This window comes from Bombina bombina, chromosome 4 (assembly GCF_027579735.1).
Source record: "Bombina bombina isolate aBomBom1 chromosome 4, aBomBom1.pri, whole genome shotgun sequence".
In the NCBI taxonomy this organism is placed as follows: domain Eukaryota; kingdom Metazoa; phylum Chordata; class Amphibia; order Anura; family Bombinatoridae; genus Bombina; species Bombina bombina.
The window spans coordinates 58298603-58370691 of record NC_069502.1 but is presented as its reverse complement, the minus strand read 5'-3'; the positions used below and the strand labels follow the sequence as shown (position 1 = coordinate 58370691).

General features: G+C 39.0%; 1 protein-coding gene across 1 annotated transcript; it reads right to left on the bottom strand.

Annotated features, from left to right (window-relative positions):
* Positions 1-16458: 16458 nt before the first annotated feature.
* LOC128655897 (fucolectin-like) lies at positions 16459-49852 on the bottom strand. Its single transcript, XM_053709489.1, has 5 exons — positions 49811-49852; positions 36512-36592; positions 25662-25706; positions 19742-20039; positions 16459-16765 (listed from the first exon to the last, which is right to left on the bottom strand). Exons 2-5 carry the CDS (start codon positions 36576-36578, stop codon positions 16618-16620), a joined length of 558 nt encoding a protein of 185 aa, XP_053565464.1. The 5' UTR covers positions 36579-36592; positions 49811-49852; the 3' UTR covers positions 16459-16617.
* Between the last annotated feature and the right edge of the window lie 22237 nt (positions 49853-72089).

Below are 72089 nucleotides of genomic sequence, written 5' to 3'. Positions count from 1 at the left end.
GCTCTGACGTCATTAGTCTTATTTGGACTGGGGACTCCCAGTCTTGATGTTTTTAGTATGTGCATCTATGCTGCTCATCAATTGTGTATTTAAATGTATTTCTTATTCAATGTTCTTGCATTTTCAGCATATACCTTTTGGTATACACATATTTCTTTCATGTAATTGGCAAGAGACAATGAGCTAGTGACGTATGGGATATACAATCCTACCAGGAGGGGCAAAGTTTCCCAAACCTCAAAATGCCTATAAATACACCCCTCACCACACCCACAATTCACTTTTACAAACTTTGCCTCCTATGGAGGTGGTGAAGTAAGTTTGTGCTTGATTTTTATGATTTCTTCTGTGATAAGCGCTTCTAAGCATTCTGAAGCCAAATTCCTCTCAGAGTAAAGTGTTTGTCAGAGGGATGTGAAGAGAGTATCACCTATTTAATTTTATGGTTTCCCTTGCGGGAAATCTTTTCAATTGTTCTCTGTTATCGGTCGTAGGGATTCATCTAATACCTCCCTTTTCAGATCGACAATAAACTTTTACATACCATTACCTCTGCTGATAGCTTTCAGTACTAGTTTAGTTATCTGCTATATGTGGATATATGGATGGGTGTCTTTCGGTAAGTATGTATCATTATTTAAGACACTATCAGCGATGGTTTGGCGCTTTATGTATAAAGTTTTAAATATATGTATTTTATTTATATTTGCCATGAGTCAGGTCTATGTGTATTTCCCTTTGCAGTCTGGCAGTTTTGTTATGGGAAACATGTTTTAGGATGTCTTACTGGGGTATAGTCTTTTTTTCAATTCGACTTGTTTTATTGTTTGAAAAACATGCGGGCAAATTAGGCTCACGAGGGCGCAAAATGCTGTTATTTATTGTGTCATTCTTGGAGCGCAAAATTATTTTAGCGCAAATGTGCGTCTGTAATGATGCAGGTTCATTGTTTCCTGCATCTTAGTTGACGCTAGGTTGTTTGGCACGGAATTGTGTTTGTTATGACGTGAGTTGCATCATTTCCGGATGTTTGTTGGCACCAAAAAAATTCTCAACTTCCTTTTGCGTCGTGCATCATTATTGGCGCCAAAAAAAATAGTTTTATTTTACCTCACTTCCTATATGCTCCTTGCCTTCTTTATGCTCAGAGGGCTATGCTATTTGCTTTTTTTTGCCAATTTTAGCATTTGAGTTTTTTCCCCATTGTTGAAACTATATGTGGAAATAAGATATTTCTGTTTAAATGTTGATCCTGTCTCAAAAGCTACTGTAGGAACCATGATTTCCTTAACACAGTTCTACCAAAGCTAAGTGTATCTGTTGTAAGCTAGTGGAGATTATGGGGGGTAGTTATCAAGCCGTCTACTTTTCTGGCTTCGCCGGCCCAATACGCCCGCCTAAGCTCGCCTACCTTCGCCGCCGCGGACCTGAAAAAATACGCCTAAGTTATCAAATAAAGCTGTCAAAAAGCCGCGGGGCGATGAGCAGCGGACTGTGACAGTTATCACTCATCCGATCTCGCTGCCCTTCGGCTTTTTCCCAGCTTTATTGCTAGCCTGTCACTAAGCACTCACACTAAACTACACTGTTCTACCCCCTATACCGGCGCCCCCGGAGCCTCCCGCAACTCAATAAAGTTACTAACCCCTAAACCGCCGCTCCTAGACCCTGCCGCAACTCTTATAAATGTATTAACCACTAAACCGCCGCTCCTAGACCCTGCCGCAACTCTTATAAATGTATTAACCCCTAAACCGCCGCTCCCGGACACCGCTGCCACCTACAGTATACCTAGTAACCCCTATCCTGCCCCCCCTACACCGTCGCCCTCTATTATAAAATTATTAACCCCTATCCTGCTGATCCCGCACCTCTCCGCAACTAAATAAATAGTTTAACCCCTAAACCGCCGCTCCCTGAACCCGCCGCAACCTATATTAAACCTATTAACCCCTATCCTGCCCCCCCTACACCGTCGCCACCTATAATAAATTTAATAACCCCTAATCTGCCCCCCACTACACCGCCGCCACTGTAATAAAATTATTAACCCCTAAACCTAAGTCTAACCCTAACCCTAACGCCCCCCTAACTTAAATATTAATTAAATAAATCTAAATAAATTAACTCTTATTAACTAAATGAATCCTATTTAAAACTAAATACTTACCTTTAAAATAAACCCTAATATAGCTACAATATAAATAATAATTATATTCTAGCTATCTTAGGATTTATTTTTATTTTACAGGTACCTTTCAATTTATTTTAACCAGGTACAATAGCTATTAAATAGTTATTAACTATTTAATAGCTTACCTAGCTAAAATAAAGAGAAATGTACCTGTGAAATAAATCCTAACCTAAGTTACAATTACACCTAACACTACACTATACTTTAATAAATTATTCCTATTTAAAAATAAATACTTACCTGTAAAATAAACCCTAAGATAGCTACAATATAATTAATAATTATATTATAGCTATCTTAGGATTTATATTTATTTTACAGGTATCTTTGTATTTCTTTTAGCTAGTTAGAATAGTTATTAAATAGTTATTAACTATTTAATAACTACCTAGCTAAAAGAAATACAAAATTACCTGTAAAATAAATCCTAACTTAAGTTACAATTAAACCTAATACTACACTATCATTAAATTAATTAAATAAACTACCTACAAATAACTACAATTAAATACAATTACATAAACTAACTAAAGTACAAAAAATAAAAAAAGCTAAGTTACAAAAAATAAAAAAATAAGTTACAAACATGTTAAAAATATTACAACAATTTTAAGCTACTTACACCTAATCTAAGCCCCCTAATAAAATAACAAACCCCCCCAAAATAAAAAAATGCCCTACCCTATTCTAAATTAAATAAATTTCAAAGCTCTTTTACCTTACCAGCCCTTAAAAGGGCCATTTGTGGGGGCATGCCCCAAAGTTCAGCTCTTTTGCCTGTAAAAGAAAAATACAACCCCCCCAACATTAAAACCCACCACCCACATACCCCTAATCTAACCCAAACCCCCCTTACAAAAACCTAACACTAATCCCCTGAAGATCATCCTACCTTTAGTTGTCTTCACTCAGCCGAGCCACCGATGGAACTGAAGAGGACATCCGGAGCGGAAGAAGTTAATCCACCAAGCGGCGCTGAAGAAATCTTCCATCCGATGAAGTCATCATCCAGGCGGCGCTGAAGAAAAGTCTTCGATCCGGCCGATGTCATCTTCAAAGAGGCGCTGAAGAGGTCTTCTATCCGGGCGAAGTCATCTTCCAAGCCGGGTCTTGAATCTTCCTTCCGCCGACGCGGAACCACCTTCTTCACCGACGGACTACGACGAATGACGGCTCCTTTAAGGGACGTCATCCAAGATGGCGTCCCCTCAATTCCGATTGGCTGATAGGATTCTATCAGCCAATCGGAATTAAGGTAGGAAAAGCTGATTACCTAACCTGGGAATAATATTGTTTGTTCCCACTAGATTGAGCAATTAGCATCACCAACTCTCTTGTTCTTTATTATTTCAGTACATATATAGATATGCCCTGTTTTACCAAATAAATAGCTATCATCGCTTTTGTCATTCCTTTTAACATCAATGGTCTGTATGACAAAGGACAGTATGGTCACTCTCATACATTGGGAGTACCGTTTCTGATATATGAAAATTTCTTTTGAATTAAAAACTTTTCTAATAGTGTCAATGAGAATTATATGATTTGTCACATTTTTGCATGTTATCTTTTCAACCACACAAATTATCATGTTCACTTTGTTATATAACTGCAATAATGCAACTTACCAGATATAACTGTAATTGTGGGCATAGAGTAATCTAAATAATACGTGCTTACTAGCAACTTTATGATAGTTAAATGGGAAATATATCTCACTCATCTCTCAGGAGTCTTTTAAGTTATTTAATAATGGTAAGCGGCTAAACAGGAATACTTACTCTATATGAATTTTTTTTTCAACATAATTCATGCACTCGCTCTGGTACTGTAAATTACTTATTCGGTGTGCTGACCAATCACATTGATGTTTCATGCAATGAACAGACTGCACTCTGTAATTTAACTGAGGATCATAATTTCCGGGCTATATGATAGTGTATGTGCTTAATTCATTCTTATGATGCCATCAGTCTAATACACAGATACCACTTGCATAATCCAGTCCTTAGATAACGTTATTCTCTCTATCTTACATTGTTCTGTACAGCATTAGATATACTGGTGTTTGTTTTATCGATTATGACGTCAGCCGGTCATGTCTAACCATGTGACGGTCTTTGAACCAATGAGATTAAGCCTTCAGTGATAGGCGGTTTTAGGTGGGTGTGTAATCACACTCCCTTATGTTTGGCTACTTGTTAAATAAAGACAGGGGGGTCAGCTCAAATCGGGTTTGCCTTTGATAAAGCAGTGCTAACGGCGAAATGCGCATCAGGCGTATTGGGTGTTAGTTTTTCCTCCATAATACTCTCTCCATATTAGCTCTGTTTAATTGAACTCATGGAGGCAATGTCCTCATAGCGTGTCTCTAGTCACACAGAATAGTGCTTACCTGGGCTCCAGTATTGCATTAACTAGATTAATTTGTGACAAGGTCAATCCTCTCTTCTATTTTAGTTTAAATCTTTTGCAATCTGTGAGCCCTCTGTATTGGTCTGCGCTGGGCTGTGTGGCTGATATTGATTTATTGATTCCTTGGTGCCTAATATTTAATTGGTGGAGACTAACACCCTATCTAATATACTTATATATTTTTTAATTTAAGTTTTAATACACACACTTTTTGTCTCATATTTACACACTGTTTGTTGTATATTATATTTTATATTATCCACAGTAAAAGTTAAGCTTTAATTATATCCCTGATTTCAGGTGATCTCCCTTGTCCTTACTTAGGATTTGTATTGATATAGATACTCTTTGAGTGCTGAGTAACTGTCAAACTTTCTTCTTTCTTTTTCATATCTATTCCTGACAGTCAGCACCCCCCTTCTCTTTTTTGGATTGCAATTGTCTGTATACTAATTGTAATGCATTTGTGTACTCACACACAACAATATATTGGAATATATATATCGACTTAATATAAGGGGTCTTTTGGGGTCTTACAATATTTCCCATATCATCTAATCTTTCACTCAGTGATTAATACTATGCTACAGGCTCGTAAGTCTGTTTCAAGAAAGATTTATTATCAGGTTTGGAAAAGCTATATTTCATGGTGTTTTTCTCATAAATTCTCTTGGCATTCTTTTAGGATTCCTAGAATTTTGCAGTTTCTACAGGATGGTTTGGATAAAGGTTTGTCTGCAAGTACCTTGAAGGGACAAATCTCTGTCCTTTCTGTTTTATTTCATAGAAATAATGCTAAACTTCCTGATATTCACTGTTTAGTTCAGGCTTTGGTTCGTATTAAGCCTGTTGTTAAATCAATCTCTCCTCCTTGGAGTCTTAATTTGGTTATTAAGGCTTTTGCAGGCTCCTCCTTTTGAGCCTATGCATTCTTTGAATATTAAACTACTTTCTTTGAAAGTGTTGTTTCTTTTGGATATCTCTTCAGCTAGAAGAGTTTCCGAATTGTCTGTTCTCTCTTGTGAGTCTCCTTTTCTGATTTTCCATCAGGATAAGGCTGTTTTGCGGACTTCGTTTAAATTTCTTCCTAAGGTTGTGAATTCTAACAACATTAGTAGGGAAATTGTTGTTCCTTCCTTGTGTCCTAATCCTAAGTAGTGATATTGCGAATAGTTCGCTGGCGAATAGTTCCCGGCGAACATTGCGTTCGCTGCGGCGGGTGAACATATGCGATGTTCGATCCGCTCCCTATTCGTCATCATTGAGTAAAACTTTGACCCTGTACCTCACAGCAGGCACATTCCAGCCAATCAGCAGCAGACCCTCCCTCCCAGACCCTCCTACCTCCTGGACAGCATCCATTTTAGATTCATCCGGAAGCTGCATTCTTAGTGAGAGGAGGGACAGTGTAGCTGCTGCTGATTTAATAGGGAAATCGATAGCTAGGCTAGTGTATTCAGTGTCCACTACAGTCCTGAAGGACTCATCTGATCACTGCTGTAAGGACAGCACCCCAAAAAGCACTTTTTAGGGCTAGAACATCAGTCTGCTTTTTTTTTTTTCCTGTGTAATCTATTTGCAGTTGCCTGCCTGCCAGCGTGTGTGTCAGGCTCACAGCGTATACTGTGCCCACTTGCATAGTGCCACCACTCATATCTGGTGTAACAGTAGTGTACATTTAAAAAAAAAAACACTTTTTTTGACTGTGAAATAATAGCAGACAGCTGCCAGTACCCAAGATGGCCGCCAATAAGGCAGATGGGGAGGGTTAGAGAGCTGTTTTGGGGGGATCAGGGAGGTTGGGGGGGCTAAGGGGGGATGCTACACCACAGCATATGTAAATATGCTAAAAAATAAATAAAAAAAAAAACTTAAAAACCTTTTATTTTAGTACTGGCAGACTTTCTGCCAGTACTTAAGATGGCGGGGACAATTGTGGGGTGGGGGAGGGAAGGGAGCTGATTGGGAGGGATCAAGGGGTCTGATGTGTCAGATGGGAGGCTGATCTCTACACTAAAGCTAAAATTAACCCTGCAAGCTCCCTACAAACTACCTAATTAACCCCTTCACTGCTAGCCATAATACACGTGTGATGCGCAGCAACATTTAGCGGCCTTCTAATTACCAGAAAGCAATGCCAAAGTCATATTTGTCTGCTATTTCTGAACAAAGGGGATCCCAGAGAAGCATTTACAACCATTTGTGCCATAATTGCAGAAGCTGTTTGTAAATAATTTCAGTGAGAATCCTAAAATTGCGAAAAAATTTAAGTTTGTTTTAAATTTGATCGCATTTGGCAGTGAAATGGTGGCATGAAATATACCAAAATGGGCCTAGATCAATACTTTGGGTTGTCTACTACACTACACTTAAGCTAAAATTAACTCTACAAGCTCCCTACATGCTCCCTAATTAACCCCTTCACTGCTGGGCATAAAACACGTGTGGTGCGCAGTGGCATTTAGCAGCCTTCTAATTACCAAAAAGCAACGCCAAAGCCATATAAGTTTGCTATTTCTGAACAAAGGGGATCCCAGAGAAGCATTTACAACCATTTATGCCATAATTGCATAAGTTGTTTGTAAATAATTTCTGTGAGAAACCTAAAGTTTGTGAAAAAGTGAACAATTTTTTTTTATTTGATCGCATTTGGCGGTGAAATGGTTGCATGAAATATACCAAAATGGGCCTAGATCAATACTTTGGGATGTCTTCTAAAAAAAAATATATACATGTCAAGGGATATTCAGGTATTCCTGACAGATATCAGGGTTCCAATGTAACTAGCACTCATTTTGAAAAAAAGTGGTTTTGAAATAGCAAAGTGCTACTTGTATTTATTTCCCTATAACTTGCAAAAAAAAACAAAGAACATGTTAACATTGGGTATTTCTAAACTCAGGACAAAATTTAGAAACTATTTAGCATGGTTGATTTTTGGTGGTTGTAGATGTGTAACAGATTTTGGGGGTCAACGTTAGAAAAAGTGTGTTTTTTTCCATTTTTTCCTCATATTTTATAATGTTAGGTGATTTATGCCCTTTATGGATTAAAACCAGACTCTGCATCAACTATGTAATTTTCCATGGGAGTTTTGCCATGGATCCCCCTCCGGCATGCCACAGTCCAGGTGTTAGTCCCCTTGAAACAACTTTTCCATCACTATTGTGGCCAGAAAGAGTCCCTGTGGGTTTTAAAATTCGACTGCCTATTGAAGTCTATGGCGGTTCGCCTGGTTCGCCCGTTCGCGAACAGTTGTGGAAGTTCGCGTTCGCCGTTCGCGAACCCAAATTTTTATGTTTGCGACATCACTAAGATTCCTAAGTATACTCTTGAAAGATCTTTACATTCTTTGGATGTTGTAAGAGCTTTGAAATATTAGTTAAAGCTACTAAAGATTTCAGGAAGACTTCTAGTCTATTTGTTGTTTTTTTCTGGTCCTAGGAAAGGTCAGAAAGGCTCTGCCATTTCTTCGGCATCTTGGTTAAAGCTTTTGATTCAAAAGCTATATTATTAAACTATAGTATTAAACTATGCATTTAATCTCTGGTTTAAGATTATCATCGTCGCTACACTGTTTGTATTATATATCTTAGATTTAGTGTTTATATAATTCTCATAGATCCATGTAGGTTTTAAAATTTATTGTATCTCTGACCTTATTGTCTATTAAACTATACTTTTAATTACATTTTAAATGTGGTCCCAGCCTATTCAGCTTTAAGCGCTCACTCTCAATCTTTTTAATCTGTTATTTTGTAGTCCACTAGGGGACTTCTGTCAGTGAGCTTTAGGCGCTGCTCTAGTGCTCAGTTTACTACCACATCCTTTTTAAAGCTTTTGATTCACAAGGCTTATCTGGAGGCGTGACAGTCCCCGCCTCAGAGAATTACAGCTCATTTTACTAGATGAATGAAGCTTCGGTTGATCAAATTTGCAAAGCAGCAACTTGGTCTTCTTTGCATACATTTAGAAAATTTTACCATTTTGATGTATGTGCTTCCTCTGAAGCAGTCTTTGGTAGAAAAGTTCTTCAGGCATCTGTCTTAGTTTGATTCTTTTGCTTATGATTTAATTTTTTTTTCTTGAAATTTATGTGAAATTTATGAGAAAGACTTATTTTTTTGTGGGTTTAACTTTTTCAGAGGAAATAGCTGTTTTTATTTTATCCCTCCCTTTCTAGTAACTCTTTTGTAGTCTCCCACATCTTGGGTATTTCTATCCCATACATCACTAGCTCATGGACTCTTGTCAATTACATGAACGAAAACATATTTTATGTAATAACTTACCTGATAAATTCATTTCTTTCATATTGGCAAGAGTCCATGAGACACACCCTTTTTATGGTGGTTATGATTTTTGTATAAAAAGCACAATTTTATTTCCAGTTCCTCTCTTTGTATGCTTTTTTTACTTCTTATTTTTTCACCCCACTACTTGGCTATTCATTAAACTGAATTGTGGGTGTGGTGAGGGGTGTGTCTATAGGCATTTTGAGGTTTGGGAAACTTTGCCCCTCCTGATAGGATTGTATATCCCATACGTCACTAGCTCATGGACTCTTGCCAATATGAAAGAAATGAATGTATCAGGTAAGTTCTTACATAAATTATGTTTTCTTCTACTTTGAGTGCAGGGATTACTATATTTATTTAAATATTTTTCTTGGGTTCCTATGGAGTGGACCCTTATCCCGTGAATTCCATACATACTTTTGTTCTACATTAGATTAGACAAGTAAAGAGTGCTATCCTGAGATTTTGTTTGTGTGTATATGTGTATGTATATACCTAGTTACACATATAAACACATAAATACATAATATAAATATAGAGACGTGTGTGCGTGTATATATGTATGTATATACCTAGTTACACATATAAACACATAAATACTTAATATAAATATAGAGACGTGTGTGTGTGTATATATGTATGTATATACCTAGTTACACATATAAACACATAAATACATATCAATATAAATATAGAGACGTGTGTGTGTGTATATATGTATGTCTATACCTAGTTACACATATAAATACATAAATACATAATATAAATATAGAGACGTGTGTGTGTGTATATATGTATGTATATACCTAGTTACACATATAAATACATAAATACATAATATAAATATAGAGACGTGTGTGTGTGTATATATGTATGTATATACCTAGTTACACATATAAACACATAAATACATATCAATATAAATATAGAGACGTGTGTGTGTGTATATATGTATGTATATACCTAGTTACACATATAAACACATAAATACATATCAATATAAATATAGAGACGTGTGTGTGTGTATATATGTATGTATATACCTAGTTACACATATAAACACATAAATACATAATATAAATATAGAGACGTGTGTGTGTGTATATGTGTATGTATATACCTAGTTACACATATAAACACATAAATACATATCAATATAAATATAGAGACCTGTGTGTGTATATATATATATATATATATATATATATATATATATTACTTTAGAACATTATAGATAAAGAAGGAGCCACAGTAGAGCTATATGAGATACTGTGTAAAGTCGGGGGATAACAGCACTCGATGGAGTATGCTCAATATAGTAATTAGAGTGAGTGGCTAGGCACTAGTCAGAGACCAAAAAACAGTTGCACACATGCTCAATTATTGCAACAAATTTATTTACAAACAGCAGAAAAATTCACTGAGAAGACATCTTATCCACACAATAAAAAATGTATTACTACCACTGCAGTGGAGATGAACATACTAAACTAGAATAAACTAGTATAAATATTGTGTACCCAAATAGTAACAACAGTTACCCAAAACAGTATCAGTACATACAAACAAGGTAGCGAATCGTGTGTAAAGCTATACACAAACAAATTATTACTTGTTGATACAACCTGATGTCTAGAGGTGGTATTGAGTTCTCCTTAATATCTGGAAATTAGCATCCTTAAAGTTCTGTAGCCGCCAAGGCCGAAGCCTGGAGTGAATGACAAAAACTTCCCACAGCAAAGGAAAGTATTAAGGTGTTTACCAGACCAAATACATCGGGATTGATTTGCTAGAGTATCGAGGTAAGAACGTCCTCTCTAACTAGCACAGCAAATATGTTACTTTGTTGCAGTCCAGGTTCCGTTGTTGTTACAAAACAAAGACAGATGCAGCTTGACAGGGAATAGCGGTAAACTGAAATCCGGGTAATTTTTCCAAAGCTTACATATATGACCGGGACAACCTCCTCAGACGTCAAGTGCTTGAAAAACCTTTCGGATCCCTCCGGATTTAAAGCAACCGCTTAGCAATGTTGACTTTCAGTCACAAGTTCGGGTATTACTAAAGAGGGTCACTTGTAAAGTCAGGACAGGTGCTTCCAACCCAATACATTCTTTCACTTCCACTAATAGAAGACATGTCACCTTGCTCTTAGGGACCTCGGCTGTAGCGGGAAAAGAGAATATCCTCTGTTTAATTCATCTGAACTTGGTTAGACTGTTAGACTCTTCACAGGTGTCTGTACTAATATATATATATATATATATATATATATATATATATACACACACATTCATAGTTATATATATACTGTATATATATATATATATATATATACAGACACACATTTCCAGTCAAATACATTGTTATATACCATATTCATTTTTATCCTTAAATTTTTTTTTATTAATATTTATTTTATTTTTTTATCAGAAAGTGTATATTTGAGTGTAATAGTTTATTTTATTATGTTTTGATGTGTATTTTTTATTTTATTTTAACAGTTTTTGCTAGGTCTTCAGTTGCGCTAACTCTTGAAGCGCAGTTTACTTTAATTTTAAATTGTAATATTCTTGTTAGTTGGAGTGGTCACGATATTGCTTATTGTTTCCCGTGCTAACATTAGAGTAGTACTTATGACCTAGCCCTGTGGTTTTTTTTTAGAAATGTTGGGTATATCAGTTTAAATCAACACATACAGTCTAAAATATATAAAGTCACATTCACATTACAGTAATTCTATTTCAAAACCTTTATGAATAGATTCAAGTTACCATGACACTGCTCTTATAAATCCAATATTTTATGATTCTCTTGATGTGTAACCGGACTTTCAAATGCAAAAATATTGTGCTCTAATTCATTAGAACACTGCATTTTACGTCACGAACCCCAACGTAGATAGTGTTTATTTTCCTACAAATGGGTTCAGAAGAGACGTAAAATCACACTTACTATTTATAGTTACCCTAACTCCTGAGCTAGTCAGAATGAATTAGTCAGTCAGGACCAGCAGTCTCACAAAGTACCTGATGATCAAAGCTAGCTTGAAGAGAAGATGTGCCAGCTTGTAGTGCAGACTTCAAAGGAGCTGAACTCACTGGATGCTAAAAGAAAGAGAATGGAACTCTCCAGTACTGTGAAATCCCTCTCATTTCTGTGGGCCTGATATTCAAAAGCTTGTTGTCATGGAGAGGAATCATGCAAATTATTTGAGATTGAGATGAGATTTTTTAAACAAATTCAGTGAGTTTAGCCCCTGTGAAGTCTGCACTATAATTTATCTCTAAACTAGAGAATCTGTGTTGCTGGTCAATAGATAATAATGAAGCTATCTGGGAAACTGAAGCTGTCTGCTTTTCAGTTAATTTTAAATAGAAGGAATACAAAGTCATTTAATTTGTTAAAGATACACATAAACACAAAATATAAGCCTAATTTTTTAATGTTACACATAAACTGTCAAAGTATAATATAATTTGTAATGCTAAATACACTGCATTATACAAATTTTAAAAAAACACAAAAAAAGTTTAAATGTAATAAAACTTAATCTGGTTGGTAAAGTAATATGAAATACAAAGTGTAAATGTAGCAGAACTGTCACGTCATGTAGTGCTATATTGCACTGGGCTTGTCTCTCCACAGAAATGCAGGGAACGCCCCTTGGAGAAGTATAGCATCATCTACCTTTTAAGAATTTAATAAGGGATCTTGAAGTGCTGAAGGTTCATTTTAGATTATTTTAGATCATCAGGCCCATAGTCACCAATTACTTTGTTTTTTGCTTGAGAGACTTCAATGCTTGCAATACCTGAACAGTATTTTTTCTATGTGTTTTTCCCTGTTGCAGTGCTTAAACATATAGGGGGCCAGGGCCCATTTATCAAGCTCCGTGCGGAGCTTGTGGGCCGGTGTTTCTGGCGACTCTTCAGACTCACCAGAAACAGCAGTTATGAAGCAGCGGTCTAAAGACTGCTGCTCCATAACCCTGTCCGCCTGCTCTGAGCAGGCGGACAGGAATCGCTGGAAATCAACCCGATTCAGCGATGTCTTGTGGACCTGACCCGCCCTGTCGGATCAGGTCCGCAAGACATTTGATAAATAGGCCCCATAGGCTTAGATTACAGAAGGCATTTTATAGCGGGACTGATTTATATAGGATGCCATTTTTATTTGTTTTAATTAATTTGTTTGTTAATGTTTTGTGATGCGGTTTCCTTGACAGTGGAAGTGTTTTTTGTTGTTGTGGGAAGTTAACAAATACGAGTTCTCTCCATTCACTGTTCTGATGAGGGTCAGGTACAAATAAGTTTTGCATCTCACTGTTTTCAAGTGGCAATGTTCTTGAAACTAATATCTTGTAGAAAAAAAATGTTGCAACGAGATTTTACTAATGTTGGCCAATATTATTGTTTTTGTTCTTTGCATTTTTTTAAACTTTCAACCCTCCAAATAAAAACACATGTTGCAACATATATAATGCTTTTTATCTATAATATAATATACCTAAATATTTATATAGATATATTGATATTTAATATGCACATGCATATTTTGCATTAAATTTTTACTGCTTTGTAAAATTTGAGCTTATTAATTTAAGGGTTGCCTGCTGTCGTCCACAAAAATACCAGACAACCAGTAGGTGACAACACTGTCCCAAGCCAAAGCCCTAGCTTAGGACTCACTTTTGAATTTTTATCTGCCACTCATGGAACTTTAAAAAACTTTAAAAAAAATGGACATTTAAGTATCCAGTATGTCTGCATATTTTTTTTTCTGGACAGAGTATTAAAATACTGGACTGTTCAGTTGAATAATGGAACCTTGAAAGTGTAGTGTATGTATAATGTATGTATGTTAGGCTTGCCACCCCAGTCCATTCATGGACACTTTTTAAATGTGCATGGATTGGGGTGTGGTGTTTGGATGTGGCTCCACACTTCCTCAATAAAATATCATATTTTATCATTTATTGTCTGCCATTAAAGGATTGAGTGTTATAGTGATTTAATTTAATACACACCCAGCACAATCTGAAACATTTTTATTTTTTTAGGCATAACAAACTGCATACTTCTGATGCAGTAGTTTCTCTCTTTTTGTGGGAGATAAGGGCAAGGGAGGCACTCCCCGGTGTTTATAGTTTAAAATTATTTTAATTCTCTTGTTTTTTGTTTTTTTTTATGCGGCAGTTGCACTGAAAATAAATGTAATAGAATATTAATATACTAATTTAATCAAGTGGAAGATAAGAATTTAAAGGTTTGTGTTAAATAGATATGAAGAGTCATTTTACATTTTTCACCCTCTAAAGTACTAGTCAAACACTAATGACCTAATCAAGTCACATAAATATTAAACTGAGACAGGCAAAAAGTGTTGTTAGCACGGGCTGTTTTGTAATTTAAAAAAAACTACTAAATAAAGCTGATTCTGCAAGAGAGTGTAGGGCATATTTATCAAAGCGTCAATGTCAGTGCATTCGCCGGCGTCAATATGCTCGCCAGACATCGCTGCAGAGGATCCACATACAATCCCCTTATTTATCAAAATAACCTTCAAAAACATTTGCATCAAGTACGGTGCGATGAACATCGGACTGTTGTTAACTAACAGCCATCAATGTTATTATTCGGGTTTTTCCCAGCTTTATTTCTACCATTTCATTACTGTCCATGCACAAGCACATTTCTCTAAAGCTAATCTTTTATTTTTCATCTGTTAAGGTCCAAGAGATAGCTACATTTATACCTCAACAAACAATATCTCATAGAAAGTAATTTTTATATTTATTTGTTATATGATACTTTCACATAAATTAATGTGTATTTGGAAGTCATGATATGCTTTATCTCTTTTTATTTTATTAATGCTAGAATTTGTACATATCTTTGCACATATATATATATATATGTGTGTGTATAGATGGCAGATTAGAATTCCTGTATTATTTAATTTTACCATATCAAGCACTTATTGTGATTTCATTTAGACCAGGGTTGAAGAAGAGGTCAGTGTGCCACTGTTAATATCATTTCAGTGTTTATATTATAGATGTGTAGATATAGATGTAGTACCACTGTGTGATTTGCTATGCAGCACTATCACTGTCTGATTTTGCTATGCAGCACTACCACTGTTTGATTTGAATTTAGCCACCAATCAGCAAGCTCTACCCAGGTGCTGAACCTAAATTGGGCTGGCTCCTAAGCTTACATTCCGTTTTTCAAATACAGATACCAAGAGAACAAAGAAAATTGATAATAGGAGTTCATTAGAAAGTTGCTTAAAATATCATGGTCTATCTGAATCATGATATAAAAATTTGGGATTCATATCCCTTTAACTAGCAATGGGATGGTATGTAATTCGGGGGGGGGGGGCGGCAAAATGTATCCTCGCCTGTGTGGGCAAAAATCCTAGCACCGGCCCTGCATATTTGTCTTACATCCCTGCTGAGCATTAGACCACTGTTAAATAATAATAATAAGTATTTCTCATAACCCTTTCCAAGACCACTTACCTAATTTATATACTGAGTTTAAAGGGGCATAATACTCATATAATAAATCACTTGAAAGTGATGCTGCATAACTGTAAAAAGCTGACAAGTAAATATCACCTGAGCATCTCTATGGGGCCTAACTATCAAGCTCTGAACGGAGCTTGAAGGCCCGTGTTTCTGGCGAGTCTTCAGACTCCCCAGAAACACACGTTATGGAGCAGCGGTCTAAAGACTGCTGCTCCATAACCCTGTCTGCCTGCTCTGATGAGGCGGACAGGAATCGCCACAATTCAATCCGATCAAGTACGATCGGGTTGATTGACACCTCCCTGCTGGTGGCCGATTGGCCGCAAGTCTGCAGGGGGCGGCGTTGCACCAGCAGCTCTTGTGAGCTGATGGTGCAATGCTGAATACGGAGAGCGTATTGCTCTCCGCATTCAGCGATGTCTGTCGGACCTGATCTGCACTGTCGGATCAGTTCCGACAGACATTTGTTAAATTGGCCTCTATGTAAAAAGGGAAAATATTTTACCTAAAATTTTGTTCAGCTCACAGTAGTAAGTGCTCCGTTAACAGTTATTTTTCAGCTGCTGTTAGCTGCACATTGGAAAAAAAATATGTAATCTCATGCGCTTTCACTGAAGTCTTGTGAGATTTCATAGTATACGACCTTAAACTGAGGAGGGAAATAACATGACTGTGCTGCACCTGCCAGATGCACACTCATTTGCAAGTCCTGGGACTAGCATCATGATTGGCTGCATAAAGTCCCTTTACAATGGAATGTGGCATTGGTTAAAGAACACATTTTGAGGTAAAATATCTTTCTTTTTTACATATAGATGTTCATGTGATATTTTCTTGTCAGCTTTTACAGATATGCTGCATCACTTTCAAGTGCTTTAACATTTGGGCATTATGTCATTTTAAGCAGGCCCTGTCTTAGGAAAATGTGAGTTCTGTTTATATGTAATAATATAAATATGGTGACAATTGTTTTCCTTTTCCCCAAAAAATATTTAAAAAAAAAATGCAATTAATTTGTTGCCAATAGTTTATTTTATTTCCAATTAAGATGATTCACGCTCAATATCATTACAATTTGATATTTAAATCAAGTGTCTCTCCTGATCGCTTATAATTTTGCATATAAAGTTACATATTTTAATTCAATGTATTTTGTTGCAGATACGTTTGTTTTATGCAGGAACTCCAAAGACCTGGACCTCGCAGACATGGAGACATTCTTTTCTTCCAGGTATGTGAATATTCACGTAACGCCCGACCATGTTACGGCACATATATGTTTGCGTAAAACCATCCGGAAGAGAAGATATTACTGCACATCTGTATAAGAGAAAAAAAACAGGATGAAAAAACAAACAAAAATAAATTAGTTCGGGGCTGAGGTCAGCAAGTTAATCAGTAAGCAATTATTCACGCCTGCAAGGTTACTCACAGTACATAAAGGCTTGCTCAGGAGCCTGTGGTGATTGTCAGGCTTGTGTGACTGTCACTAATGACTGGCTCAATGGCTTTGTTCTGCTCAGAACTAGAAAAGCTCCCAAGCTCCCATATTTAATCTATGGGGTCCATTTATCATTGTGCAGATGGACATGAACCGCTATAGCGAACCATGTCCGCCGCACATCGATAAATGCCGACAGCATAAGCTCTCTGTACTTATCATTGAACCAGCAGGGTTGATTTCTGACCGCCGCCTCAAAGCAGGTGGACAGGTTATGAAGCAGTGGCCTTTAGACCGCTGCTTCATAACTTGTATTTCTGGTGAGCCTCGTTCTCATGCCGTTAGACACAGCAGGAAAATGTAGCGCACCAAAGGGGTATGTTGCACAGCGATGGGCAGCAGATTTAAATATATATATATATTTATATGAATATATACCTATATATTTATGTGTTTATATGTTTATGTGTTAATACATATATTAACACATACTGTAAATATATATGCTGGGCTTGAAATTTCCAGTGGTCATGGATGACTTAGAAATTGCAGCGGTCGATTTAGAAATTGCAATAGACGACTTAAAAATTTTACTTTTTCCTGTCTTTAACATTGAGCGGACTACTAACTTTTCCCCCCTGGGCTAGTAGCTTTTAACCCCTGACTAGTATACCAAAGGGATAGTTTTCCACCCCTGTATATAAGCATATACATATATTTTTACAGAGAAATGCAGTCCCCCATAGACCGCAATGTAAAGGCACTTTTTAGTGCCGTTTATTTTTCTGACAATCGGCCGCTAGCAGGGGGTGTCAATCAACCTGATCGTATTCGATCGGGTTAATTTCTGTCCGCGACCTCAGAGCAGGCGGACAAGTTATGGTTCAGGCTCGCCAGAAACAAGGGGCATCAATACGGAGCTTGATAAATATGCCCCTATATGTAAATTTGGGGTCTATTGGGGAACATTTATAAAAAAATAACCAGCAAGCTTGCATTAGCAATAGCCAGCCACTTGTAATAGCTGATTATTTATTTTGAGCCCTTAAACAGGCGAGCGATAAATTAGCGCTCCACTTGTAATCTAGCCCATAATGAGCATATTTTCTTATATGGTAGAGCAACACTTTTACTTTATACTTTGTATTACATCTCCCAGAGGTACAACTACTACTATGTCATAACTGGTTCACTCAATTCTTCCCAAATTTGTATATTCTGTTTGTCTTGAATGGAGGGGAAAGTTCTTTAATATAATACAGTGCAAGTAGATTGCTTACGTCGTAATCCTTCCACAATTATACAGTGAATATTTTAGTTAATCTATGTCAGTGGCCCTTAAAGCCTTTGCCCCCCCCCCCCCTAAAATAAAAAAACTTTTATTTTACAATTATTTTTTTGGATGGTCCAAAATAAGGCTGTAGCCACTTAATGGGGATAGATTATGTTTTTATGTCTCCCTAATTTGTAGGGCACTCTCACATTAAAAGAGGTTTAATAGATGAAAAAGTTTGCAAAATGGGTGTAAAATGGTAGACAACACAATCTTTGAAAGTCAAAGCAACAAATTAAAGTCGGCTTGTGTGTCTATGCTGGTCTCTGGACAAACCACCAAAGAGTGGCGGATATCTTTATGGCAGCACTCTCCGTGTAATTCTTTGTCCATGTGTGTTTGTATAAAGCCCCTGGAAAGGAAATACAGGCAGCAAGCGGACTGAGCATGAAATAAAATAAAACTAACAAGCATGGTCCTATAACACATTTAACAAAAAAAGAAAACAGAAGTGAAGCTTAAATTAATCATTAAGCTGACAAGGAGATCTCTGAATTGCTATCAGTGTTGAGAGTCCTGATTTGAAGCTGGAGGTTGTCAGGTTCAAGAGTATTGTTTTTTAAACCCTCATATAAAATATATTATTAGTGTCTATTTGTGAAGCACCCCCACATTCTGTAGTAAATGCATGGATAGCTATTTCCAGTAGAGGTTCAATGGACAAATTTATTAAAGAAAATGGTAGGGATCTTCATTAATTTACCCTAACGAAAAAATGAAAGGGATAGAGTACTATTAATTCTCACCCTTTAAATGTATTCCCAATGATCCATTTAAACTACTGGAGTGTGTTCATTTGTTTACAAATATGTCCTTTACCTTCATTTTGCCATTTGAAATAGCTGAATTTGCATTTAACCCCCACCTTGTACTGAAATTTTAGTAGTGCAGTAACAGCTACAGAAATATTACAAGAGACATTAAAGGATCCCAGTTAGGCTGGGAGAGAGGGCTCAGCCTTAGCTTTAAATACCATAAACTGCAATGGAGATTTTTAGTGGGTACATTTGTAATAATCGTTTAAGTTTTAAACAGAATCTAATCTTTTTATTTATAAATTATTAAAAGCACTAAACAAATGGGTTGGATCTATGGGGTCAATTTATCAAGCTTGGTACGAAGAAGTTATGAAGCAGCGGTCTAAAGACCGCTGCTCCATAACCTGTCCACCTGTTTTGAGGCGGCAGACAGAAATCAACCCGATCGAATACGATTGGGTTGATTGACACCCCCTGCTAGCGGCCGATTGGCCTTGAATCTGCAGAGGGCGGTATTGCACCAGCAGTTCACAAGAACTGCTGGTGCAATAATAAATGCAGACAGGGTATGCTGTCGTCATTTATCGATGTGCGGTGGACATGATTCGCTATAGCGGATCATGTCTGTCTGCACCATGATAAATCTACCTCTATATGTCAGATATGCAGATGTTCATTAATAGACAACTAGCTACTTTTTACGCATTCAGAATACATTTTCTCTTAACTATAGATTAAGAATCTTATACATCTGTGTTTTTTACCTCGGATTGTTGTTCCCATTATTTCCCAAGGAGTTTCCAATGCGAATTTCTGCTCCGTTCAGTCTTGAACCATGAGCCCCTCTGTTTGTGACCACCACCTTTGATATTTTGTAACAACCTAGCAAATCTACTCTCCACCATGGATCATTTTCACAGTTGGTGTGCATACATGACCCATGAAAAAGGTCTGTATCTGTGTTTCCATCAATTGCATTCATAGCTAGCGCATAGCTACCATTATGCTTTTCTGTATAGACAGACGACTGTGTCGCACGACCTTGAAGTGCAATATTTGTATCTGTTTTCATAAAATATAAAGAAAACAAAAACGTTTACGTCAGTTACCTTTAAAGGAGAAACATTTAATCAAGGAATCAAAGAGAACAGTTTTTTGATAGTGTTGAGAAAATTAGAGATTTTTTTTCGTTCTTGTGAATAACTGCTCTAATAAAAACACATTTATCATTCCATGACAAGAGTCCTTTATTAATTTAACTTTTTGGCTGTATTTTTGTTTTTAAATACTTATATAATTTACCTTCAGCACAATATATCTTACCCTTATCCTTAATCACTAGTGATGCACCATACCTGTAAAAAAACACTGAATAGAAAATTTCACATTGACATCTCTATGTAAAAAGGAAGATATTTTTTAATGTACAGCTCAACAAAGTACGAAAGGTATTTGAGCAGTTAGCATTGATAATGGTGATTTGTGGTATTTGTATTCACCCTGTAGATGATAGTAAAAAGGAAAGCTGAATTATGAGTTCACACTTTGCTTTACTGTGATCTCATTAGTTTATGGTTATAATTAGAGGGGGAAACATGGCTGTCTGTGTCTATACATGAATGATGCAAGTTCCCTTGCAAGTTCCAGGACAAGCACCTGATTGGCTGCTTAAAGTCCCTTACAATGGGATGTGGCTACTGAGGAAATTTTGAGGTAAAATATCTTCTTTTTGTTTTACAGAGAGATGTTAATGTGATATTTTCTAGTCAACTTTTTACAAGTGTTTCAGGTAACTCAGCATTTAGATAGCATGTTCCTTAACGTCTCTTGCTTGTTAGTTTTTATTTTATTTGTTTATTTTAGTTTTTAGTGAAAACGTTGCTTGTGGAAAATAGTATTGTGAGAATTAGATTGATATTTTTTATATGGTCAATTTACTTTAGGTGGATCAATTACATTTTTTATGATATACATTATTTCTTACAAATCTAAAATGTATCCTCCATAAGCTTAAACAACGTCTTTAATAAATAAATAGTTTAAATTCCACAATCAGCCCATAAACGTTCACAAACAGAATGTGGGTTTGTCACACGCTGGCCGGCTTACGCATTTCAGCAGTAGATGTACTCATAGGGGTTGATTTACTAAGCAGCGGATGCTGCTTTCTACCCAGATGTTTCTGGCTCGATGGAAACTTAAAAGGACATAATACTCATATGCTAAATCACTTGAAAGTGATGCAGTATAACTGTAAAAAGCAGACAGGAAAATATCACCTGAGCATCTCTATGTAAAAAAGGAAGATATTTTACCTCACAATTTCCTCTGCTCACCAGAGTAAGCGCTGTGTAAAAAGTTATAGTTCAGCTGCTGCCCAGCTGCAGGTAAAAAATAAAATAATAATAATAATAATAATAAAGAAATGAACAGCATCCAATCAGCATCAACAGTGCTGAGGTCATGAACTCTTTTACTGTGATCTCATGAAATTTCACTTAACTCTCATGAGATTTCATAGTAAACTTCCTTAAACTGAATAGGGAAATAACATGATAACATGAGTGCGCACAAAGCTCAATCCCTTGTCAGTCCCGGGACAGACACTCTGTGGCTCTCTCTGCATCGGACATTGATGGCCGCAATCGTGGTGGGTGGGAGCTGATGTGGGAGGCGGGTGGGTGGCCATTGATGGCTTCTGGTAAGAAGAGGGGGTGGGATCATGGGCGTGATTGCCGGGAGTGTGCACGGATGCCCGCGCATACACGGAGGCAGCGTGCAGGCACGTGCACGGGGCAGGAGCGTGTGGGAACTGCTACACTATGGAAAATTTGAATGCTACAAAGTGGGAGAAAGGGGGTGGGAATTGGCAAAAAAAATAGATCTAAGGGTTCTTAGAGAGGGTGGGGGGTTGGTCTTTGAGGGGGAAGCTACACTACAGAAAAAAAAAATAAAAAAAAACATTTTTGATTGTAAACTGGCAGTACTGGCAGACAGCTGTGAGTACCCAAGATGGCTCTCAATAAGTTAGAGGGGGAGGGTTAGAGAGCTGTTTGGCAGGGGATCAGGATGGTTGGGGGCTAAGGGGGGATTGTACATAGCAGCATATGTAAATATGCTTAAAAATAAATAAAAAATAAAAAAATACCTTTTATTTTAGTACTGGCAGACTTTCTGCCAGTACTTAAAATGGTGGGGTCAATTGTGGGGTGGGGGAGGGAAGAGAGCTGTTTGGGAGGGATCAGGGGGTGTGATGTGTCAGGTGGGAGGCTGATCTCTACACTAAAGCTACAATTAACCCTGTAAGCTCCCTACAAGCTACCTAATTAGCCCCTTCACTGCTAGACATAATACACGATATGTGAAGCGGCTTTTAGCAACCTTCTAATTACCAAAAAGCAATGCCATAGCCATACATGTCTGCTATTTCTGAACAAAGGGCATCCCAGAGAAGCATTTACAACCATGTGGGCCATAATTGCACAAGCTGTTTGTAAATAATTTCAGTGAGAAACCTAAAGTTTGTGAAAAAGTGAAAAAAATTTTTATTTGGCAGTGAAATGGTGGCATGAAATATACCAAAATGGGTCTAGATCAATACTTTGGGTTGTATACTTCGCTACACTAAATCTAAAGTTACCCCAAAAAGCTCCCTACATGCTCCCTAATTAACCCCTTCACTGCTGGGCATAATACACGTGTGGTGGGCAGTGGCATTTAGCGGCATTCTAATTACCAAAAAGCAACGCCAAAGTCATATATGTCTGCTATTTCTGAACAAAGGGGATTCCAGAGAAACACTTACAACCATGTGTGCCATAATTGCGCAAACTGTTTGTAAATAATTTCAGTGATAAACCTTAAGTTTGTGAAAAAAATTGTTGAAAGGTAAACAATTTTTTTATTTGATCACATGTGGCGGTGAAATGGTGGCATGAAATATACTAAATTGGGCCTAGATTAATACTTTGGGTTGTCTACTAAAAAAAAATATATACGTCAAGGGATATGTCAAGGGGATGTCAAGGGATATTCAGGGATTCCTGACAGATATCAGTGTTCCAATGTAACTATCGCTAATTTTGAAAAAAAGTCGTTTGGGAATAGCAAAGTGGTACTTGTACTTATTGCCCTATAACTTGCAAAAAAAGCAAAGAACATGTTAACATTGGGTATTTTATAATTTTTTTTATAGTAAATTATAAGATATAATGAAAATAATGGTATCTGTCGAAAGTCCATTTAATGGCAAGAAAAACTGTAAATAATATGTGTGGGTACAGTAAATGAGTAAGAGGAAAATTGCAGCTAAACACAAACACTGCAAAAAATAGCCCTGGTCCCAAACGGACAGAAAATGGAAAAGTGCTGTGGTCATTAAAAGGTTAAAGTCCTTTACAATGGGGTGTGAATACTTAGGACATTTGAGGTAAAATATCTTTCTTTTTTACATAGAGATGTTCAGGTGATATTTTTTAGTCAGCTTTTTACAGCTATGCTGCATCACTTTCATGTGTTTAAAATGTTGGGTATCATGGCCCTTTAACTTAAGACGCAGCGGTTATAAGGCCGCTGCTCCATAACTTGGCAGCCACCTTTTTAGTTTGGGATGATTGACACCCCCTGCTAGCGGCCAATTTGCCGCGAATGTGCGGGGGGCGGCATGGCACAAGTTTTTCACAAGAAATGCTTGTGCAATGTTAAATACCAACAGCGTATACATCTACCCCATAGCCTTTTATTATTTCATAACAAATATTTTGTTTATTATTTATTTTTATTTTCCTTAGATGTTTTCTGGGAATATAGTAATCATTTTACATTTACATAGGCACTATAAGTGGGGGTATAAATTACTTAATATTTGTTCTTTTTTTTTCTTGTATTACTTTTTCTTGTATTACCCCCTGCTAGCGACCGAATGGCCGCAAATCTGCAGGGGGCGCCATTGCACAAGCTGTTCACATCGGATCACATCCGTCCGACAGTTAATAAATCGGCCCCTTAGTCTGAACTTCAAGTGAGTAGTAGATTTTGTTTCTGACAAATGATAAAGTTATATGTATTTCCACTCCTCCTGTATCATGTGACAGCCATCAGCCAATTAGAAATGCATATACGTATATACTGTGAAGTCTTGCACATGCTCAGTAGGAGCTGGTGACTCAAAAAGTGTAAAAATAAAAAGACTGTGCACATGTTGTTAATGGAAGTAAATTGAAAAGTTGTTTAGAATCACATGCTGTATCTTAATCATGAAAGTTTAATTTTGATGTGTGTGTGCCTTTAACAGACATGTTAGATCCAGGGGGCAGATAGGAATAAGCCATTAATCTAATTAAGACATTACCACATGCTATTAAGTTTGTGTTTCACATAATAAGTATGGGACAGACAAAGAAATAATGCCCTTGGTAAATGTCTTTGCTTAAAATGTTGTTTTTATTTTAATGTAGTCTCAAGTGATGTGCTATTAAAGGGATACTGAAGCTAAAAAAAATTTCATGATTCAGATAGAGCATGACATTTTAAGCAACTATCTAATTACTCCTATTTTCAAATTTTCTTTGTTCTCTTGTTATCTTTATTTTAAAAAGCAGGGATGTAAGCATAGTAGCCAGCCTATTTTTGGTTCAGACCCTGGGTAGCGCTTGCTGATTGGTGGCTGCATTTATATGCCTGTCGTCATTGATTTGTCCAATGTGCTCAGTTAGCTCCAGGTATTGCTTTGCTGCATTGATACCAAGTGAATAAAGCACATTTGATAACATAAGCAAATTTTAAATTTTAAATTGTACACTTTAAATTGTACGCTCTAAATTGTACAACTCTAAATTGTACGCTCTAAATTGTATGCTTTAAATTGTACGCTCTAAATTGTACGCTTTAAATTGTACACTCTAAATTGTACGCTCTAAATTGTACACTCTAAATTGTACGCTCTAAATTGTACACTCTAAAATGTACGCTCTAAATTGTACACTCTAAATTGTACGCTCTAAATTGTACTCTCTAAATTGTACACTCTAAATTGTACACTCTAAAATGTACCCTCTAATTTGTACACTCTAAATTGTACACTCTAAATTGCTCTCTCTAAATTGTACTCTCTAAATTGTACGCTCTAAACTGTAATCTCTAAATTGTACACTCTAAATTGTACAACTCTAAATTGTACGCTCTAAATTGTATGCTTTAAATTGTACGCTCTAAATTGTACGCTTTAAATTGTACACTCTAAATTGTACGCTCTAAATTGTACACTCTAAATTGTACGCTCTAAATTGTACACTCTAAAATGTACGCTCTAAATTGTACACTCTAAATTGTACGCTCTAAATTGTACTCTCTAAAATGTACCCTCTAATTTGTACACTCTAAATTGTACACTCTAAATTGCTCTCTCTAAATTGCTCTCTCTAAATTGTACGTTCTAAATTGTACATTCTAAATTGTACATTCTAAATTGTACGCTCTAAATTGTACGTTCTAAATTATACACTCTGAATCATGAAAGAAAATTGTTGGCGTTCATGTCTCTTTTATCTATCCCTAAACAAATACACTAATGCAGAGCAAATTTCTAATGAATGAAAAATCTATTTAGAGGGTAACTGACATTACCGCTTTGCTGTACAGAATACTTTTCTTTATGTCACTGATACATTGTAGCAAGACACTTACTTTCGCATCCCGTATCACTCCATACCATGCTAAGATCTCCTTTTTCTATGAAACAAAAGGAAACAGCAAATTAATAAATAGAACCATTCAAAGGTGATATGTAATATATATATATATATATATCAAGAAGTTACATTTAGTCAAATACCTTGACATATAAAATAACCATTTTAAACAAAGTAATTTTTTTTTTGTATTTACATTAAAAGGGACACCAAACACTAAATACATTTCTGTTCCTCACTCTAATAATGGGTGCTGCCATTATGGAACCAAGGTGACACCTCAATACTAAACTTATAAAATGTATTGCGGTCGGGATAAAAGTGGGGTGCAAAGTTATTAGTGCTAGTGAGTGCTAACACCGCCCACATTAAATCAATAGAGTTCTTATTCTTGAGCTTGTATTACAAGTTCAAAGTACAAAGTTTGCGCTCTAGTAAAAGCCTCATGAGCACTAAAAACTGGAGTTTGGATAGTCCAGCCACTCAAACTCCCTTTCCCCATAGACTTCTATGGGGCGCAAATGCCTTTTCTGGCTTTCACTCTTGCGGTAAGCTGAAGGTACACTAGGAAAAGTGGGCTAAAGCCAAATCCAAAGGTTTGTTTAAAAATACTTACAAGAGAGAGAGAGAGAGAGATACATATATATGTAAAATGAAAGTGATTACTATCTCTTTAAATATGTTACTTATATATGCTTTAGGAAAAGTAAAATATATAAGTGGTATCCAGAGGGCGGAGCCACAAAATGGGTTTCTCTCCCTCACTAAATTCTTGCAGCTATATTGCTAAATCCTAATTTTTGGTGATAGTGTATGCCAGTAAATACAATTGGTTCCCACTAGGTGGTGTTTTTTAACCCCTTAGTGACCAGACAATTTTTCAATGTTCTTGCCGTTAAGGACCAAGGTTGTTTTTACATATTTGCAGTGCTTGCTTCTGGTGACATCTCTCCTAACCCTGACCCTGCAGCAATCACCACACTCATACACTCTCGTTCAGTGCCCCACAATACAAACTCAAGGTCAAACGATCCCAACAATCTCATCTCCATTAACCCACAGCACTTATCCCCTCTCTTTTCTTGTGCCCTCTGGAATGCACGCTCTGTCTGTAAAAAACTTACAACTGTTCACTACCTGTTTGTTTCTAACGCTTTCAATCTTCTAGCAATTACTGAAACCTGGCTTTCTTCCTCTGACACTGCTTCCATTGCTGCACTAATGCACGGCGGTCTCCACTTTAGCCACACACCTAGGGGGTGGAGGGGAAACTGCAGACCCCACTTACAGGTAATCCTTACTAACTATACACCTGCACAATGCTCTCTATGTCCTTTCTGCTCTTTCTGTCTATCTTCCTAAAACTCACTGCATGCCCTTATAACATCAATAATCCCCACACTATCCGTATCTCTCCCTCCCTCCTCTCATCCCCTATGCTGTCCTCTCATGAACTACTCTGTTTCCTTAGCAATACTTCCCCATCTTACTCTCCTGTGTCTAATCATTCCCGCTCCTACAAGTCTCACTCTCACCTTCTGTCACTCTCACTGCTACTACTGCTTGCTTCTGGTGACATCTCTCCTAACCCTGGCCCTGCAGCAATCACCACACTCATACACTCTCGCTCAGTCCCCCACAATACAAACTCAAGGTCACGCAATCCCAACAATCTCATCTCCATTAACCCACAGCGCTTATCCCCTCTCTTTTCTTGTGCCCTCTGGAATGCACGCTCTGTCTGTAACAAACTTACAACTGTTCACGACCTGTTTGTTTCTAACGCTTTCAATCTTCTAGCAATTACTGAAACCTGGCTTTCTTCCTCTGACACTGCTTCCATTGCTGCACTAATGCACGGCGGTCTCCACTTTAGCCACACACCTAGGCCAGGTGAGAGACATGGTGGCGGTGTTGGAATCTTACTGTCCCCTTTCTGCTCCTATCAGCACCTCCATCCTCATCCATCTCTCTCCTTCTCCTCCTTTGAAGTCCATTGCATCTGCATTTTCTCCCCCCTCTCCCTCAAGATGGCAGTTATCTATCGCCCCCCTGGACCAACCTCCCAATTCCTCGACAACTTTGCTGCCTGGCTTTCTCAATTTCTCTCTACAAATACACCTGCTCTAATCTTAGGGGACTTCAACATTGATAACCCATCTACCCCTGCTGCCTCTAAACTTCTCTCACTCACAAACTCCTTTAGTCTTTCACAATCCACCCTATTCCCTACTCACCATGATGGACACTCTCTTGAACTGGTATTCTCCTACCTCTGCTCCCCTTCTGATGTCACCTGTCGCCCATTTCCCATCTCAGACCACCATCTGCTCACCTGTAATCTCAAAGTACAGGGTAAACCTATTTCTACCCCCCGCCTCCGCACCTGTAGAAATTTGTACACTGTGGATCCTCTCCAACTTTCTAACCTTATTCAAAAACGCCTTCCCCACACTTCCACGGTATCCTGCCCTGACCTTGCTACAAACCACCATAACAATACTCTCTCCTCTGCACTCGACACCCTTGCTCCTCCACAAATACGCAAAACCCCACGTCATCAGCTCCAGCCCTGGCACTCTCAGCAAACACGCTATCTACAAAAATGCTCCCATGCTGCTGAACGTGCCTGGAGGAAATCCCGCTCTGAACACTATTTCCTACACTATAAGTTCATTCTTTATTCTTACTCCTCTGCCCTTCACTTAGCCAAGCAAAACTACTTCTCTTCTCTCATATCTTCTCACTCCTCAAACCCTAAATGTCTCTTCTCCACTTTCAACACTCTCCTCTATCCACCTGCACCACCCCCCTCATCTGACTTTAGTGCTCAAGACTTGGCAGATTACTTTTTCAACAAAACACTTACCATCAGAAGCAACATCCCACCACAAGAATGCAACCTTTCATCTGCGCCCCCGGTCACCCCCTCCAACACTCTCAGTACCTTCCCCCCAACCACTGAGAATGAAGGGAGTTCCCTAATATCTTCCTCACACCTCACTACATGCCCCCTTGACCCTATCCCTTCACATCTAATACCCTCTCTGTCCTCTACCCTCACCCCAGCTCTTACTCACATATTCAACCGATCCCTTACTACTGGTTCATTTCCATCATCCTTCAAACATGCAAAGGTCACCCCCATCCTCAAAAAACCCTCCCTCAACCCCAATTCTCCTGCAAACTACCGCCCCATATCACTACTTCCGCTAGCTTCTAAAGTCCTGGAACAACTAGTTTTCGATCGCCTAACACACTTCCTATCCTCCAACTCATTACTTGAACCCCTGCAATCTGGCTTCCGTCCCCAACACTCAACTGAGACTGCCCTCACCAAGGTTACTAACAATCTTCTTTCTGCTAAAAACAATGGCCACTATTCTATACTTATCTTACTTGACCTGTCTGCTGCCTTTGACACTGTTGACCATCCCCTCCTCCTACGGACTCTCAGCTCCCTTGGGCTCTGTGACATTGCCCTCTCCTGGATCTACTCTTATCTCTCTAATAGGTCCTTTTCTGTCTCATTTGCTGGTGACTCATCCTCTCCACTGCCTCTGTCTGTTGGAGTACCTCAAGGCTCTGTTCTAGGCCCTCTACTCTTCTCTATTTATACTTCCTCACTGGTTAAACTTATTAGTAGCTATGGCTTCAACTATCACCTCTGTGCTGATGATACTCAGATCTACCTATCCACCCCTGCACTCTCTCCTTCTGTCCTTTCCTACATCAGTGGCTGCTTATCTGGCATTTATTCCTGGATGGCCTCTAACCACCTAAAAATCAACATGTGCAAGACTGCGCTTCTTCTAATCCCCCCAACTAATTCTACTCCAGTTTCTAACTTTACTATCACTGTCGGTGACACCACTATCTCCCCATCACCCCAAGTCCGCTGCCTTGGAGTTACACTCGACTCCAATCTGTCCTTCATACCCCACATCCAATCGCTCTCTTCATCCTGTCGCAAACCACCTACACAAAATCTCCAAAATTCATCCTTTTCAGTGGCAAATGCCTTTTCTGGCTTTCACTCTTGCGGTAAGCTGAAGGTACACTAGGAAAAGTGTGCTAAAGCCAAATCCAAAGGTGTGTTTAAAAATACTTACAAGAGAGAGAGAGAGATACATATATATGTAAAATGAAAGTGATTACTATCCCTTTAAATATGTTACTTATATGTGCTTTAGGAAAAGTAAAATATATAAGTAGTATCCAGAGGGTGGAGCCACAAAATGGCTTTCTCTCCCTCACGACATTCTTGCAGCTATATTGCTAAATCCTAATTTTTGGTGATAGTGTATGCCAGTAAATACAATTGGTTCCCACTAGGTGGTGTTTTTTAACCTCTTAGTGACCAGACAATTTTTCAATGTTCTTGCCGTTAAGGACCAAGGTTGTTTTTACATATTTTCAGTGTTTGTGTTTAGCTGTAATTTTCCTCTTACTCATTTACTGTACCCACACATATTATATTATATTTACTCGCCATTAAATGGACTTTCTAATACCATTATTTTCATCATATCATTTACTTTAAAAAAATATATAAAATATGATGAAAAAATTGAAAAAACACACTTTTTCTAACTTTGACCCCTAAATTCTATTATACAACTACAACCACCAAAAGACAGCAATGCTAAATAGTTTCAAAATTTTGTCCTGAGTTTAGAAATGCCCAGTGTTTACACGTTCTTTGTGTTTTTTGCAAGTTATAGGGCAATAAGTACAAGTAATTCCAACCCTAATTTTACTACTATATATAGCTGAGAGCTGGCTCTGAGGCCTTGGCTCTGAAATTCAAAGTGGCTCTGAATTATAAGTGGCCGAGTTAAGAAATGGAGTTAAATCCATAATGCTATCATCTAGAATGCTCTACTAACAACATGAAGCATTGTTCTAACTATTCATCATCTCATCTCTCCACAGGTATGCATTTCTTACTCTGCATTTCATGCCCTGGTTGTTATGCATTTCCTCTGATGTCTGAATTTATGACTTTTTCTGTATAATTGTTATCAGCTCCATTGTATAATTTCTGTGTGCATCCCCCAGTCATTTGCTCACCCCCCCATCTAATTTACAAGTGTGTAACTCCAGTCTTCCTAACTAGTCTACTTGTAACACAGCTGCCTTGAATCAAATCATTCCAACCCTAATTTTACTACTATATACAGCTGAGAGTTGGCTCTGAGGCCTTGGCTCTGAAATTCAAAGTGGCCGAGTTAAGAAATTGAGTTTAGAAACTGGAGGGGAAACTGCAGACCCCACTTACAGGTAATCCTTACTAACTATACACCTGCACAATGCTTTCTATGTCCTTTCTGCTCTTTCTGTATATCTTCCTAAAACTCACTGCATGCCCTTATAACATCAATAATCCCCACACTATCCTTATCTCTCCCTCCCTCCTCTCATCCCCTATGATGTCCTCTCATGAACTACTCTGTTTCCTTAGCAATACTTCCCCATCTTACTCTCCTGTGTCTAATCATTCCCGCTCCTACAAGTCTCACTCTCACCTTCTGTCACTCTCACTGCTACTACTGCTTGCTTCTGGTGACATCTCTCCTAACCCTGGCCCTGCAGCAATCACCACACTCATACACTCTCGCTCAGTCCCCCACAATACAAACTCAAGGTCACGCAATCCCAACAATCTCATCTCCATTAACCCACAGCGCTTATCCCCTCTCTTTTCTTGTGCCCTCTGGAATGCACGCTCTGTCTGTAACAAACTTACAACTGTTCACGACCTGTTTGTTTCTAACGCTTTCAATCTTCTAGCAATTACTGAAACCTGGCTTTCTTCCTCTGACACTGCTTCCATTGCTGCACTAATGCACGGCGGTCTCCACTTTAGCCACACACCTAGGCCAGGTGAGAGACATGGTGGCGGTGTTGGAATCTTACTGTCCCCTTCCTGCTCCTATCAGCACCTCCATCCTCATCCATCTCTCTCCTTCTCCTCCTTTGAAGTCCATTGCATCTGCATTTTCTCCCCCCTCTCCCTCAAGATGGCAGTTATCTATCGCCCCCCTGGACCAACCTCCCAATTCCTCGACAACTTTGCTGCCTGGCTTTCTCACTTTCTCTCTACAAATACACCTGCTCTAATCTTAGGGGACTTCAACATCCCCATTGATAACCCATCTACCCCTGCTGCCTCTAAACTTCTCTCACTCACAAACTCCTTTAGTCTTTCACAATCCACCCTATTCCCTACTCACCATGACGGACACTCTCTTGATCTGGTATTCTCCTACCTCTGCTCCCCTTCTGATGTCACCTGTCGCCCATTTCCCATCTCAGACCACCATCTGCTCACCTATAATCTCAATGTACAGGGTAAACCTATTTCTACCCCCCGCCTCCGCACCTGTAGAAATTTGCACACTGTGGATTCTCTCCAACTTTCTAACCTTATTCAAAAACGCCTTCCCCACACTTCCACGGTATCCTGCCCTGACCTTGCTACAAACCACCATAACAATACTCTCTCCTCTGCACTCGACACCCTTGCTCCTCCACAAATACGCAAAACCCCACGTCATCAGCTCCAGCCCTGGCACTCTCAGCAAACACGCTATCTACAAAAATGCTCCCGTGCTGCTGAACGTGCCTGGAGGAAATCCCGCTCTGAACACTATTTCCTACACTATAAGTTCATTCTTTATTCTTACTCCTCTGCCCTTCACTTAGCCAAGCAAAACTACTTCTCTTCTCTCATATCTTCTCACTCCTCAAACCCTAAACGTCTCTTCTCCACTTTCAACACTCTCCTCTATCCACCTGCACCACCCCCCTCATCTGACTTTAGTGCTCAAGACTTGGCAGATTACTTTTTCAACAAAACACTTACCATCAGAAGCAACATCCCACCACAAGAATGCAACCTTTCATCTGCGCCCCCGGTCACCCCCTCCAACACTCTCAGTACCTTCCCCCCAACCACTGAGAATGAAGGGAGTTCCCTAATATCTTCCTCACACCTCACTACATGCCCCCTTGACCCTATCCCTTCACATCTAATACCCTCTCCGTCCTCTACCCTCACCCCAGCTCTTACTCACATATTCAACCGATCCCTTACTACTGGTTCATTTCCATCATCCTTCAAACATGCAAAGGTCACCCCCATCCTCAAAAAACCCTCCCTCAACCCCAATTCTCCTGCAAACTACCACCCCATATCACTACTTCCGCTAGCTTCTAAAGTCCTGGAAAAACTAGTTTTCGATCGCCTAACACACTTCCTATCCTCCAACTCATTGCTTGAACCCCTGCAATCTGGCTTCCGTCCCCAACACTCAACTGAGACTGCCCTCACCAAGGTTACTAACAATCTTCTTTCTGCTAAAAACAATGGCCACTATTCTATACTTATCTTACTTGACCTGTCTGCTGCCTTTGACACTGTTGACCATCCCCTCCTCCTACGGACTCTCAGCTCCCTTGGGCTCTGTGACATTGCCCTCTCCTGGATCCACTCTTATCTCTCTAATAGGTCCTTTTCTGTCTCATTTGCTGGTGACTCATCCTCTCCACTGCCTCTGTCTGTTGGAGTACCTCAAGGCTCTGTTCTAGGCCCTCTACTCTTCTCTATTTATACTTCCTCACTGGGTAAACTTATTAGTAGCTATGGCTTCAACTATCACCTCTGTGCTGATGATACTCAGATCTACCTATCCACCCCTGCACTCTCTCCTTCTGTCCTTTCCCACATCAGTGGCTGCTTATCTGGCATTTATTCCTGGATGGCCTCTAACCACCTAAAAATCAACATGTGCAAGACTGCGCTTCTTCTAATCCCCCCAACTAATTCTACTCCAGTTTCTAACTTTACTATCACTGTCGGTGACACCACTATCTCCCCATCACCCCAAGTCCGCTGCCTTGGAGTTACACTCGACTCCAATCTGTCCTTCATACCCCACATCCAATCGCTCTCTTCATCCTGTCACAAACCACCTACGCAATATCTCCAAAATTCGTCCTTTTCTGAGTGCTGAAACTACTAAACAGCTAATCCATTCCCTAGTAATTTCCTTGCTTGACTACTGTAACAACCTACTAACTGGCCTTCCTCTCTCCCACCTCTCCCCCCTTCAATCCATCCTAAATGCCTCTGCTAGGCAAATCCACCTCTCCCGACGCTCTGTATCTGCCGCACCCCTCTGTGAGTCCCTTCACTGGCTCCCCATTCACAGCAGAATTAAATTCAAAATTCTCACTTTGACCTACAAAGCCCTTACCAATGCAGCGACCCCATACCTGTCCTCACTCATCAACAAATATACTCCAGCCCGTCCCCTAAGATCCAACAACGATCTACTCCTTGCATCTTCTACCATCACCTCCTCTCATGCTAGACTACAGGACTTCTCTCGTGCGCCACCAACCCTCTGGAACGCACTTCCTCTTGCTGTCAGACTTTCCCCCAACCTCTCCTCCTTTAAACGCTCCCTAAAGACCTTCTTGTTCAGGGAAGCCTATAACCAAATCAGTAACTAATGAATTCCACTTGCCTAATAGTTGCCCTCATCTAACTTCACACTAACATCATTCCCACCTTTGCAGTCCCCACCTCCTGTTTCTCACCCTCCTACCCATTTAGATTGTAAGTTCCCACGGGAACAGGGTTCCCAATTCCTCCTGTATTTGTTTGTTAAATTTTGTCTGGTGTCTCATATTGTACTGTCCTTTTATCTTTGTTACCTATGAACAGCGATGCGGAATCTGTTGGCGCTTTATAAATAAAGAATAATAATAAAGTAGCACTTTGCTATTTCCAAACCATATTTTTTTTTTCAAAATTAGCGATAGTTACATTGTAACACTGATATCTGTCAGGAATCCCTGAATAACCCTTCACATGTGTATAATTATTTTAGTAGACAACCCAAAGTATTGATGTAGGACCATTTTGGTATATTTCATGCCACCATTTTACCGCCAAATGCGATCAAATAAAAAAAATTGTTAACTTTTTCACAAACTTTAGGTTTCGCACTGAAATTATTTACAAACAGCTTGTGCAATTATGGCACAAATAGTTGTAAATACTTCTCTGGGATCCCCTTTGTTCAGAAATAGCAAACATATATGACTTTGGCATTGCTTTTTGGTAATTAAAAGGCCGCTGTGCACCACACTTGTATTATGTCCAGCAGTGAAGGGGTTAATTAGGTAGCTTGTAGGGTTAATTTTAGCTTTAGTGTAGAGATCAGTCTCCCACCTTACACATCCCACCCCCTGATCCCTCACTGACCCCTCTCAAACAGTTCTCTTCCCTTCACCACCCCACAATTGTCACCCACATCTTAAGTACTGGCAGAATGTCTGCCAGTACTAAAATAAAAGGCTTTTTTAATATATATTCTGCAGTGTAGGATTCCCCCTTAGCCCCCAACCTCCCTGAAACCCCTGAGAATGTGCCAGGTAACATTAACGACTGGTTTTTGTAGGACGTGCCTTGCACGTCCTTAGTCATTGAGGGATTAAGTAACAGAGGATCCTATGATCCACAAAACTTCCAAGTAACCACTTAACCCTAACCTAACTACTAAATGATTTCAACCTTATTAAAGCAGTATATCCAACATGCCCATATACAAATGCACTTAGAAGGCTTCTTATTTATCAAAAACACCACTCTATCCAATTGCAAAATAAACACATAGGGGCCGATTTATCATGGCCCGAATAGGGCCAAATACCCCTGTTTCTGCGATAACCTTTAGGCTCACCAGCAACAGGAGTTAAGAAGCAGCGGTCTTAAGACCGCTGCTCCTTAACTCAGACTCCTCCTCTGAGGCTGCGGACATCAATCCGCCCGATCGAGTATGATCGGGTTTGTTGACACCCCCTGCTAGCAAATCTGCAGGGGGCAGCATTACGCAAGCAGTTCACCAGAACTGCTAGTGCAATGTTAAATGCCGATGTTGTCGGCATTCAGCAATGTCCAGACATTCATAAATCAGCCCCATAAACTCCATTACTATCATTAACTCAAGATTGGAATTAACACTAAAGTTTTCTGGTCTATAACCACACCAGCTATTTATATAACTATAGCTTTATGATGTGATATAGGGAAATGAATCAGGAGACATTTTTCTATATTTACACCATTTGTGGGGCATTAGCAAGCCTTCCCTTTTGGCAGGGCAAGAGGGGTACCTTCCCCCGGGCCCTATACTTTGGGGAGCCCTGTACTCATCAGGAATGAGGGTTTGAGAAGATGCAATGTACATCTTGTATTTAGTTTATGAAGAAGAGTTTATGGTATCAGGAGGTGTAATATATAGTGTTATTTTTTATATAGGACACACTGTTGACCAAAAGGGGATAGGGTAATAAGGGGTCTAGACTGAGGGCCCCCACAAATTTGTCTTGCCCAGTGCCCTGCAAATGCTAAGGGTAACCCTGGGCACTAGTACAGATTAACATGATAGAAAAATAAAAACACTAGGGAAATGTTCATACAGCTAAAATGACTGTTACATGTTAATATTTATATCATTTTATATTAATAGACTCAATATATAACAATTAGAAATCTGTTACATTGCAACTTTTTACTAGCAACAAATTACTTTATACACCATTTATTTCCCACAGTTATTTAATTCTTGTTAAATGTCATACAATAATAACACACACAAAAACAGAGGAAGGTGTTTTCAAGGAAGAATTTTAATTAATACAAGAAGTGCGGAAGGAGGGAAAGAAAATAAAAGGAAAGAAGAGATTAAAAAGGAAATATGCAAAGTGATTTGATATCTCTAATTACTTAATTCATTTTGTATTTCAATAGACACAGGGTCCCATACATACCTAGGTTAATGTCGGCAGCATCAGAGGAAAAACTCCCCAATAGGGCGAGAATCAGAAGAGTCAGCATTCTTAGACAGAAATCTGGGAATGAAAAGACATTTTTTTTTGTGTGCAAATATTTTATGTAAATGAAAATAAGAAATTCTATTGGCACTGAAATAAAACTGTTATAGGTATTTACAGATAAATGCAAATATTATAGATTCCCACACTCTTGCATCTATGTATAAATTATTAACCATTAAACATAAGAACATGGAAAATAAATTGCTTTTCCTTGAGTGAAAGCACCTGTTTTACTGTGTAATTATTCTGTCTGCAATAGGCCCAGATTTATGCACACTTGTATCTCCTGGCTCTCTCCCCTACTTTTGCTGCATCACTGGGGGCCTTCAATTCAGCCACACACTCCTATATCTGGTAGAAGAAAAGGAAGTGGTTCTGGCATTACATTTTCTACCTGCTAAACCTTTAAATAACTCGTATTTCTCCAGCTTTCATCTTCCTACACCTTATTACAATGGAGAGACACTCCCATTTACCAAAATGGACTCTTGATTGATATGATATTTTGCTACTGAAGTTCAATTTCACACTTTAATAACTCTCCATGTCCTCTTTTAAGCCGCAGCCCTCTTAAATGTTGCATCACTACAAACACTAGTCTTCTATCACTTATACTTCTTTCCATATTCCACAGAGCCGTAAAATCAATAGACTAACACCATCTTAAAAACATCTCTCCACCAACTAATCTCTGTCCTACTTTTAATAGTCTGTCTGTTAAGGGGCTATTAAACCCAAATTGTTTCTTTTATGATTCAGATAGAGAATACAATTTTAAACAAATTTCTAATTTACTTCTATTATCTAATTTGCTGCAATCTGTAGATATCTTTTGTTAAAGAAACACTCACTATGATTTAAAACTACAAACTCACTCCAGCTCTGACATACGTTACACATAACTTGAAGAAATGTTTACCCTCTGCTGGGTGCAGCAGGAGAAAATGTCGTACTTCAGCTGACTTTCTTAATTATACGTTCATACTGTCGTATTCCATAGTACTGTCCTATTCACCTGCTTTCTACTTATCTAAGGCTACTTATCAAGTCTTGTTTCTACTCTGTTATCTAGTACCTAATGTCTAGACTTCATTTTGAATTCCTTCCTCTGTCCACACTATTAAATATCATGCATCCCTCTTAAAGGGACACTGAACCCAAATTTTTTCTTTCGTGATTCAGGTAGAGCATGCAATTTTTTTTAATTTTTTATTTATAATCCAACAGAGTAAGTATAATACAAAAGTAACATTGGCTTTTCCATTCCAAGCCGCAAAAGGAGTCTTAAAAAACAAGAACAGCAACAATACCTGCATAATGTATATTCACGTAAGAAAAGAAAAAAAAAGATAAAAAAGAAGAAAAGACCAATCCGGATCTGGAAGAAACTAACCTCTATTAATTATATAAATATACTCTGTGGAATCTTTTTATTTTGTTCTCCCTATGAAGAAAAAAAAACCCAAACAAACAAAAACAAACAAAAAAAAAAAAAAACCCCAGAAACACCAATCGACATGCAAACAAAGCAAAGATACCAAGCGAACAAACAAAAATAAAAAGAGAGGGGTAGGGAAGGCCCCTTTACCCAATCTCCCTCCGCGTCTCCCTCCGGCCTTCTACCAGTTTCCTAGCAGGACTGTTTCTGAGTGTCGAAATGGAAAAATTATATGATTTATTTCAGTAGTGGGAAATATCTTTAAGAACATTGCCCACTTACTAAAAAATTCCCTGATATCTTGTTCATTGTCTATATTTGTATCCCTTTGCTCAAGTATGCACTGTTTTTTCATGCAGTTCTTTACTTCAGCAACACTTGGAAGTGCTCGGGTTTTCCATTTTTTGCAAATTAAATACCTGGTGGCAAGAATAGAAGAGATTACTACTTTTTCATTGATTTGCTTACCAGGTTCCCTATTTAAACAGAACACTATTTGAAAAAATGTTAGAGTCACAGGGGCTATCTGTAATACATTTTTTAGCCAATATTCTAATTTGAGCCAGAAATTTCTTATTTTTGGGCATGCCCAGAACATATGCGTTAAATCTGCTGCAGGATATGCACATTTGGGGCACTTATTAAATCCAAGATTACCACATCTAAGGCCTCTTCCAGGAGTAAAATATACTCTATGAAGAAGTTTGACCTGTGATTCACGCCAGGTGGCAGAAAGTGTAGTCTGGGCAATTTTATTTAGTGATAATTGAAGCAGCTTTGGTTCAACATTGCCCTGAGGGATTAATATGTTCCAGTCTGCTGCCATTTTGGATAAAATTGGAAGGCCTTTACTAACATTTAGGAAATAATAGCAAGAGGCTATTGACATATGTCCGTTCCTGGCTAGTACAAGCCATTCTTCCAGTTTTCCTAGTCCCCAGCTCCATCCACTATCTTTAGTTATTTCCGAGACAAAATGCCTTGCCTGCAAATAAGCAAAGAAGTCTTTGTTAGATAAATTAAATTGAAACGTTTTGATGCAACCCCTATTCCTATCTATTAGTTGATAAGCTTTACTCAGGCCTGCATTGTGCCAGCCTTTAAAGACGGCAGAGTTAAGGCCTGCTTGGAATTTTGGATTTCCTATTAAAGGTAGATAAAAGGAAGCCTTAGCATTAATTGATAGGAGGTTGGTGATTTTATGCCATGCCTTAAGTGGATTAAAATTTTTTTTCAATTTCTTAATTTCTGCAGGTACTTCTTTTGGTGCAGAATGTAGTAATGCTGATGGGAGGTATGGATTGCAGACGTCTATTTCAAGTTCATTATTTAAAACATAATTATTGAATAAGATCCAGTCAATTGCTATCCGTGCCAAAAAGCAAAGATTATAAAATCTTAGGTCTGGTAGTGCAAGTCCACCATGCTCCTTTGATGCTGTTAATTTGATAAGAGAAATCTTTGATATTTTCTCCTGCCACAAAAACTGTATGAGTGAGCTATTAAGTGTACGAATATCTTTTTCTAATAAAATTATCGGAGTGTTTTGAAGAATATAGAGCAACTTTGGAAGAAGGACCATTTTAAATAGCGCAATTCTACCGGAGATTGATATAGGTAAATTCTGCCATGCCTTAAGTTTGTCTCTAATATGTTTCAATATCGGTGGAATATTAAAATTATATAAATCTGAAAACTTAACCGGGATATAAATCCCCAAATACTTGAAAGAATCCGTGACCTCCCGGAAAGGTATGTTTAGAAAGGATGTAGCATTTTTCCTAAGCCAGAATATTTCCGTTTTTGTCAGGTTCACTTTGTATCCAGAAAAGCATCCAAAATGGTCCATTATCTGAATCAACTTGGGAATGTTCACTTTGGTATTAGCCAGATACAGAAGTAGATCATCTGCGTATAATCCAATTTTTATCTCGTGTTGTGTATTCTTATACCTTCAAGAGATTGTCTTATCCAGATTGCTAGGGGTTCAATGGAAACATCAAAGAGGAGTGGGGAGAGGGGACACCCCTGTTGCGTCCCCCTACCTAGTACTATAGCAGGTGTAAGATTATTATTCACTATCAGTCTTGTAGAGGGCTGGCTGTATAAATTCTCTACAAATTTACCTCTTATGCCAAATTGCGTTAATGAGGTTATTATATGTTTATGAAAAATAGAATCGAAAGCCTTTTCGGCGTCAATAGATAGAATAGCAAGATCAGGGGCGCCCTCTCCCCCCTCCTCTGAGCCTGACAAATTCCTAAAGTACTCTGTAACAACTAGCAGCTCTCTAATTTTTGCAGAGGAGTTGCGTTTATTTAGAAATCCTGCTTGGTCAGAGTGGATAATTTTTCCTAGTGCCCCCTGAAGTCTAGATGCTAAAATTGTAGTTAAGATTTTATAGTCTGAATTCAAAATGGCTATTGGCCTGTATGATTCCTTACATTTAGGATCTTTGCCACTCTTGAGTATTAAAGTCGTGTAAGATGCAGCAAAGGAGGATGGGACAGGTTTAGCATTTATGTAAAAATTATTAAAAAGAATACACAACAAAGGGGCACTTTCCACAGATAATATTTTATAGAATTCACTAGGAAGTCCATCGGGACCAGCTGCTTTGTTTAAAGATAATTTAGTAATTACTTTCTCAACTTCTTCTATAGTAATCGGAGAGTTTAAGGTATCGGCAATTTCTGCTGATAGTGTGGGATAGATAATTTTACTCCAGAACTCATCTGAGTTCGTTGTATCATAGGATTTGGATGCATAGAGCTCTTGAAAATATTCAAACAGTGCCTGCGAAATATCTTCAGGTTTTAGCAATTGTTTCCCTTTGTATTGAAGTTGTTCAATAGCTGAATGCTTTTTCTCATTTCTTACTAATTTAGCCAGCATTCTACCAGATTTATTGCCGAACCTGTACATTTTAGCCTGAAGCTTCAATTCCTTTTGGGTCTCTTGTTGCAATATAAATGCATCCCTTTCATTTTTAGCATGGACATATTTCGCCCAATTTGAAGGGGTTTTATTCATGAGAAATTGATTATACGAATTGATCAGAAATTTACCTACTTCCTTCTCTCTAAATCTCATCTTTTTCAAAAGTGCGCCCCTATAGGCAATAATCTCCCCACGCATCACTGCTTTTGCAGCTTCCCAAAATATTTCAGGGCGATCTACGTATTCACTGTTAAAGTGCACATATTCCTTAAATTTACTTTTGAGCCAATTTTTAAACTTAAAATCAGGCGTCAGAAAGTAAGGAAATAAAAAACGTGGTGGGGTAGGTTGTGAATGCATATTTCGGAGTTCAAGGGAAATAAGACCGTGATCTGATAGTGTAATCTGTGCTATTTCAGATTTGACCTGAGAAATAGATATATGTTCATCGATCAGAAACATATCAATGCGTGAGAAAGTTTTATGGGCTTTGGAAAAGCAAGTGTATTTCTGAACATCAAGATTTTGAGCCCTCCAGATATCGCATACTTCTAAGTTCTGCATAATTTTTTTTAAGCATCTTAGATTCCAGGTTATCTTTTTTTTGTTTCAACCATTTGGTATTACATCTCAATCTGTCTATTGGGCATTGTGATGCCATATTAAAATCGCCCCCAATAATTAAATGCCCAGTGGTATATACAATAAGATTAGACTGAAGAGTATCCCAGAATTCAGGATCAAGCACGTTAGGGCCGTATACATTACAAAGTGTATAGACCTTATGGGCAATTTTAATCTTTAATAGAACATATCTCCCCCCAGGATCGGCCTCAGAGTGAATAACCTCCAAGTCAATTTTCTTCCCTATTAGTATAGCTACCCCCCTTTTTCTTCTCACACTGGGCGCAAAATAAACTTCCTTAACCCATGAAGCTCTTAATTTTAAAGATTCTTCTGTACTTAAATGTGTTTCTTGTATGAAGCCTATATCTGTTTGTGTTTTCTGTAGCTGAGCAAGGATAGCCTTTCTCTTAGTAGGCGTTGAAATACCTCCCACATTCCAAGAGACTAATTTGCATTTATCTACCATTATTACCTTTTATAAGACAAGAGGGAGAAGAGGAAGGAGAGGGGAGGGGAGAAAAAAAAAAAAAAAAACCCAAAAGAACAAACAAACAAAGAAAAACCCCCACAAACCATCGAGGATGCCCACCCCTTGCCCCATGTCCCGCTTTACCGAGAATCACGGGGTTTCCCCAGTTTAGGACCTGCATTTCATTTATTCAATTGATAGATATACTTAGACTATATTTTTATTAAGGAGGTAGGCCAAGTGAGTTAAAAAGAATTTAAGCTTTATGAGCTTCCTCAAACCAGTGTGTGGTCTCATTTATTATGACTTTAAGTTTGGAAGGATAGATTATGGTAGCACGATAACCGTGCTGTATGAATTTAGAACATATAGGGGCCAGTTCTCTTCTTTTCGACGCTGTATCAGACGAAAAGTCCTGGAAGATAAGAATTGAAACCCCTCCAATACTAATCGGCTGACACTTTCGATAATATTGGAGTAAAACTGTCTTATCTTGAAAATTTAACAACCTCGCAATTACAGGTCTAGGCCTATTTCCACCTTTATTGTCTGTGCGAGGTGGGCCGAGTCTATGTGCTCTTTCCACAATGATAGATTGATAGTCAGATGGAATCTTAAGAATTTTGGGTAAAGTTTTGGATATGAAAGAGGAAAGGTTTTCATATTGTTGCTCTTCTGGGAGTCCTATGATTCTAATATTGTTTCTCCTAGAGCGATTTTCTAGGTCTTCTAGCTTACTATAGACTTTTTGAATTTTAGTATTTAGGCCTTCCAGTTTAGAGTTATGTGACATTGTTAGGTCTTCAAGATCTGATACCCTTTGTTCGACTTCTTGTAGTCTATTAGAAAATTGTCGTACTTCATGAGTTAATACATGGATGTCTTTCTTAATTTCAGTTCTCAGAGCATCAAATTTAGGGGAAAGAGCATCCGAGATACTGACAACTAGGTTTTGAATATTAGTTGCTTCTTGCACTATAGGAATATTTGATACAGTCGTTTGGCTGTCACTAGTATTCTCGAAGGTGCCTTTGTGTTTTCTATCCCTATTGCGAGCCGCCATGGCGGGAGAGGGAGTCTTGGACAAATTATGAAGAAATTTGTCCATGTGCTGGGGGTGAGAAAATTAATTTGTGAAGGAATGGATACTGTGAAAAAAATATTTGGAAAGTGCATAAAAAGTGAGTCAGACCCCGCATGGGGGATAGGGAAGGGCGGAGGATGTGAAAAGTGAGGATTGTGTAATGAATGGGGAGAGTGAAAAACACACTTGTGAAAAAAAAAAAAAAAAAGGGGGGGGGGGGGGAAGGGAAAAGTGGAGGAGAAGGAAGGGAGTGTGGGAAGGGAAAAATAAAGTGAGAAGTAAGTGGTTTGAGTGATTATGTGTTCTGTCCCTCCAGGGAGGCACGGGCAAGGGATATGTTTATTGTTGATTCACTAATTAGGTTTAAATAAGAATAACAGAACAGTAAAGGTGGAAAAATATGACAGCAGTTCAGTATTGTTTCATATGCTCCTTCCACCCCCTTCCCTCCCCTCTTTTAGATAAATCAACACCTCTTTCTGCTTTCGGTTTGGGTAAAAGGGGAAAGAACAGAGAGAGAGAGAGAAAAAAAAAAAAAAAGGACAATGCAACAATACCCAGCAGCAAAAACAGATATAAGAGCTATTATTTTTCTCAAAAATCTAAGAGTTAGAAGAGATTTGAGTCAGTTGAGAGAAAAATATTTACAATCTTTGCAGCCTTCTGTCAAGCCTTATATATAATATACAGATATACCCAAAATGAGGAAAAGAGCTTAACGTATAATATTCGTCACAGTCTCTCTAAGTGGCACATAAACTTCTAAACTTTGGTGGTTCTTTTAAAGAATATAGTTTGATGTCAACACTAAAAAACCTCTTCAGATATTTAACAAAACCACTGATATTATAAATTTACACTTTTTAAATCAACCCAGCAGGTGCTTTTTATGCCCCAATAAACATTATAGCATAAGTAATCATTGTCTCAAGTCACAATATACAGGCTAACTGCAAACAATTAGAAGTTAACTTTTTTTGAAATAGAGAAACTCTTCTTGGCCTCTGCGTAAGCTGAGAAACTACGCTCAGGATACTCTGAGCTAGATAGCAAAAGTTCTCTGGGTAATTGTTCAGTTATACTATGTATCTTTTGTTGGCTCAGAGTTAATTGTGAGTCTTTATATGCACAGGGTCCCAAGATTTAACAATGTAACTTTTTAATGCCATCCAAGTAGCAAAAATGATAAGCTGTTACACTGTGCTTCCCCTTGTTTGTATGCGTAAGATGTGGATTTTTTTCCTTTCTGTTCCTCTTTCCTATACTTCTTCTTTCCTTCTTTCTTGTTTCGATACAGCCTAGCTCAAGGTTGCTCCAGCTAGCAGAGAGATAATTTTAATTACCTCCGGATTCTTATTCCTCCCCTGTCTTTCCCCACCTTTCTTTCTCCTCTTCCTTTTTATATATATAATTTTATATATACCCGTTTCTCATTTGGGGATGAGATGAGTCTGCTATCCCTCTTTATGGCCCCGAGTTCCTCTTTCCACTTTAAACAATATGTCTTTCATCTAGAGAGACTCACCTCCTCCTCCGCTACCCAATTTTCCCCGTGTGAGCAGCCGGTTAGGGAATCCAGCGAAGCCACTGATCCAAAGAGCAAGAAGATGCCAAAAAGGGACTCTCACTGGACACAACGGCATCCAGCGGCCCTGGAACCACCGCAACTCCCCTCACCCCCTCTCACGCAGCACCGGTGGGAGAGGGGGGGGGAAGGAGCAGTGTCAAAAGCCTTCTTGCAAGCGAGGCTTGGCCCCAGACGTATTCCTCTTGTCCGCCGCAGAACTCAGCGCCTCCTCCCACGCAGCACCGGTGGGGGAGGAGGCAGTGCGGTCACAACACCAGGACCGGGAGGCGGAGGTACTTTACACTGGTCCCTCTTCTTTCAGATGACCAAGGGTGAGCACACCAAGTACAGAACTCAGCGCCTCCTCCCACGCAGCTTCAGTGGGGGAGGAGGTAGTACGGTCTCAGCAGGGACACCGGGGAACAGAAGCACTTCTCAAACAAAAAGGGTCGCCGGTCGTTCTTCCCGTAGACACTTGAAGGTGAGTACACTGGATGCGGCTTAAGATGTAGTGGGAGCGGAGGGGTAGGGGGCCTTATATCGGGGCGTTCTGTAGCAATATACAGGAGCACAGGAAGGTCCAATGCAGTTTTAAACAAGATGGGTCCTTCTCTGCCGCTTTTCTGTGCAATGTTCCCAGGGGAGGAATGGTAACTCAGGGATAATAATACTAAAGATGATCCCAACTGTTGTAATAGGAAGGGACAAGTTGTAGGTCCTTTTCAACAGCGTGTCAGTGGGTTGAAGTTCCACTGCATAGGCCCCGGAGATGATGGTGCAAACTATCCAGGTAGCAACCCCAATAAATGGGGAGGCTCGAAAACCCTACCGCCAGGTGCTCTAGGACTGAAGTGGAGAGCTCAGCAGCATGAGCTTTGCTCCTCCTCCACCGGAACCCCAGAGCATGCAATTTTAAGCAACTTTCTAATTTACTCCTATTTTCAAATTTTCTTCATTCTCTTGGTATCTTTACTTGAAAAGCAAGAATGTAAGTTTAGATGCCGGCCCATTTTTGGTGAATAACCTGGGTTGTTCTTTCTGATTGGTGGATAATTTCACCCTCCAAAAAACAAGTGCTGTCCACGGTGCTGAACAAAGAATTGGCTGGCTCCTTGGCTTAGATGCCTTCTTTTTCAAATAAAGATAGTAAGAGAACAAAGTTTATAAAAGGAGTAAATTAGAAAGTTGCTTAAAATTGCATGGTCTTTCTGAATCACAAAAGAAAAAGTTTTGGTTTGGTGTCCCTTTAACACAAACAGCCAATAGATGCCTAACTACAAAGGACTAGATTACAAGTCGTGTGCAAATGATTGTGCGAGAGTTTTCGCAAACATTTGCGTGCAGGTTAATTTGTGCTCAGATTACAAGTTGAGCGCCATTGTGTGAGCACAATCACAATTTACGCTAGAATCATCACCACGTTCTCAGAACAAAAAACACATAAAAATACACTACAAGGTAAACTTACTCATATTAACACTGTCTACTAAAAAATATTAAAAAAAAATATTGCACACTAAAGTTATAAGGGCTCAAAGATATGAGATCTTAGGTATTAGAAGAAATAGGCAGGCAAAGGACTTTAACATAGATACATATACATCTTTAAAGTTGGATATATATATATATGTAAGGGTTGCACCGATACCATTTTTTTTAAGTCCGAGTACAAGTACCGTTACTTTTTTCAAATACTCACCGATACCAATTACCGATACTTTTTTCAAATACTCACCGATACCAATTACCGATACTTTTTTTTATGTCATGACAGTTTACCAAGCACAATACAGACTGATTTAAGATCGCTTCTTTATAATTATGAACTGTATCTCTAAAGACATTTTGAAATAATAAAACAGTTTTATGTGCTTGTTGTCACAAAGTTCACAGAACATGTTTATAAATAAAAATATTACAATAACATATATTAATAATAACAACAATAAATAACAGCTGCAGCAGCTGGAAAGCTACAATTTAAAGGGGTGATTACTGGATGCAATTGGGTTGTACGGTGCCTATATAACTAATCAATCTGACATTTGTACTTAATACAAAGTCACATAATTTAATTCTGAAAATAATATTGGGAAGGAGTATCCCAGTAATCCCCTTTGAGAAAAATGGGGCATATGCATTCTACTGACTCAACAGAAAATTGGACTGGTCTTCATATTTTTCCAAGGCTGCTTTTTATAGATATGTGCATGGCGAAAAAATTTGGTTCGGATCGATTCGGAATTTTTCGAATTTCGGTTTGGATCGATGCACTCTCTTTTCTCTCTCTTCCCTCTATTTTGCCCTTTCCCCTTTCTTTTGCTCTCTCTCCCCCCTCTCTTTTGCTCTTTCCCCTCTCTTTTGCTCTTTCCCCTCTCTTTTGCTCCCTCTCTTCCCCTCTCTATTGCTCTCTCTCCCCCTCTCTTTTGCTCTCTCTCCCCCCTCTTCTTTTGCTCTCTCTCTCCCCTCTCTTTTGCTCTTTCCCCTTTCTTTTGCTCTCTCTCCCCCCTCTCTTTTGCTCTTTCCCCTCTCTTTTGCTCTTTCCCCTCTCTTTTGCTCCCTCTCTTCCCCTCTCTATTGCTCTCTCTCCCCCCCTCTCTTTTGCTCTCTCTCCCCCTCTCTTCTTTTGCTCTCTCTCCCCCTTTCTTTTGCTCTCTCTCTCCCCCTCTCTTTTGCTCTCTCTCTCTCCCCTCTCTTTTCCCTCTATTTTGCTCTTTACCCTCTATTTTGCTCGCTCTCCCCCCTCTCTTCTGCTGTTCCCCATCGCTTTAGCTCTTTCCTATCTTTTTGTCTCTCCCCCTCTCTTTCTATTTCTCTCCCCTCTCTCGCACGCTGACCACGCCCCCGACCATGCCCGTCCATGCCCACGCTCCCGCTCGGCCATGCCCACGCTCCCATCTGGCCACGCCCACTTTTGCTCCACCGCCGCAAACAGCATGTCAGGTAAGGCCAGGTGTGTTTGTCCTGTGCTGTAGCTTCGGACAAACACACTTGGCCTTTTATATTATAGGATATATATATATATATATATATATATATGTATATATCTATACCTATATATAATCATGTATATATATAGATATAAATATATATTGTACCAAACTAACATCAGATATATATATACAGTATATATATATATATATATATATATATATATATATATATATATATACAGACTGAGGCAGGTGCACTCTCACAAACAGTTCTCTAAGGGCCAGGGTGCTAGAGTAGGTTAGAGTATAGAGAACAGAAAACAGCACTCTCTGGACTTAAATAACAATTAATTTAATCGTTAACGTTTCGGGGAATACTCCCCTTCATCAGACCCTGATGAAGGTGAGCATTCCCCGAAATGTTACCGATTAAATTAATTGTTATTTAAGTCCAGAGAGTGCTGTTTTCTGTTATATATATATATATTAGGGTTGCCATCCGTCCCTTAAAGTACAGAACACTTATAAGTTACACATGCTGCAGGGTGTGCAGGTAGGAATATGAATAGTGCTGTCTAGAAACACAATACATGTTCCTCCCTGCACACCCTGCAGCATGTGTAACTCATAAGTGTCCAGGAAAAGATGGCTGAGGTGACAACCCTAATATTTATATATATATATATATATATATATATATATTTATATATATATATATATATATATATATATATATATATATATATATAAAATATGTATTTAAGAATAAATAGAACATACGCTGCTGGAATGTGAAATATTCATATTTTCATGTCGGGTTAGCGCATATGAGAAAATGAGTTTGGGTTAGCAGGCGAGTCAGGTTTTTTTCCCCACTTTTTTTTTCTCCATTGACTTCTTTTGGGAAATAGGTTATATTCTTGGCGACAGTCTAAATGCACTAGAAGTAACCTGCTTGTGCATGTCGGGTTATCACAAGAGCAAAAACATTTTACTTTCAACTCATAATACCAGCGCAACTCGACACACGTTAAAAGTTTACTTCTAGCACAATTAATGCTCTAGTGGAAGCGGTAAATACCACTCCACTTGTAATCTAGCCCAAAATCAGCTAATCTACACCAGTTACAGAGCATCAGGGTATCTACCCTTTTTTATGCCCCATATCACTACCTCTCCACTTTATACTATTCGTTCACAAATGTTGAGTGCTTAACTTACTCACAATAACTCTTACACCAGTCCTGAGAGAAAGAGAGAGAAAGAGAGACATATATATATATATATATATATATATATATATATATATATATATATATATATATAGAGAGAGAGAGAGAGAGAGAGAGAGAGAGAGAGAGAGAGAGAGAGAGAGAAAGAGAGAGATGGATAGAGATAAAGAGAGATAGACAGAGAGAGAGAGAAAGATGGAGAAAGAGAGAGAAAAAGAGAAAGAGAGAGAGAGATTAAGAGAAATAGATAGTTATGCTAAGATAGATAGATAGATAGATAGATGATAGATAGATAGATAAAGAGGTAGATAGATGTTAGATAGATAGACAGATAGATGTTAGATAGATAGATAGATACATAGTAATACGAAATATGTTAGTTAGATAGATAGATAGATAGATAGATAGATAGATAGATATATAGATAGAAAGATAGATAGATAGATAGATGATAATTATGATAGATAATAAGAAGAAATATAGTAATAAGGTAGATAGATAAATAGATCGATAGATAGATAGATAGATAGATAGATAGATAGATAGATAGATAGATAGATAGATAGATAGATAGATAGATAGATAGTAATAAGATAAATAGATTGATAGATAGTAATAATAAGGTAGATAGATGATGATGATAGATAATAATAAGAAAGATAGTAATACGGTAGATAAATATATGATAGATAGATAGTAATAAGATAGATAGATATAGATAATAATTAGATATATATAGATAGTAATAAGATAGATGGATGATAGATAGTAATAAGATAGATAGATAGATAGATGGTAGATAGTAATAATAAGATAAATATATATTAATTTATCTCTATAGCTCTATATCTATATATCTATATTGAGATAAATAACTCTTGTCAATGAGTGAAGAAGAAAATAATTTAAAATTGAAAGTCAATAGATTTACACTATAACTTACCTTCTCAGAAGTCTAGAATATTGTTTGTTTGTTGAATCTCAACTGGTCTCCAAGTGAAAATTATCTGTGAAATAAATACTCCTGGATTTTAAAGAAAATGGGCAATGTCCATGACGTAATTTATCATCTTAATCTTATCTCCATTGCTCGGAACTGAGAAAGATGTTTGCTGATATAATCTGCAATATATGGTATGCAAACTTTTAAAAGTTGAAATATTTTAATTACAATTAAGAAAACAAGGAAGCAATGTTAAGAAGAAATTACCAAGAACACTCAAAAACAATATGACTATAAATAGTAAAGTTTTGTTCTGCAACCATTTTCAATACACCATCACCAATGTCCATCAATGCAGCCATTTCTCTTTAGTTAACATATCTCACCATTTTGTTTATCTGCTACATATAAAACACTGACATGGACTTTATTGAGCCTACAGATGCACCATTTCTCTAAACCACTGTAACACATGAATGTCCTATATGTTTACAGTATATGAGATTGGTAGAGTGACAGCATGTGGAAACACATCAGAAAATCTAAAAGTGGTCAAGGGTGTAGTGGCATTTATACTTGTGGGAGAAGATGTGACTGAAGAGATAGTGAAGTAATTATGGATGTATATACAACTCTAGCTGAACACAAGTGTCAGCTCTAGGGGGTGCAATACAGATGACTACTACAATAATATAAAGGGTTCTAGATTAAAATACCCAAAAAGGTGCAATGTCTAGTACATACAAAAAAAGAACACACATAATATAGAGCTATAGCACCTCAGAGGACCAGACGATAAAAAACACAGGATAATGTCTCTATACAATATAGGTACCAGTCCTTAATAGGGTCCAAAGGTGTTTAAATCCTCTTGATGTAAATATTGTTGCTGTTTTAGACATGTACAGCTCTTTCTGTATGGATCACACCTTGATTCAGGAGTCAGCCCTTTGCCAAATAAAACGATCAGGATACAAACTTTCTCTGTGAATACAATCACAAAAAACAAAGGTACCTCCTAGTGTAATACTGTGGATATGAATGGAGAGATGAATATAAGCTGAATGGATACTCACAAGTGGACTTACACTTAACTTAGCACATTTGGGTGCTGCTCCACTTGTGAGTAACCATTCAGCTTATATTAATCTCTCCATTCATATTCACAGTATCACACTAGGAGGCGCCTTTGTTTTTTGTGATTGTATTCACAGAGAAAGTTTGTATCCTAATTATGGATGTGTTGGAGTAGGTGATGGTTTTAAATAGATTCTTAAATTACATTACATTTTTAATAAATTTTCTAGCTCAGAGTTATCTAAACCACGGATAGCAGTGACGTGCGGTGAGGTAACACACAGAGAAAGTGCAGCATTAACTTACAAGCACTCAGCTAAGATTAAAAGCAAAAATGAAAAGGTCAGTTACCGCATCTGGCCAAATGGGACAAGCCCAGGTACCTCTTCAAGGTCCCTTTCAAAACCTGGGTCCCTAAAACAGCCACACAATGCAAGCTCTCAATCCAACAAACAACAGATGGAGGAAACAGTTATGTGGTGTCAATTATATCAGGGTGAATAGATAATAGCAAAGTTGTTGGTTGTTATGTCAAATAGTATTGCTCAAACCACTTATCAGGTTTTTAACCTTTGCTCACCCCTGATAGTGAAGCACCTGTAAACAGCGTTGGGGGAATTCCTCCCTCCCCTCACAACGTTATAGAATAGGAACTTAGTGCCAGAATCCGTAAGCAAGCGCTCAGTGTGTTGGGCAGTTTCATTCACCTCTCTCTGTGCCGCGCTGTGCTGTATCTTCACTGCCTCTGCAGCACCGCTCCGTCTCACCTCCTCAGCGCTCCCCACGGGAGCTATGATCAAAACAAAAGTTCCGGTCTGACTGGTGCAGATAGGATATGTGCAGGGAACTTCACCTTTTTCCCTCAAAGGTAAGAATAGTTGAACAACTGGAATCCTCGCACTCAAAGGGGTAGGTAGAAAAGGGTGAATATAAATAAAGTACCGTCAGTCCAAAGGCTTAAAAGTAGAAAGCTCCTTTATTTAGAAATACTCTAAAAAGGCATACACGCCAGCAAGGTAACAAGGTCAACCCCTGATAGTGAAGCACCTGTAAACAGCGTTGGGGGAATTCCTCCCTCCCCTCACAACGTTATAGAATAGGAACTTAGCCCTGCTAAATGGTACTTTTAGGTCACTTCAGTCACAATATCGCACAAATGGGTATAATTATTAATGTATTGTCATTGTAAATCCTCATTAACGATTGAAGATTACTACAGTACCCTGATATGGACAAGTGATTATGGGAATTCCTGTGCCTAATGATAGCATTAATGCTGTGACCATAACGAATTTTGTAGATCAACCAGAGGCAAAGCAAGTGTGCTTAATGCACAAAGGGGAACGTATAGTTAGAGGGATCTATGACTGAGAAAAATATATAAATGCAAATGCTGATAAATATGTACACTGAGCACAATTCTGATACATACACCCACTGAAAAAATATGACCAATCCGGTTCACATATAAACAACACACCCTCTCTAGATACAAGATCAATGTCAAGCCCTTCTAAATGGTACTTTTAAGTATTGTCACTCACAGTATCGCACAAATGGGATGTAAATATATTAAATAATATAAATCCTCAAAAGCAATTGGAGATTACTACGGTACCATAATACAGACATGTAGTTACGGGAATTCTCATTCCTAATGATACCTACGTCACTAGAACTTTACAGATCAACCAGTGATAAAGCAAGTGTGTTTAATGCACAAAGGGAAATGTATGATTAGCGGGATCTATGACTAAGAGGAATACATAAGTGCAAATGTTGTTAAATGTGTACATGAGCATACTCCTGATAGATACACTGTGAATAGGTCTCCTGTGCGGACATGATCATTGGAAACGGAACGGAGATATACAACCTAGATGCCTAATTCTAAGGGAAGATAAATAGATAAATAAATACTCTCTCTATGGCCCAAATGATAATGTACAAGGCTACAATACCCATCAGTACAGGGAGGGGACCATGCTATCCTCACCAAAAGTTAATTAGATCAAATTCAGAGTTGAGGCCTTCTGGAGTCCTTGTTCTCAACTTAAAGATCCAAAAGGCATCCCTTTCCCCTAGTTCACATGTCCTGTCTCCTAGGCCCTTTTTAAAAGGCACCTTGTCAATGATCGTCCAAGTGAAAAACCTTAGGTTCTTTTGGTGGACACCAGAAAAATGCTTAATCAAAGGAGTGGACAAAGTGCCTTCTCTAATGTCAGACAAATGCTCCTTAATATGAGTTCTGGCCTCCCTCGTCTTGAGCCCTACATACTGGAGGGAGCATTCTTTGCAGGTAATCACATAAATTATACAAGTTTGCCTACAATTGAGGCAGAACTTAATCCTGAAACTCTCACCTGTTACAGACGAGCTAAAGTAGTCACCTGTGCTCACTCTTTCACATGCTATACAAGTGTGATGATGGCATCTAAATGTGCCTACACACCTAAGCCAAGATGAGTCACTTGGGATTTAATTAGATATGTGCAATTCGGTTTGGTTCGATTCGGAAATTCGGAAAATTTGGAAAATTCGGAGATTCGGATCGAACCGAATTTCCGAATTAAAATACTGCTGAATTTACTGAATAAATCCGGATTTATTTGGTAAATTCGGATGGCCATGGATTACACTAGTATTGTACAGTATATTAGGTTATATCACTCTGCTATGGGTTACACCTAATCTACAGTACATAATACTAGTCTAATCCCACCTAACACTTACCGAAATTCCGAATTTCCGAACCGAATCGAACCGAATCCAGCTGAATTTCTTCGAATCCAAATGAATCCGAAACGAATCCGAACCGAATCGATTCAAAATTTTCCGAATTCGAATCGATCCGAACCGAAATTCGAAAAATTCCGAATCGATCCGAACCGAACCGAATTTTTTCGCCATGCACATATCTAGATTTAATCCTGGTGGGTGCTACAATATTACCTATAGTCCTGTTCTTTTTGTAGGCAAACCTTACTCCTTGGTCAACCACGTTGACCCGGTCATCATCTGCCAATAGGAGTTTAAAATCTTTGCCCACAATTTGACAGATTTCACTATATTGTCTGGAATATTCAGTGATGAATGTAACTTTCCTATTGATATCATGAGTAACATCTAAATTCCTCTGAGCATTCCTGTTATTGCTCAGTAGATTACTTCTGGGAATCCTCTCAACCATTTTCCTAGCCCTACTGATAGTCAGGGAACTGTAGCCTTTTGCTTGAAGTCTTACTGCCAGCTCATCCTCCTGTTTCTCATACACTGAAGAATCAGTGCAGTTTCTCTTTAAGCGGATGAATTGGCCCTTAGCTACACCTCCAAATATCCTTCGGGGATGGCAGCTAGAGGCATAAAGGAGCGTGTTTCCTGCAATTGGTTTTCGATATACCTCCGTCCTGATCTCTTGACCGGATATCCCTTCAAGAGCAATATCCAGAAAGTTGACCCATGTGGTCTGGATCTCAGAGGTAAAACCAATATCCACAGTGTTGTCATCAAGGTTTTCAATAAACTGAGTCAATTGTATGTCTTATCCACCCCAGATAAACAGGAGATCGTCTATGAAGAGCCTATACCAAACTATTTCATGTCTGTCAGGGTTTCCCTCCCCAAAGACGTGGGACAGTTCCCACCAACCCATAAACAGGTTGGCATAGGATGGGACAAATTTTGCCCCCATCGCTGTCCCACGTCTCTGGAGAAAGAAACTCCCCCCAAATTCGAAATAATTGTGGGTTAAGAGGAATCTGGTAACTTCATAGTCTACAAACTCAGGATCTCCACCATAATATTTTTCCATGAAGAAGCGTATAGCCTCCAGGCCCTTTGTGTGTGGTATGGATGTGTAAAGTGATTTGACATCCACAGTCAGCCACTTATAATTAGATTTCCAAGTAATGTTACTCAAGAGATTTATCACATGCTTGGTATCTGCTAAGTGACTCCACAAGGTGCTCACCATAGGCTGTAGGATGTTGTCCAACCATTCAGACAAATGTTCCAGTAGGGAGCCAATACCACTTACTATGGGTCTCCCTTGCACATTTTCCACCGATTTATGAACCTTAGGTAGGTGGCTGAAGGTAGCAATGGTTGGATTGGATACCAATAGATCATTTCTGGTATCTGGGTCAATATAGCCAAATTCCATCCCATCATCTACAAGGGAGACAAATTGGTGTTGGTATGCTTGTGTTGGGTCCCCAGATAGGGCAGTATAGTCCTCTGGATTGCATAGCTGTCTTTCAGCCTCTGCAATAAAATTACTCCTATCCATGAGGACTATAGCTCCACCCTTATCTGTGGCCCTAATAATGATACTAGTGTTTTTACTTAGCATACTGAGCGTTTTTTTTTTCTATTGGTTTGTGATATTGTTATTTCTGCCTCTAACAGGTTTATAAAAGAGGCACGTGAGATCTTCCTCTACCCTTTTTTGAAATTTCTTGAAGGTGGTCCCCCTACTCTGTATGGGGTAAAAGGAGGACTTATCCCTAAGAACAGGGGTCCTGACACTTCTGTGTAACTCTATTCCTCCACCCCCTTCTAGAGACTCCAAAACTCCAATGTCACAAATTTCTTTGTGTCATCCCCAATGGCTCTGTCATCCCCAATAGTTTGGTTACTTGAGTGGTATTGTGACTCTCATTTACCCCCCTCTTAGGGTGAGTATTGAAAAATGTTCTCAATGTCAAATCTCTGATGAGTTTATTCACATCCAATAAAGTTCCAAACAAGTTAAAATCTGCCATAGGTACAAAGGTCAACCCTAGGCTCAAAACTTCTAGTTCATGGATATCTGGGGTGTATTGGGATAAGTTCATTACATTCCATATCTGTAATACCCCCTTCTTCTTCCCCTCCTCTGTGGGTATCTTCTCTGCCCCTTGTACTGGTAGGTGGGGTCCTGGTTTTGATTTCCTCCTGACCCCTTCTGGTGTTTTTTGGGGGATGGAAAAAAACCTGCTCTAGCTGCGCTTGTTCCTGTCCTCCTATATCCCTTGAGTTCCCCGGTTCAGGGATCGTCTCTTCCCTGTAATGTGACTGCTGGTGGACTTGAGGAGTTGATGCTTTTAGGATTGGAGGCATAGCCTTTGGTTTCACCACCTGTTCATTGGTTCATTTCCCCTCCTGATGATGAGCCTTCATCCCAGGACTCTCCCTGACTTTCTTAAGAGTTTACCCTCCTTCCACGGTTGCGTCTATGTCGATTCGTACCTCGCTGTTGACCAGGGAAGCACACGCTCTTATTCTGTTCTTTCCTTAATAGGGATTGATCTTTCTTATTCCATATATAAACTCTATTAAGGTTGTAATCTTGCTGGTCCCTCAAGTATTTGTTGTGCTTCGCTTCAAGGAGAAGTACTTTTGCCTCTGCTATTATTTGTTGTAAGGTGTTATCAAACAAAACAAAATTAGCCTCCTTGCTTCACAGATTTAGTTCTTTTTGAACTTCTCTTATCTTCACTGCAATCTCCTCTAGAACTCTTTGTTTAAAGTCACAAATGAGGCTATACGCTTCTTCATGGATAAATATGGTGGAGATCCTGAGTTTTTAGACTATTTAGTGGAAGTTACCAGATTCCTCTTAACCCACAATTATTTTGAATTTGGGGGGAGTTTCTTTCTCCAGAGATGTGGGACAGCAATGGGGGCAAAATTTGCACCATCCTATGCCAACCTGTTTATGGGTTGGTGGGAACTGTCCCACGTCTTTGGGGAGGGAAACCACCACAGACAACAAATAGTTTGGTATGGGCACTTCATAGACGATTTCCTGTTTATCTGGGGTGGATCAAACATACAATTGACTCAGTTTATTGAAAACCTTGATGACAACACTGTGGGTATTGGTTTTACCTCTGAGATCCAGACCACACAGGTAAACTTACTGGATATTACTCTTGAAGGGATATCTGGTCAATAGATCAGGAGGTAGGTATATCGAAAAACGATTGCAGGAAACATGCTCCATCATGCCTCTAGCTGCCATCCCCAAAGGGTATTCAGAGGTGTAGCTAAGGGCCAATTCATCCGCTTGAAGAGAAACTGCACTGATTCTTCAGTGTATGAGAAACAGGAGGATGAGCTGGCAGTAAGACTTCAAGCAAAAGGCTACAGTTCCCTGACTATCAATAGGGCTAGGAAAATGGTTGAGAGGATTCCCAGAAGTAATCTACTGAGCAATAACAGGAATGCTCAGAGGAATTTGGATGTTACTCAAGATACCAATAGGAAAGTTACATTCATCACTGAATATTCCAGACAATATAGTGAAATCTGACAAATTATGGGCAAAGATTTTAAACTCCTGGTGGCAGATGATGACCTGGTCAACGTGGTTGACCAAGGAGTAAGGTTTGCCTACAAAAAGAACAGGACTATAGGGAATATCGTAGCACCCACTAGGATTAAATCTGATGTCCCAAGTAACTCCTCTTGGCTTAGGTGTGTTGGCACATTTAGATGATATCATCACACTTGTACAGGGAGTGCAGAATTATTAGGCAAATGAGTATTTTGACCACATCATCCTCTTTATGCATGTTGTCTTACTCCAAGCTGTATAGGCTTGAAAGCCTACTACCAATTAAGCATATTAGGTGATGTGCATCTCTGTAATGAGAAGGGGTGTGGTCTAATGACATCAACGCCCTATATCAGGTGTGCATAATTATTAGGCAACTTCCTTTCCTTTGGCAAAATGGGTCAAAAGAAGAACTTGACAGGCTCAGAAAAGTAAAAAATAGTGAGATATCTTGCAGAGGGATGCAGCACTCTTAAAATTGCAAAGCTTCTGAAGCGTGATCATCGAACAATCAAGCGTTTCATTCAAAATAGTCAACAGGGTCGCAAGAAGCGTGTGGAAAAACCAAGGCGCAAAATAACTGCCCATGAACTGAGAAAAGTCAAGCGTGCAGCTGCCAAGATGCCACTTGCCACCAGTTTGGCCATATTTCAGAGCTGCAACATCACTGGAGTGCCCAAAAGCACAAGGTGTGCAATACTCAGAGACATGGCCAAGGTAAGAAAGGCTGAAAGACGACCACCACTGAACAAGACACACAAGCTGAAACGTCAAGACTGGGCCAAGAAATATCTCAAGACTGATTTTTCTAAGGTTTTATGGACTGATGAAATGAGAGTGAGTCTTGATGGGCCAGATGGATGGGCCTGTGGCTGGATTGGTAAAGGGCAGAGAGCTCCAGTCCGACTCAGACGCCAGGAAGGTGGAGGTGGAGTACTGGTTTGGGCTGGTATCATCAAAGATGAGCTTGTGGGGCCTTTTCGGGTTGAGGATGGAGTCAAGCTCAACTCCCAGTCCTACTGCCAGTTTCTGGAAGACACCTTCTTCAAGCAGTGGTACAGGAAGAAGTCTGCATCCTTCAAGAAAAACATGATTTTCATGCAGGACAATGCTCCATCACACGCGTCCAAGTACTCCACAGCGTGGCTGGCAAGAAAGGGTATAAAAGAAGAAAATCTAATGACATGGCCTCCTTGTTCACCTGATCTGAACCCCATTGAGAACCTGTGGTCCATCATCAAATGTGAGATTTACAAGGAGGGAAAACAGTACACCTCTCTGAACAGTGTCTGGGAGGCTGTGGTTGCTGCTGCACGCAATGTTGATGGTGAACAGATCAAAACACTGACAGAATCCATGGATGGCAGGCTTTTGAGTGTCCTTGCAAAGAAAGGTGGCTATATTGGTCACTGATTTGTTTTTGTTTTTGTTTTTGAATGTCAGAAATGTATATTTGTGAATGTTGAGATGTTATATTGGTTTCACTGGTAAAAATAAATAATTGAAATGGGTATATATTTGTTTTTTGTTAAGTTGCCTAATAATTATGCACAGTAATAGTCATCTGCACACACAGATATCCCCCTAAAATAGCTAAAACTAAAAACAAACTAAAAACTACTTCCAAAAATATTCAGCTTTGATATTAATGAGTTTTTTGGGTTCATTGAGAACATGGTTGTTGTTCAATAATAAAATTAATCCTCAAAAATACAACTTGCCTAATAATTCTGGACTCCCTGTATAGCATGTGAAAGAGTGAGCACAGGTGACTCCTTTAGCTTGTCTGAAACAGGTGAAAGTTTCAGGATTAAGTTCTGCCTCAATTGTAGGCAAACTTATATAATTTATGTGACTACCTGCAAAGAATGCTCCCTCCAGTATGTAGGGCTCATGACGGGGGAGGCCAGAACTCAGAACTCAGAACTTTGTCCACTCCTTTGATTAAGCATTTTTCTGGTGTCCACCAAAAGAACCTAAGGTTTTTCACTTGGACGATCATTGACAAGGTGCCTTTTAAAAAGGGCCTAGGAGACAGGACACGTAAACTAGGGGAGAGGAAGGATCTTTAAGTTGAGAACAAGGACTCCAGAAGGCCTCAACTCTGAATTTGATCTAATTAACTTTTGGTAAGGATGGCATGGTCCCCTCCCTGTACTGATGGGTATTGTAGCCTTGTACATTATCATTTGGGCCATAGAGAGAGTATTTATCTATTTATCTTCCCTTAGAATTAGGCATCTAGGTTGTATACCTCCGGTCCTTTTCCAATGATCATGTCCACACAGGAGACCTATTCACAGTGTATCTATCAGGAGTATGCTCATGTACACATTTAACAACATTTGCACTTATGTATTCCTCTTAGTCATAAATCCCTCTAATCATACATTTCCCTTTGTGCATTAAACACACTTGCTTTATCATGACCCTAAAACATGCTCAGCCCTGGGTGCTCAATGGCACACATAGGAAGCTGTGCTGTCTCCAGAGTAACAGGCAGTTAACCCCAGACAGGCCTGGGTGCAAGGCCCATAGGAAAAATTGCAAAAACATTAATACAACACACACAGAAAGTCCAGCACTCACTTATGTCGGGGTATGGCTGAGTGGCATTGGATATCACATAATGTAATATCTCATTTAATACATTTAATACATTTATTAGAGTAGCGGCGCGGTCCAGTCGGCAGATTAGGGGTTAATACTTGAAGATAGGTGTCGCCGATGTTAGGGAGGGCAGATTAGGGGTTAATACTATTTATTTTAGAGTTTTTGAGGCGGGAGTGTGGCGGTTTAGGGGTTAATACATTTATTAGAGTGGCGGCGCAGTCCGGTCGGCAGATTAGGGGTTAATAAGTGTAGGTAGGTAGTGGCGACGTTGTGGGGGGCAGATTAGGGGTTAATAAATATAATGTAGGTGTCGGCGATGTTAGGGGCAGCAGATTAGGGGTACATAGCTATAATGTAGGTTGCGGCGGTGTACGGAGCGGCAGATTAGGGGTTAATAGTGTAATGCAGGGGTCAGCGATAGTGGGGGCGGCAGATTAGGGGTTAATAAGTGTAAGGTTAGGGGTGTTTAGACTCGGGGTTCATGTTAGGGTGTTAGGTGCAGACTTAGGAAGTGTTTCCCCCTAGGAAACAATGGGGCTGCATTAGGAGCTGAACGCTGCTTTTTTGCAGGTGTTAGGTTTTTTTCCAGCTCAAACTGCCCCATTGTTTCCTATGAGGGAATAGTGCACGAGCACTTTTTAGCTGCTTACCGCTACCGTAAGCAACGCTGGTATTGAGAGTTGAAGTGGCGGTAAATTATGCTCTACGCTCCCTTTTTGGAGCCTAACGCAGCCCTTCAGAGAACTCTAAATACCAGTGTTGTTTAAAAGGTGCGGGGGGAAAAAAAGCAGCATTAGCTACGCGGGTCGTTACCGACAAAACTCTAAATCTAGCCGTGTATTTTTTAAATTGTATTTCAAAAAAATAAATAAAAAAAAACACACAATAAACACTTTAATAAACTGTACCGTAGAAATATTATACCAAGTTAAAGTGTGTTCCTGGACCCACTACAAGCTATCTATGTTATATAGGCAGCACTCACACAATCCTGAGAAGAAAAACATAGTACCAAGATTAGGATAGGGTTAATATGTGGAAGGGTAGGAACGCTATTCTGACAGGCACACAGACATTGGTCAAATAAGTTAGGAGGCAGCCTGTGCACATCTGTCAGGTCATAGTCCCATTAAAAAAAAAAAAATGTGTTATCTTTAATTTTCTACACTGAAAATTCCAAAACATGCGCATTTGTATTAATTTCTCAATATGCATTCACCTTTATCATGTTATGTCCTGATATTTTTTCTTAATGTAAATGCTCAATATCGTGTCATGTATCGATTCCACATTGTTATTCTCTAAATTTAGTAGAGTGAGCATGTATTTCAAATGCAAGTGTTAAAGGGACATGAAACCCTAAATGTATCTGTCTTTAGTTATGTTAAACATACAATTTAAACCCTTTTTGCAATTCTCTTCTAGTCTCAAATTCTTGGTATAATGTGTTGAAGAAGCATCAATGCACTACTAGTTTTTAAGTGAACACATGGGTGAGGCAATGACAATCAGTAGATATATGCAGCCACCAATCAGCAGATCTAAGCTATGTTCTGCTCCTGAGCTTTCCTAGATAAAACTTTCTGCAAAGTATAACAATTCAAAGAATATGAGTAAACATGAGTGTTGTTTAAAATGTTATGCTCTGTCAAAATCATGTAAGCTAATTTTCTGTTTTGATGCCCCTTTTAAATTAAATAGATTTCCAAAATAAAAGACTTTAATCTCGCATTAAAAATAAACAATTTATTTAACACATCGAGAGAAATATGGCATACTGGCTTATTATAACAATCAAATATTTGCTTGTTTTAAAAATTACTTATATATATATATATATATATATATATATATACCAACAAGCCCTAAGGATTAGTATATGTTAACATATGTTCTTGTTTAAAGGGACAGTCATGTCAAACAAAAGATTCATGATGTAAATCGTAAATGTAATTTTAACCAACTTTCCAATGTACTTTTATCACCAATTTTGCTTTGTTCTCTTGGTGTTGTTTGTTAAAAGCTAAACCTAGGAGGTTCATATGGTAGATTTGTTAGTGCCTCTAATCTGAATACATTTTGACCACTAGAGGGCATTAGTTAATGCGTTTCATAGAGAAAACATTGAGCTCATGCACGTATAGTTACCCTGGAGTGAGCATTGATTGGCTAAAATGGTTAAAATAACTGTAATAAGGGGTCAGTTTGCAGAGGCATATATAAAAGGTAATCACAGAGGTAAAATGTGTATTTCTATTACAGTGTTGGTAATGGGTAATAAAGGAATTATATTTCTTTTTAACCAACAATAATTCAAGTGTTGACTGTTCCTTTTTTTTTTTTGAGTTTTAAATATCTTTTATTGATATAGCAAATACGGTACAAAATAAAAGAACATAAGAGAGGGTACAAAGTAAGAAGAAAAAATACAAAAAGACAGTGTAAATAGGTTATTGCTCTTTACAATGAGATTCTAAATGAGCGCCCGCCTCTTGCCTTAGAGAACTATATTGTCCAGGACTCCAGCATATGTAAAGGTTTTGTTATGAAAGTTCCTTGATGTTTAGCAAGTCCACATTTTATAACATTATTAACTTGGCAGGGCAGGCGTACTATAACTTGAGATCTTTAAGTACACGAGTACACATATAACGGTAAAACATCAAAAGAAATGAAAAACTGGGTGAACAGGATCTCATAAGCTCTTTTTCACAGAGATTTTCCTGTTAACATAGTTATATATTCTTTTTCCCAGTCTGACCTGCCATCAGCACTGTCGGGCGCTGGCGGAGCGGGGGCTGAGGGAGGTAAGAAGGTGAAGGGGGGGGGTGCATCCCAGGCGAGGGATAGGGGTTTTGTATAGTTTGTGATATAGGTTATTATAGTATAAAGTCTGTTATTCAGACTGTACATTCTTGGAGGCGTTCCATCTCATGAGCATAAGTTTGTGTGTTGTAATCTTTCCTACCCTATGGAAATAGTAACTTTCCAGAGCCAATAGTGTGTTTACCTGCTCCATCCACATACTCAAAGTAGGTATGTGTTGTGTTTTCCATCTCTGTGGTATTAGTATTTTTGCACTGCTTATCATTATATACAGTAGCGACATTTTATCGTCTTCCCTGAGGTCTTGTAGGTCAAGCAGGAGTAGGGTACGCGGGTCTGGCGGAATTTGAGATGAAAGTGTTTTGTTCATGTGTGTAAAAACCTGATCCTAAAAGGAATCTAGTCTGAGACAAGCCCACCAAATATGTAAAAGATCAGCTGTCTCATCGCAGTTTCGCCAGCACATACTACTAGCGTGTTTAAATATTTTGTGTAGCCTCTGAGGTGTGAGATACCACTGGGCCAGGAACTTATAGTTCATTTCCTGGATTTTTGCCGAGACAGATGTTCTTTTATGGTGTGTGAATGCCCTCCCCCATTCTTTAGTATCTATCTCAGCGCCTAAGTCGCTGTGCCATTTGTAACAGTATGTAGGGAGATCCACTTGCCCTGTGCTTGAGAGAATCCTATATATGGTGGAAATTGTGTGACGTGGTATGAAAGGTAATGCACATAAAGATTCAAACCTTGTAAGAGGCCTAGTAAGATCTCGCCTTTGTTTGTGGGAGCTAAGGTAGTGTGACATTTGTGTATATGAGTACCAGGAGGTAGGTAGCCACGTTTCTTTTTCAGCAAGCTCTTGTCGTGTGATGAGTTTTCCATCCTTGGTGACATTTTTCCATGTATGTGTTGGGATCGAGGGAGCGTATTGTGGTATGTATCGACAAGGGGGGAGAAAAGGGATTTCAGGGTTATTAGATAATGAGAACAAAGGGGAAGGTTTGGACGAAATGTGTGTACTGGTTGCCATCAGTTTGTCCCACTGTAAAAAGTATTCCAGGAGGAGGGGGTATTGAAGTATTATCTTGGGTCTGTCTGCAGGTTGAAGCCAGCTCAGACTGCCCACATTAGCCACTTTTAATATCTCTCTATCCAAATGAATCCACTGTTTGTGAATGGAGTTGTGGCACCAGTCTGTGAGTCTTTGTATGATTTTTGTAAGTCTTTATCTCTCCAAGTTAGGTACACCAAGGCCCCCTTTTTCTCTGGTCATATATAGGGTCTTTCTGGGGATCCTAGGTTTTACAGGGCCCCATATAAACTGTTCTATATTTCTCTGTGTTTGTGTTATGTAGTTTTTAGGTAGAGGGATAGGTAGGGTCTGTAATACATATAGAACCCTGGGTAGAATGTTCATCTTTATTACATGTATTCTTCCTATCCAGGAAAGTGGTTTGTTTTTCCAACAGGACAAATCCCTGATAATGTCTGCTTGTAGTGATTTATAATTTTCCAGGAATGAAGTCTGTATGTCCGCTGTCAAATATATACCCAAATACTTAAGTCGTTTGTCCTGAACGCGTAGGGGGCATGAGGCTTTTAGCGTTTCTATTGTGCGGGTTGGGACATTTATATGTAGTATTTCTGACTTACTCAAGTTGAGATGGAAGTTAGAGTGTGTGCTATACACCTCAAACTCTGTCATGAGGGGGGGTAATGAGTTTTCTAAATCTGTAACGGTTAGGAGGACATCGTCCGCATACATTGCCATTTTATATTCAGCATGCCCTTTACAGATACCCTTAATTAGAGGATTTGATCGAATTTTGTGCGCCAGAATTTCTAAAGATAGTGCAAATAAAATGGGGGATAAAGGGCATCCTTGGCGAGTGCCATTTTTAATATGGAAGGGTTCTGATAGAATCGAGTTAACTTTGACCCTAGCTGTAGGTTCTGAATATAGAGAGAATACTTTATTAATGAACTTTTGGCCAATATTAAATCTGGACAGGGCAGACCTGAGAAAATCCCAGTCTACCCTGTCAAATGCCTTCTCGGCGTCGGTGAAAATAAGTGATAATGGAATGTGATTGACTTGGGCATATGTTATAAGTTGACTGATTTTTAAAGTGTTATCCCTGGCTTCTCTGTTGGGGATAAAGCCAACCTGATCCGGGGAGATAATTTGATTGAGTATTGGATTCAGTCTATCCGCTAGGATTTTGGCAAAAACTTTTACGTCTGTATTAAGGAGGGATATGGGGCAGAAATTCTGAGGGGGTTTTCCCGGTTTTGGTATCACAGCAATGTGGGCTTCTAACATGGATTTTGGAAAGCCACCGGTTTCCTCAAGGGCGTTAAATGTTTTGTGTAGTTTGGGGGCGAGAATCTGGGAGAATTTTTTGTAATACTTCATGCTGTACCCGTCTGGGCCCAGGCTTTTTCCAGCAGGCAAGTTTTTAATGGCTGTCTTGATTTCTGCAATGTCAATAGGGGAATCTAATGCATGAGATTGTTCTTCCGTAAGAGTGGGGGTTTGGACGTCTTCTAAATAGTGGCTCAGCTTGTTTCTCTTAATCTCGGTTGCATGTGAATGGGGAAGGGAACCTGATAAGTCATATAATGATGCGTAGTATTTATGGAAGATATCTGCTATGGCTATGCTATCCCTTTTTTCCAGTCCGTTTTTGTTTTTAACTTCATATATAAGTGATTTTAACTGTCTCCTGCGAATTTGTCTGGCCAATATTTTACCTGACTTATTTCCTTGCTCGTAGTACTTTTGTTGAAGAGTAAATGCTTGTTTCTGGTACTCATATTGCATGAGTTCGTTAAATTCTGTCCTGGTCATTTTTAATTCTGCTAGTATTGTGTCGTTTTTGGGAGATTGTTTATGTGTTAATTCTAGTGTTCGTATTTTACTCAGAAGTTGTTCAACCTTAAGCCTGTGTTGTTCGGTTAAGTTTGCCTTATACTTAATGAACTCTCCTCTTAGGATGCATTTATGTGCCTCCCAGATATTGGCGTAGGAGGTTTCAGTATCATCATTATGGAGAAAGTATTCTATCAGTGCTTTTTCTATTTCCTGGCTAACAATCAGGTTATCTAAGAGGTAATCCTCCAATTTCCACTGGAATGGTGTAATTGGTTTTTCAGGCCAGTTGACAGTGCATGAGACCGGAGCGTGGTCAGACCACGTGATTGAGTGTATATGAGTGTTTTTGACTAAGGACAGTGTAAGTGCGTCAGTTAGGATATAGTCAATACGTGAGTAGGATTTATGTGGGTGTGAGTAGAAGGTGAAATCTTGAGTGGTGGGGTGAAAGGTGCGCCAGACATCATGGAGAGCTAGATTATGAATTTGAGTATTGATGCTTTTAATGTCTTTTTTCGGTATGTGTGAGCAGTTTCCGTGTGTGTCTAAGTTTGGATCTAATGGGGTATTCAAATCACCTCCTACTATAAGCATTCCTTTTTTGTAGTCAAGTATCTTACCAGACATGTATCGCATAAAGGTTTTTTGTGCCCGATTAGGGAAGTACGCGTTAACTAGCGTGATAGGCCTATTGTATAGCAGTCCCGTCAAGATCAGTAGCCTGCTGTCCGTGTCTTGTTCTATTTGTAATTTTTGGAAAGGTGTGTCCTTTCTAATGAGGATGCCTACTCTATTTTTTTTAGTTGGACCAAAAGTGAAGAACGCTGTAGGGTATTTGTGATGAAGCCAGCGAGGTTCTCTACCTTTTTTAAAATGTGTTTCTTGGAGAAGAATGAATGTGCTTTTTTGTTTATGTAGGTCTGTAAGTACAATATTTATTTTTTTGTGGTGTATTAAAGCCTTTGACATTTATGGTGGTGAAGGTGATGGATTGTGATCCTCCTGTATCTGTCATTGTGTATATCAGAGTATGCAATATGAGGATGAGACCAGCAAGCGTCCCGCAACTGTATAGCTTATATTTCATTGTCATACCCAGCATGCTAGTAATGGATGGGGGGAGGAATGGGAGGGTGCAAAAGGTAAGTGAGGAGAAAAAGCTCTGCTCACGCTCCAGACAGATGTCAGTGGTATACTAATAAAGTACAATATTTGCGTCAATAAAGTAAACAGAATGTTGGGAGCAGAAGAGCACTCTACTCCTTAATTGAGATAACAAATATCCAAGCACAACTGGCTCAAATCTACAGATCAATAACAATAAAACAATATTAATGTTAACAATAAATCTCGGGGAATGAGACCTACTGTTGCCTTTTGGTCAGTCTTATAATATGTTGTGTTTTTTTTGGTATGATACTATGTTTCCATTTGAAGGTCTTAGTTTGTCAATGCCTGGGGGGGCACGCGTGTTGAGGGAGTGTTATTGTAGTCTTTGAAAGGGGGACGTTGGTAAAATATCTACAGGTAGTCCCATGTTGTCAATTGGGCAATATGTGTGTAGTCTTAGTGTAGTGTTGTGTAACTCTCACTATTGTCAACTCAAGATGACCCATATTAGCCCCTGATATCGTCACATGTCAAAAAGATTGAGTTTCAGTGTTACGTATCCTATCTCCAGAGTATTTTTCAATTCTGATAACTCTATGTTTTGTGGTAGTGTCCTAGATCTGAATACTGGTTGCGTCAGTATTGTGAGGAGATGCCATTTGTCTGATGTCTGAGTAGATAGGGCTATGGATGTTCAGTATGGGTGTAAATTCATGTCTTCATCTAAGTGATATAATAAACTAATTCAACAAAATGCAAACAGGACATTCAAAACAATGAGCAGTAATAACAGATTAGGCTAACACATTATATTATATTATACTCATCTGCAAAACGACATGTCTTCAACGTCTCTCAGATTTGATCTTTCGATGCCATGTGGTCATTTCCCAGCTGCCCCACGGGAGACCCCTAGAAAGGAGGACCACACTCATCATCAATAGAACAATGCAGCTGTTCAATCAGCCAGAGAGTTCTCAAGAGGTAAAATAGTCCCAAATATATGTAGAGTGTCATTTTCCCCATAGAGAGTCTGATCCTGATGGGCCTTCTGTCCAGGATTTGGGACCTATCCCCGTTACAGGGATCCGTTCTTTCTCAAGGTTAGGAGTTGGAGACAGGAGTTGGTAATCCTTTTGGGGAGGTTGAGATTGGGATGCCGCTTCATTGCTTGTGTTTCTATTCTGTGAGATGCCCAATACCTTGTAGAAATTCGAGAGATCTTGTTCTGTTCTGTAGACCACAGTTTGTCCGTTGAGAGTTGCAATAATACTGAGAGGGGGTCCCCCAGCGATATGGAATGTTATGGGTTCTGAGCGCTTCTGTTATGTATCTAAGGTCTCTTCGCTTCTGAAATGTTGCAGGTGATAGATCTGAAAAAACTTGCAGTGATATGCCAGCATGTGTCAACTGAGCTTTAGTTCTGGCCCCTCTTGCGATGTCTTCTCTGTCCACGAAGCTTAGGAAACGGATTATGACATCCCTTGGAGGAGCCTTAGCAGTGGGTTTGGGACGTAGCGATCTGTGAGCTCTTTCCAATGGGATGTCTGGGGAGGAAGGGGTGTTCTTTATCACCCGAAATAGTGCTTGGAGATATCCATTAAGAGCCACTGGGGACACTGACTCAGGGATGCCCCTGATACGCAGATTGTTCATTCTGTTGCGATTGTCTAGATCCTCTATTTTATCCATGAGGAAATTAATGGTGTCATTTTGTTGTGCAATGGATTGGGAGTTATTTCCAACTTCCGTATGTACTGTGGCTTGTGTCTGCTCTATTGTGTCTAATCTGGTAGTAAGCTGCAACACATCTCTCTTAAGTTCTCCAAAGAGACCCCTAACTTCATATAGGATTTCTTTAACATCCTTTTTAGAGGAGAGTAACTTGAGATCTTCCCTAGTGATAATAGTGGCCTCTGCATTTTCCATGTCTTGTGGTAAATCCCTATGAGGGATCTCTGATGGCTGCGGATTCTGGTCAACAAGTTCTGCAGTTGAATGTGGCTGGGGTTTCATATAGTGGCTCATGAGCAATGAGGAGGCCTGCTTGTCTGGTTTTGGGGCTCGTTTACAGGGCATTACAGGTTAGCACTTTGGGTAGTGCCATTTGTTAAAAGCAAGCAATATTTATATGCTCACTGAGGAGCTTCTAGTGTGTCTCTTAGATCAGGACAGTTTGTATGGCGTTACAATAGTTTAAGGCCTTAAAGGAAGTTTGAAACTAATCTTTGGGTTAGCACTGACTGATGGCGATGTGGTAATTAAAGGTCACTGGGAGTCTAATGGGAGCCCACGTGGCTTGTATTTAGAGGTTACTGGCACCTTACGGTCTTACCTCTTTAAGCTGTTTAACCATTTTTACCCCAATTAAAGTGTGCTATTCCCAGCAGATGTCCTCGACTTGTGGCGCAGCATTAATATGAGCTGGTGCGTGTGTGTAAAGATCCGCGCTCAGTCTCCAACACAGTGATATCTTCTGTGCTGCTCTCTCTCTTACCCTGCCACAGCGTTAAAGCAGCCCGTGGATGCGGCTTGTAATGGTTTCAGCCTTGTTATCTCCGATCGAGGTACTTTATGTGTGAGGCTTATTTCCGACGTGTGCTTCTGTGATGGCGCAGCTCCACTGACTCCCAAAGTTAAGCGAGGTTGATCGAATTATCGAATTATGCAGCCTCTTCTTTAGGCTTGAGATGTCACCACAACTTATGGCATCGAGTCCCCCCTCAATTCCAGGCAATTGATAATTATATATATATCATAACTTGTCTCTGCAACTTTTAGATCTGCAGAGCCGCCTTAGTGTGCAGCCATTATCCTTGGCTGCTAGACTCCACCCCCCGACTGTTCCTTTAAGCTGTGTTGTTGGCATCAACACAGTGATATGCCATTATGTATAATTGTAATGGTCATTGTTTTGTATTAGGAGAACAGTTTGGACATCACATCACAAACAACAATCAACAAGGACAGCATGTGATGATGTTGTCTTAAAACACTTGTAAAACACACTCTGCAAAACAATCTGCCTCCATGGAGCTGGTCCTATAGAAGCCTATTCAATACAGAGTGTGCTCCACAAGTGTAAGAAGACAACATCATCACATACCTATCCTTTACACATTAAATAACTATATATATATATATATATATATATATATATATATATATATATATACATAATTACTTCTTCCTCCTTCCCTTCTTCCCACGAGACAGATGCTCTGGGGAGGGCAAATGGCCACTCCGACGAGTCCTCCTTGGAGATGGTTGGGGAAGAAGGGGAGGAGTAGTAGTATGAGTGGTTGGGGATTCACCAAGCAGAGGAGGAGATGGAGGAAGCACAGGAGCAGATGGTCCAGGAGCTGAGGGTCCAGGATCTGAGGGTCCAGTAGCTGAGAGACTTCCCATTCCTGGTCTGCCTGCCACCTCCCGGAGGACCTGCAAGATATTATTTTGTCCTTCGAGCATCCGGTTCATTGCATTTGTCATGAACTCTCGGTATTCCTGTTGTTCCCTCCGGGAGCTCTGCATTTCTATCAGGAAGGCCCTCATCAGCTCCACCTCTGGTACCTCTTGGGGGATGTTCTCCTATGGAGGATCTTGTGCACGGCAGGCTGCTGGTGCATGGCAGACTAATGCATGGGGGACTGGTGCTGCACGGGGGGCTGGTGCAGGGATCTCTTCTGCATGGGGGGCTTCTTCAGGGGGGGAAGGTGCAGGGATATCTTCCATTTCTCCCAGAGGTGGCGTGTCACCTTCTGCACCACTCTCATGCCTGGATGAAGGAGGAGCCTGTTGGTGCTGTGTTTCCTCCTCCCCGGCCTCAGACTCTGTATATTTGAAAATGAAAGAAATAGAGATATTAGCAAAGTTCCAAATAAAGATGTAAATGTTATATTTGAAAGTGTATTAATGAGACTGCCTTCATAATTCAATTGTAACCAAAAGCAAACAATACGATTTACGTATTTGCAAACCCGTCTTTCGGATATCTAGATGGTCAAAATGAATGTATTTTTGCGTGCATCTAAAAATCTGTTTAAATGCACACTTAATCTATAGACTAAATACTAAATGTGATGTCTTTTCTTCCAATCCAACTTACTCAAGATAATTCTGAATGCATTTCCGTAATAATGTTTAAAAAAGCGTAATTGCGTTAGTCATATCCCTAAATTCTTTTTGCATGGGAATGAGTTATGAGGTGGATGTAAAGAGATTATTAAATGAGCTTACCAGAAGATGAGAGGGGCAGGTTCCCGGTATCAATTCCTCCTTCGATGCCGACTACGGCCACCTCGGAGATGTTGGAACGCAGCATTTCTTCCCAGCGCCTGTAGACAAATGTCTGTTCTGGCCCACCACTGGTCCCTGCATGAGATGTATTCTCCCTTGACATCTTCTTCTTGAGTTCACTTCTGCAGTCCCGGTAGCGGTGTTGTATAGTCCCTCCTGAAGACCCCCACTTAATTGACAGCATTCGTTATCTCCAGCCACAAATTTTTCTTATCTAAATGGGTCGCCTTTGGTGCCTGTCGCCTCCTAGCCCTCTCCATATAGGTTGCTATGAGGACCTCCTTCTCCTCTGTGGTATACCTCTCCTCCCTCTGCCTGGGCTTCCCCTGTGATGTGAGCCTCTGTTGTCCAGAGTGTATTGCAGAGAACAGTTAAAATCTAAAGCGCCAGTACAGGCAAAATATACCCAAGAAAAAGAGAGCATGCAATTTAGTGTTTAAATAAAAAAATAATTTATTCTTCAACAAATGTCACAAAAAGAACCTAAAAAAAAAAAAATAAAAAATAAAAATATGTATAACATGAGATGAAAATCTCCTAGGTATAAATTAAACCTTCTACAAGAATTCAGACAATAAAATATGTGATTGGCCAATCTCTATTAAAATGTGAGTAATCTATAAAAGCATTTACACAAGGAAAATTACACATATATTGTAGGTTACTAATGTAAGCAACTAGAACTGTATGTATAATAATATCAAGCAATTTGTAACACAATATCTATCATCAAATTATCTACTGATAATCTAAGAGTATGTGCGCTAAGTGCATAAACCAAATAGCTTCCGTTAAATATGGCTAAGTCAGCATATCAGTAAAATGTCCACAAAGGTGCAGATGAATATGAGTGATTTACTGGTATCCGTGATTCCTTTAGTGTAGCACAGTGTTTTTTAGTGCTCAAATGGATCCACTAGAAACTACAGGTACCTGTTTAAGTGATCCTTTTAAGTTCAGCTCTTAGAATGGAATGAGCTGTCTTCTTTGTCCGATGTCACCTTTTAGAAGAAAATGCCTCCAAAATAAGACAAGCAGTGTAACTGTTTTTGCTGATCTTGAAGCCGCGCTGTAAACCCCAGCTACAAACACTTCTGTCTCTTGCTCAGTTATCACCTATACCGGTTAGGGCACTGAATCGCTTAGTATTATGGGAGTGTCTG

Bases quoted from the DNA above. Each gene is read 5' to 3' on its own strand.
- LOC128655897 (XM_053709489.1), bottom strand. From the start codon at position 36,578: ATGCTGACTCTTCTGATTCTCGCCCTATTGGGGAGTTTTTCCTCTGAT. The intron at 25,707-36,511 runs GTATGTATGGGA...TTTGTTTCATAG, and splicing joins TGCTGCCGACATTAACCTAG to AAAAAGGAGATCTTAGCATG. The intron at 16,766-19,741 runs GTAAAAAACACA...TCTCTTATACAG, and splicing joins AATGGGAACAACAATCCGAG to ATGTGCAGTAATATCTTCTC.